We start from the raw sequence: 72089 nt of genomic DNA on the forward strand, positions 1-72089 counted from the left end.
CCACACTCCTAGTCAAACTCTACCTCTCACACTTACTCTCCACACCTTACCAGCTCTAGAAGAGTCTTACTCTTCATCAACTTCCTCGAAAACTTCTCCATTCCATACAAAAATCTGTACCACAGTTCCCTTTCCATTCATGTCCCCTAGAGAACTCTCCTTTACCAAAAACTCTAGTCCCGCTGTTGACCCTTCCCACTCTTTTGCTAACATCGACACCACCCCCACCTAACATGCCACCAGCAAATCATCAGCACCTATTGGGCAACCTTCACGCCACCGCACCGCCCCTACTTACCTTAGTGATTATGTTTGTTCGCAAGTGATGTTGCCCATACCCAAACCATCGCCATCTTCGTTGTCAAGCTCCACTCCAGGTACAAGGTATCCCCTGAGCCATTTTCTTTCTTATCATCATTACTCACCCAAACATTTTGCTTATATTGCTCATGTTAGCCATGATGTGGAGCCTCGTACATATGTTGAGGCTAATTCTCACCCTCACTGGCAGGTTGCTATGCAAACAAGCGTTGGCAGAGAAGCACACTTAGACTCTCACTACTCTTCCTCACGACAAGTCTCCCATTGGTTGTAAATGGGTTTACAAAATCAAACAGCATTCTGATGGGACCATTGAGCGTTAAAAAGCTTATTTGGTAGCCAAGGGCTACACTCAAATAAAGGATGTCTATTACCATGACACTTTCTCGCCCACATCTAAGATGACAACCATCCGTTGTTTACTGTCTATTGCCTCCGCCTTTAATTGGTCCATTCATCAGCTCTATGTTAATAACGCTTTCTTACATGATGATCTTTATGAGGAAATCTATATGTCGCCACCTTATGGTCTTCTGTGACATCGGGAGAGTTTAGTATGTCACCTCCACAAGTCATTGTATGGTTTAAAGTAAGCTTATCGCCAATGGTTTGCCAAGTTCTCTACTGCCATTAGAGTTACAGGTTTTGTACAATCCAAAGCAGATTACTCACTTTTCACTCATCGACAAGGGAACTTTTTCACGGCTCATTTGATTTACATAGATGACATCATTATTATTGGGAATAATTTGGCTGTCATTTCTTCCTTTAAAGCTTTGCACAGTCATTTTCGAATCAAGGATCTTGAAGACTTGAAATATTTTTTGGGAATCAAAGTGTCACGTTCACATAAAGGTATTTCCATTTCACAATGGAAATACACTTTGGAGATCTTGAAGGATGTTGGCTTCTTAGGAGCATATCTAGTTGACTTCCTAATGGAACAAAACTTGAAACTTTCAAATAAAGGGGAACTACTCAAAGACTCATCATAATATAGAAGGATTGTGGGGCGCTTGATCTACTTGACAATAACTCGTCTTAACATTATTTATTCAGTGCATGTTTTAAGCCGCTTCATGCATGAGCCATGTAAACCACATATGGAAGTAGCACTCTGCGTTCTAAGGTACCTCAAAGGCACACCAGGTCAAGGTCTTTTCTTTTCCTCACAAAACAAATTAGCTTTGAGGGTTTATTATGACTCGGACTGGGCAGGTTGCCCAATTACTCGAAGGTCTACTACAAGTTATTGCATATTTTTTGGATTTTTTTTAATTTCTTGGAGATAAAAAAGATAGAAGACAATATCATTATCTTCGGCTGAAGCCGAGTATAGAGATATGACAACTGCTTGCTGTGAGTTATCTTGGCTTCGATACCTTTTTAGGCCGCAACATTATACTGCAACAACCAAACAACTTTACACATAGCTGCTAACCCTATCTTCCATGAACGGACTAGACATATAGAGATTGATTGTCATTTCATCAGAGACAAAGTCTAAGATGGTTCCGTCGTAACAAAATATGTCTCTTCGTCACAACAACTTGTAGATGTATTCACAAAGGCGTTGGGAAATGATGTTTTCTTAGCTATGTTACGCAAGTTGGGAGTTCTAGACATACACTCTCCAATTTGAGGGGGAGTGTTGGAATGTCAACTCTGTCTCACGAAGTCAGGGATAGATTAGCAGCCAAGAATATGATTTGATTGTAATTGATTACAGTTGACTTTATACATAATATTTACTTGATTGTATTCCTTGATTATAGGATCACAATTGTATAATATATTTCAACTCAATAAATGAAATCGTCATTCTGGCAAATATCATGTTCAATCATTATTTTACAAGTTCTGCATATAAAGCTAAGTTTTCCATAATAGCATTCATAGAAGTAACCATGAAAGGAAACCAGTTTTGGGAATAATTACCAAAGCCTTGCAGCTGCAGGTCAACAAGATTTTGAATCATAAACCCACATCTTCCCCGCTAAAACTGTTCCCTTTTCCTATCCTCTCTCTGATCGAACTCTCTCTCACCTTCTTTCTTTCTCTCCAATTCAACAAGGATATATATAGATATATATATCCAGCCCCTAGTTTCTAATATTCATTGACTAAGACCTTATCAGTTTTTAAATTTTGATCAAAGTTCTTAGCATTAATATATATTAATGAATTACATGTAAGTTACATAATTTTTATAATAAAAATTAGTAATCGATTTAGAGTTTTAATACTCACAGCCTTATTAAACTCCTAATTAATTTTCAATTCAAACATTTCCAAAATATAAAAAATAAAACTAGAATAAGTTTGTATAATCTTATATGCACCCATTCTTAAATATACTAATTTGTTATATGAAAAATATTCTATTTTTTTAATATAAAACGTATCCCTTCTTTTTATATATAAAATTCATTCAATCTTTTCTCTAATCCATTTTTTAAAATTATATAGGTACATTCTATTTCATTGATTTGAGAATGTATCCATGTCAAGTTTAATAGAAAAAATTTAATAATGTTATTAAGCCTAATATCTTCATTTTTTTTTTTTTTTGAAAAATGTACCTATGTTTTGGTACAACAATTTTTTGGTTAGTTTTGATGAACGCACCCACACACACACACACACACACACACACACACACAATACATTGGAGAGTATAGTTCATTTTTAATATTTTAATCCCATAAATTATGGGTTTTATATAAAATCTAATTAATATAAATAACTACAAATTTTATTTGTAATTTAAAAATATTATAACCTACATAGAAATACATTATTGCATTAATGTTAGGGACTTCGATTAAAAATTAAAAACCATAAAAGTTTCGGTCAAAGAATATTATAACCTACATATAAATACATTAATAATTTGGATGAGGTCCCTAACTTCTAATGTTCTTTGACTGAAACCTTTGTGGTTTTTAGTTTTTGATCGAAGTCTCTGATATTAATGTAATAATGTATTTCTATGTAAGTTATAATATTTTTAAATTACAAATAAAATTTGTAGTTATTTATATCAATGAGATTTTATATAAAATCCATAGTTTATGGGATTAAAAAAATATTAAAGATAAATTATACTCTCCAATATATTGGGTATATATATACATTGGTATGTTCATCAAACCTAACCAAAATATTATTGTACCAAAACATGGGTACATTTTTCAAAAACACGAAAAATGAAAAATAATATTAGGCTTAATAACATTATTAAATTTCTTCTATTAAACTTGACATGGATACATTCTCAAATCAATGAAATAGAATGTACTCTTATAAGTTTAAAAAATGGATTAGAGAAAAGATTGAATGAATTTTATATAAAAAAAAGGTACATTTTTCATACAACAAATTGGTATATTTAAGAATGGGTACATTTAAGATTAGGAAAAATTGAAAAAATTATATGAATGGGTACATATAAGATAAAAATTTAATGGGTAAAAACTTATTCTAATTTTACTTTTTATATTTTGGAAGTGTTTGAATTGAAAATTAATTAGGAGTTTAATAAGGGTGTGAGTATTAAAACTCTAAATCAATTACTAAGTTTTATTTAAAAAAATTATGTAACAGACATGTAATTCATTAATATACTATTACTAGAGATTTTGATCAAAATCTGAAAACTGATAAGGTCTTAATTAATGAACATTAGAAACTAGAGATCAGATACTAATATATATATATGTGTGTGTGTGTGTGGTAGCAGTATCGGTTTTTTGCTTGGTTGATTGAATATCTCTTTCCTTGCTTATTGAGAGTAGCCTTAGTCTTAATCTGCCTTTAGGGAATGAAGTGAATCGGAGGTGATATAATAAATTGTGAAAGAATCGGTTTATACATATATATATATATATATATATATATATATAGGCATCCCAACCGACTAAACATATGGTGATAAGTACTTAAAATATAATATATAATAATAGCATATGGGATATTAGATGCTAGAGAGCAGGAGCTGTCATTCAAATGGAGAAACAAAAATGAGAAGGCCTCAGACCATTACACTTGGTCGTGGACATAAGAAGAGAAGAAATACGAAGTTAAGAAGAATTGGAAGCGGCTGACATTAGTAAGGTTAACTAACCGTTGGTAAGGGTAACTAATTGGGCCCAAACTAATGTGATGGAATTGGATACCAAGGTCACTTCGAAATATCCATTTAAGTATAAAACACTGCATAAAATAATTTATAAATTACCAAAGGAAAATATCTAAACAATTTATATTACAAAGTTCAATGAAACTAACTAGAATAATTAACACGTAATTACTATAAGTATTTTAAAAATACAGGTTCTCACAGTAATTAATTCTCTTTTGCTAGGGAGAGGTCACGAATGTGACATCCCGTCCCGGAAATACCGAAATGTACGTATGAAATTACAATTTTACCCCTAGTGTGCTTTCGTCACGTTTTGGTTGTTTGTTGTGTTGTGGCATGTGTTTGGAACCTCACACACTCCCACACACACACAGACACTATCCTTCTCTCTCTCCCTCTGTCTTCTCTCTCTCCCGAGTCCTCTACCCTTCTTCTTCTTCCTAAAAACGTACGGACCAACACATATACCCCTCAAACCGTGACAGATCGAGGAAACTAAGGACACCATTCGACTCGTGAGGTCGAGGCGAGCACGACCATAGCATTTTCAGGTAAGAACTTCGACGTTTTCACGTCGATATCGCGAGGTCCGTTTTGAGCACTGTTCATGCAACATTAATTTACTTAGTTTTTGGACATTTGAAGCTTGTAGGTGTGTTGGTGAGGTCCTAAGGAGCGTCGGAGTAGCTCGTTGGACGAATTTGGACGTCGGGAAGGCCTAGTTCGAAGTTGGCCGGTTTTTGAGTTTTGAGACAGGTATGATCGCGTAACTTTTAGCCTTTAAAAGTGGTCCAACGTGATTCTACTAGTTTAGGGCTTTCTTTTGGTCCAAGAATCATAGAAAACGGTTGAGAAACGAAGGAGAATAGTTAGTTTAAAGTTTTTCCCAGTTTCCGGCGACCGGAGTCCGGCGAGGGTAGGCCGGAGAAGAAAGGGGAATATTCCGTCAAGTTTGACGGAATATTCCTAACGGCAGTGACGGTATCCGGTTAGATTTGACGGAATATTCCGTCAGTTTAACGGAATATTCCTGACGGCGTCTGTTGACACCGTCAGTGTGCCTGGCACGTGGCCGCGCGTGGGGGGCGCGTAGGTCCGTGCCTGTGCTGGCGCGTGGGGGCGCGTGCGGGGTCCAAAAATTATTTTAAAAATATGGTTGTGATCCTGAGGTTGTGTAGAGCACGTTGGTATATTCATTTGTCCATTTTGAGCAATGTATGAGAAGTTATTACGAGAAACGGGTTATGTGCTTTAAAGTTAACGTTTTTATAGTTGTTTCGCATTTAGGTGACACGTACCCAGAGGACGAGCGTGCACACGCGAGACAGGGGGGCTACGACCCTTCTACATACCAGTGAGTGGGCTTTTGTTTTCCGTATATACCTATATACATTTATATTCCCAGAAATTGATTTAAAAGGGTTATTTGCCTTATGCCATGCATGTTATTATTAACGTTTATGCATCATCACATTCATTAGTAGTGGCATGCATATACATATTTATATGTGGGTGCTGTGGAGGCATAGGTAAGTACCAGGTAAGCGTTATTTAACGATTGCATTAAATAGTGGTTAGAGATGCTTAGAGAGCTCATAACCTGCACCCCGGTGTTAGTGCTCCCGCCCAGAGTAGGGCACAGTCCTTCACGTGTTGTTCACCTCCCGCACCATACGCTCAGCTTGGATCCAAGCTAGGTGCATAGGCCTGTCGTACAGACCACGATAGGTGGTTCCGACTCGTAGGTGACCCGCGATTATTCGCACAACCTTCACGTGATCGTAGCACTAGAGCGTATATATATGTTACACCCAGGCTTGTCGTACAGACCACTTTAGGTGGTTCCGACTCGTGGGCAGGTTTAGATATTGAGATTGAGATTTGAGCTCTAGATGTAGCCGTACAGGTCACGTAGGTGACTCCGGCTGCCTGATTACATGATATTGATTATGATTATACCTGGGCACTTGCATATCACTTTGAGATTTTGGCATGGCATATCTTGAGCATGATTGGTATACCCTTGAGCATGTTTTGCATGTTTACACATACGTACATATGTTTATTTTCTGGGAAGTATACAGGTTTTACGGCGAGGGGTTAGAAAGTATTTTATGAAATGGTTTTCAAAGAGCTTTGTTTTTGCCCACTCACGTTTTTGTTTTGCGCCCCTCCAGGTTCTAGTTGCTTAGCCGTTGCGGTGGTTTCCCTTGAGAGCTTTTCGGCGTTCTGACAGACACTCCCCATTGTAGGGTCGCCTTCGGGCGTACTACCGTTGTTGTTTTAATTGGACTGCTATAGACCTGCTCTGAATTTGTATCGCACTAACTAGCACTCATTCTAGTACTTGTATGCTAGTTTTTTTTTATTATTCGTACTTTCATATTACTACTTTAGCTTCCGCACGTGCACATGGCTACGTCACCTTTGTGTGACGGCCAGCACGCTCCGATCTCGGTCGGGGTGTGTCAGTTTGGTATCAGAGCCTAGGTTTGGCAGTCCTGTGTCCTTGTGAGTATTCTAATAATTTTGATGTCTTCTGTCAGAACTATGCCGCCTCGTCGGGAACCCCGTCGCTCTTCTGAGCCTATGTTTCCCGATATTACTCAGCTGGGGGAAGCTTTTGCTACAGCCCTTCAGGCAGTGATGCGCCCTCCCCAGAGGACTCCTCTGGAGACCATGTACAATCTGAAGTTGGATAAGTTTAAGGGCAGTGAGGGACCCGAGAGTGCAGAGCGCTGGCTAGAACACATAGAGAAGACTTTCCGGGTGCTACATAATCAGGGGAACTTGCCTATGGAGAGGTGGGTCGAGACGACCGCTTGGTTTCTAGATACGGAGTCGGCAGCTTGGTGGGAGCAGGAGCTCCGTAGGTTGACTCCGGATCAGAGGATTGATTGGAACGTGTTTACGGGGTTGTTTAGGAGAAGATATGTACCCCCTGAGTACATTGACCGCAAGAAGCAGGAGTTTTCCGAACTGAAACAGCGGAAGATGTCAGCGAATGAGTACTACCGTAAGTTTACGGACTTGTCCCGTTATCACCCTGATGTCGCTGGTAATCCGGCGGAGATGCTCCGTCTTTTCCGTCTGGGCACAAGGAAGAAGTGGCGTTCTATGGCGTCTACGGTCCACAGCGAGACTTATCGGGACTTCTATGAGATACTGTTGAGGATCGAGGATTCCGAGAATATGTCGAGCGATACGGATGAAGAGAAGGACGGCAACCAGAAGAAAGATGACAAAGGCAAAGGTCAGGCATCGCTCGGGCCCCGACAGACTCAGAACTTCAAGAGAGGTGGAGCTAGTTCTAGTTCTTCGAGTGGTGGCTTCAGTGCCACTGGGCAGGGTCGTGGAGGTAGATTTTCTGGTGGCGCTAGAGGCCAGAGGCAGGGCGATGGTGGGCGAGGCAGAGCCCCTATTTGCCGCAGGTGTAACAACCGACATTTCGGTGAGTGTAGACGTGGTAGCAACGGTTGTTTCACATGTGGACAGGTGGGACATATAGCGGCAAATTGTCCCCAGGGTCAGCAGCAGCAGAAACCACAGCAGACCTTTATGCCACCGCCTGCACCACTCCAGCAGATCCAGGGTCCTAGTAGTTACGGCCAGACGGGTCGAGGTGGTGCTTACCACTATCAGGGTGATGCTGTCCCTTATGCTCCGGGGCAGTATCAGTACCCTCAGGATCCCTATTCCCAGGGTGGCTATCCCCAGTATTCAGGCGGCTATATGCCGTATCCTCCAGCCCCAGCGGGTGGTTCACAGTGGTATCAGGGAGGACAGTATCAGCAGGGGGAGATTGCCACTAGCAGTGCAGGATCTTCGAGACAGTCAGGCCAGCCCAGTCAGGGGCGTGGTGCTCAGGGACGCGGTGTTCAGGCGAGCCGAGGCCGCGGTGGGCGTCAGCAGGGACAGGGGCGTCTTCACAATATTTCTCTGCAGGACGCTCAGAACAACCCAGACTTGATTATGGGTACGTTGAACATTCTTGGTTGTTTTGCTAGAGTCTTAATTGATTGTGGAGCTACACATTCCGTAATTTCTCATACATTTGCTCAAGCGACGCAACCTCGCCCCACACCCCTAGGGTATGATTTAGAGTTTGTTATGCCTAGGGGAGAGAGTTGCGTTGTAGATTGTGTGTACCCGGGGTGTCCAGTGATCGTAGAGGGTGTTGCTTTGTCAGCCGATCTTATCCCGTTAGATATTGTGGACTTTGATGTGATTCTGGGCACGGACTGGTTGCACTTCTATCGTGCCAACATTGACTGTTACGGGAAAGTAGTTACGTTTCACCGACCTGGACTACCTGTGGTTACTTTCGTGGGTGAGCAGAGTGGGGTGAGATATGGCGTTATTTCGGCGCTACGAGCGAAAAAGTTGTTAACTAAGGGTTGTCAGGGGTATCTGGCTCATGTGGTGCTGGATGAGGTTGTTACTAGCAGAATAGAGGATGTGAGAGTGGTCAGACACTTCCCTGATGTATTTCCTGAGGATTTACCTGGGTTACCCCCAGATCGAGACGTAGAGTTCACCATTGAGTTGATTCCAGGTACCAATCCTATTTCTTTAACTCCTTATCGTATGGCTCCTGTGGAGTTAAGGGAATTGAAAGTTCAGCTGCAAGAGTTAGTAGATAAGGGATTTATCCAGCCTAGTACTTCGCCTTGGGGTGCTCCAGTGTTGTTTGTGAGGAAGAAGGATGGAACTTTGAGACTGTGCATCGACTACAGGCAACTCAATCGGGTGACGATTAAAAACCGTTATCCATTGCCTCGTATCGATGATTTGTTTGATCAGCTGAGAGGTGCTTGCGTGTTCTCTAAGATAGACTTGAGGTCTGGTTACTATCAGCTGAAGATCAGTAGGGATGATGTCCCTAAGACGGCGTTCAGGATTCGTTACGGTCATTACGAGTTTCTGGTTATGCCATTTGGATTGACGAATGCACCAGCCGCCTTTATGGATTTGATGAACCGAGTATTCCAGCCTTACTTGGATAGATTCGTCATTGTCTTCATTGACGATATTCTGGTGTATTCTAAGTCGAAAGCGGAGCATGTTCGACATCTTACTTTGGTGTTGAAAAGGTTGAGGGAACACCAGTTATATGCTAAGTTTAGCAAGTGCCAGTTCTGGTTAGACCAAGTTGCGTTCTTGGGACACGTCATTTCTGCTCAGGGTATTTTGGTTGACCCTCAGAAGGTTGCAGCGGTAGAGAGTTGGGAGCAACCGCGAACCGTCACCGAAGTGAGAAGTTTCCTTGGTTTGGCAGGGTATTATCGGAGGTTCGTTAAGGATTTTTCGGTGATTGCCTTGCCGTTGACGAGGTTAACGAGGAAGGATGTCAAATTTGAGTGGGATGATAGGTGCGAGCGGAGTTTCCAACAGTTGAAGCATTGTCTCACTCATGCACCTGTTTTGGCACTCCCAGACGATAGTGGTGATTTCGAGGTTTACAGCGATGCTTCCTTGAATGGTTTGGGATGTGTATTAATGCAGCATGGTAGGGTGATTGCTTATGCTTCGCGGCAGTTGAAACCTCATGAGAGGAATTACCCTACACATGATTTGGAGTTGGCCGCTATCATTTTTGCGTTAAAGTTGTGGAGGCACTATCTTTACGGAGAAAAGTGCAAGATCTTTACGGATCACAAGAGTCTCCAGTATCTCTTTACTCAGAAGGAACTCAATCTTCGTCAGCGGAGGTGGTTGGAGTTGCTCAGCGATTACGATTGCACGATTGATTATCATCCTGGTCGTGCGAACGTAGTGGCTGATGCACTTAGCAGGAAGTCACAGGGCCGTATTAATGCGTTGTACGCTAGTCGTGCTCCTCTTTTGGTGGACTTGCGTACTACGGGGGTAAGGCTAGAAGCCGAAGATCGAGATGTGGCATTACTTGCTAATTTCCAAGTTAGGCCGATACTTGTTGATCGGGTGCTTGAAGCCCAAGTAACTGACCAGGAGACTCAAGAACTTATTCAAGCTCGAGAGCAAGGAAGGAGGCGGGACCTCAGAGTTCGGGTTTCGGATGGCATGTTGATGCTAGAAGGTAGAATGTTTGTGCCTAAGAGTGTGGAGTTGAAGAAAGAAATTCTCGATGAAGCACATATCTCGGCTTATGCCATGCACCCAGGAGCTACTAAAATGTATCATACCATTCGACCGTTTTATTATTGGCCGGGTATGAAGAGGGAGATAGCCGAGTATGTGAGCAGGTGTGCTGTTTGTCAGCAAGTTAAAGCAGAAAGGAAGAAGCCGTTTGGGTTGTTGCAGCCGCTTCCCGTTCCAGAGTGGAAATGGGAAAATATCACCATGGATTTTGTGTACAAGTTCCCACGTACACATAATGGCTTTGACGGCATTTGGGTGATCGTCGATCGACTCACTAAGTCGGCTCATTTTATTCCTGTGAGAGAGAAGTATTCTCTGAGCCGTTTAGCGGAGTTATTCATTTCGAAGGTTGTAAAGTACCACGGTGTCCCAGTGAGTATTGTTTCGGATCGAGATCCACGATTTACGTCGAAGTTTTGGGTAGCTTTCCAGGAAGCTTTGGGCACGAGATTACTTTACAGCACGGCGTATCATCCACAGACAGACGGACAGTCAGAGAGAACTATTCAGACCTTGGAGGATATGCTGCGAGCTTCGGTGTTGCAGTTTGGTGACGCTTGGCATCAAAGATTGGATTTGATGGAATTTGCTTACAACAACAGTTTTCATTCGAGCATTGGCATGGCGCCATTTGAGGCCTTGTATGGCAGAGCTTGTCGCACACCGTTATGTTGGTCAGAGGTTGGAGAAAGAGTTTTAGTGGGTCCAGAGATTGTCGAGGAGACTACTCAGAATGTTCAGGTGATTAAGTCTAACCTGAAAGCAGCTCAGGACAGGCAGAAGAGTCTAGCGGATCAGCGTGCTACGGACAGAACATATGAGGTCGGAGATTGGGTATTTCTGAAGCTTTCACCGTGGAGAGGTGTTGTGCGGTTCGGAAAGAAGGGGAAACTGAGTCCTAGGTACATCGGACCATACATGGTCACCGAACGAGTTGGTGAGGTAGCTTACAGGTTGGAGTTGCCTCCGGAGTTGGCTAGAGTGCATAATGTTTTTCACGTGTCTATGCTCCGACACTATGTTGCTGATCCATCTCACGTGATACCTCCTCAACCGCTTGAGATTAACCCAGATCTGACGTATGATGAGGAACCGGTGACGATCATTGATTGGAAAGAGAAGGTTTTGAGGAACAAGACAGTGAATTTAGTGAAGGTTTTGTGGAGGAACCATTCAGTTGAGGAAGCTACGTGGGAGACAGAAGATCGGATGAGGGATTTGTATCCCCGGTTGTTCTTTAACCACTAGGGGTTGTTATTTGGTTGTTTTGAATTTCGGGACGAAATTCTTTTAAGGTGGGAAGGTTGTGACATCCCGTCCCGGAAATACCGAAATGTACGTATGAAATTACAATTTTACCCCTAGTGTGCTTTCGTCACGTTTTGGTTGTTTGTTGTGTTGTGGCATGTGTTTGGAACCTCACACACTCCCACACACACACAGACACTATCCTTCTCTCTCTCCCTCTGTCTTCTCTCTCTCCCGAGTCCTCTACCCTTCTTCTTCTTCCTAAAAACGTACGGACCAACACATATACCCCTCAAACCGTGACAGATCGAGGAAACTAAGGACACCATTCGACTCGTGAGGTCGAGGCGAGCACGACCATAGCATTTTCAGGTAAGAACTTCGACGTTTTCACGTCGATATCGCGAGGTCCGTTTTGAGCACTGTTCATGCAACATTAATTTACTTAGTTTTTGGACATTTGAAGCTTGTAGGTGTGTTGGTGAGGTCCTAAGGAGCGTCGGAGTAGCTCGTTGGACGAATTTGGACGTCGGGAAGGCCTAGTTCGAAGTTGGCCGGTTTTTGAGTTTTGAGACAGGTATGATCGCGTAACTTTTAGCCTTTAAAAGTGGTCCAACGTGATTCTACTAGTTTAGGGCTTTCTTTTGGTCCAAGAATCATAGAAAACGGTTGAGAAACGAAGGAGAATAGTTAGTTTAAAGTTTTTCCCAGTTTCCGGCGACCGGAGTCCGGCGAGGGTAGGCCGGAGAAGAAAGGGGAATATTCCGTCAAGTTTGACGGAATATTCCTAACGGCAGTGACGGTATCCGGTTAGATTTGACGGAATATTCCGTCAGTTTAACGGAATATTCCTGACGGCGTCTGTTGACACCGTCAGTGTGCCTGGCACGTGGCCGCGCGTGGGGGGCGCGTAGGTCCGTGCCTGTGCTGGCGCGTGGGGGCGCGTGCGGGGTCCAAAAATTATTTTAAAAATATGGTTGTGATCCTGAGGTTGTGTAGAGCACGTTGGTATATTCATTTGTCCATTTTGAGCAATGTATGAGAAGTTATTACGAGAAACGGGTTATGTGCTTTAAAGTTAACGTTTTTATAGTTGTTTCGCATTTAGGTGACACGTACCCAGAGGACGAGCGTGCACACGCGAGACAGGGGGGCTACGACCCTTCTACATACCAGTGAGTGGGCTTTTGTTTTCCGTATATACCTATATACATTTATATTCCCAGAAATTGATTTAAAAGGGTTATTTGCCTTATGCCATGCATGTTATTATTAACGTTTATGCATCATCACATTCATTAGTAGTGGCATGCATATACATATTTATATGTGGGTGCTGTGGAGGCATAGGTAAGTACCAGGTAAGCGTTATTTAACGATTGCATTAAATAGTGGTTAGAGATGCTTAGAGAGCTCATAACCTGCACCCCGGTGTTAGTGCTCCCGCCCAGAGTAGGGCACAGTCCTTCACGTGTTGTTCACCTCCCGCACCATACGCTCAGCTTGGATCCAAGCTAGGTGCATAGGCCTGTCGTACAGACCACGATAGGTGGTTCCGACTCGTAGGTGACCCGCGATTATTCGCACAACCTTCACGTGATCGTAGCACTAGAGCGTATATATATGTTACACCCAGGCTTGTCGTACAGACCACTTTAGGTGGTTCCGACTCGTGGGCAGGTTTAGATATTGAGATTGAGATTTGAGCTCTAGATGTAGCCGTACAGGTCACGTAGGTGACTCCGGCTGCCTGATTACATGATATTGATTATGATTATACCTGGGCACTTGCATATCACTTTGAGATTTTGGCATGGCATATCTTGAGCATGATTGGTATACCCTTGAGCATGTTTTGCATGTTTACACATACGTACATATGTTTATTTTCTGGGAAGTATACAGGTTTTACGGCGAGGGGTTAGAAAGTATTTTATGAAATGGTTTTCAAAGAGCTTTGTTTTTGCCCACTCACGTTTTTGTTTTGCGCCCCTCCAGGTTCTAGTTGCTTAGCCGTTGCGGTGGTTTCCCTTGAGAGCTTTTCGGCGTTCTGACAGACACTCCCCATTGTAGGGTCGCCTTCGGGCGTACTACCGTTGTTGTTTTAATTGGACTGCTATAGACTTGCTCTGAATTTGTATCGCACTAACTAGCATTCATTCTAGTACTTGTATGCTAGTTTTTTTTTATTATTCGTACTTTCATATTACTACTTTAGCTTCCGCACGTGCACATGGCTACGTCACCTTTGTGTGACGGCCAGCACGCTCCGATCTCGGTCGGGGTGTGTCAACGAACCCTACGTAGTCTTTATTCAATTGCTTATGATATTATACATACATACTTTGAAATATTAATCACTGTATTTAAATTGTCATTGTGTCTTAATGCTTCTCGACCATTAGGATGTTTTGATAAGTAATCGGATGCAATTTATGTTGGAATATCACCCTGAAATTAAGGAATGCTTCTTGTAGTTAATAACTGTAAGTTCATTTCGGGCGAATGCCACATTTTAAGGGTTGCATGGTTTTTCAAATGGTTTTACAAAGTGTAATGAATCATGCATGTTTATATTTGATCTCAATGCCACACATGAGTTGCATGTTTAATATATGTTCTAACTTGAGTTGCATGTTTAATATATGTTCTAACTTGTTTAATATATTTGATCTAAATGCCACAATTAGAGTAGGTATAAGGAAAACCTAACCATTAAAGTTGTATGCGTCATTCATAAGTAATCGGTAAAACTACATAGGATTGTTAAGGTGATGACAGAAACCTAGTGTCCTTTTACCATTGTTTTTCAAAATTATTTGTTTTCAATTTGGTTTCCTTAAAAATTGTTTCCTTGCCGATTTATTTAATTTTTTTTTATTAAAATTCGTTTTTATTATTTTAAATTCCAAAATCAATCTTTTTCTGAACTTTGTTTTAAATAATTAATTAAGATTTGGTTTTAACATAAATTATTTTAAATAATCATGTGGAGAACGACATTACTTGAGCCGTTTATACCACAATATCTTATTCTCTTGCAAGTATTTTTAGGTGTTTTTATTCTTATTTTCACATATAGTAAAAATTCTATCACCTACTCAACCTTAACAAACATTAGACCTTGCACGTTGCAACCGGCTTTTGTTTCTTTACTTTGCCAAATCACTAGACTGTAACCTCCAAAAGTGAAGTACCCAAAATTAGAACGGCTCATCCATTTGAAAATCAACCTTTTGTTGCAAGATGTTTGTGGAACCGTTAAAATATGCCAGTCACAATAATATCATTTACGTTATAATTTAAACAACTATATAATCATTTTCTTTTCTAATTTTTCAAATGTTTGACTTTTATTCGTATAGAAATTAAGCACATAAATTTAACATATTGAACTCAAAAATTGGAATGTTCTCGTAAAACTCAAGTTTTTTTACCTAAAGGGAATCAAACTCAATATTGGGATCTTTTGATATAGGCGCCTCAATTTTGAACTTTTTACATCAAACATCCATGCCTTTTTGTGATTTGATTAAACTTTTTTTTTGTCATAATTTTGGTGCTATATGCACATTATATTGTAACAAATTTCCTATAATCTAGCATTTTGATTACACTCTCATATGTTAGAGATAATTGTGAAAAAAAAAAAGTTGGTTGGATTCAATTTATTTTCACAATAATGCTACAATTTAGCAATAATTATCTACAACTTAAGATATTTTCTTTCCAAAATAGTTTAAAATATTTTTAAATCCCCCAAAATCAAACGTACCGAAATAATTTTTTTTTTTTTTTTTGTAGTACGTTAAGTGAAAATAGGATTGAGAATAATATAAATGTACCAATACACAATGTGTACAAAATAAAACGTACCAAAATAAGAATAATGTACCAATATTAACAATATGTATCAACTCAAACGTACTAAAATTGCAAATAAATGTACCAATTAATGTTTTTTGTAAATTCAAACGTAGCTGCATATAATATATACGTAATGTGTTGTACCTAATAATAAGTCGTCAACAACTATACTTAAAAAAAAACAAAAACAAAAAAAAAATTCACAAAAAAGTTGAAAAAATTACCTGGAGCTTTTGTGTTGATCACCAACTATTTGAAAAGGAAAAATACCATTTGGAAAAAGAAATAATATTAAATGTTTGCATAAAAAATAAAAAAAACCGTAATCGAAAAAACATATTTGAAAGGAGAAAATATAGTTTAATTACTAATATCCCCACTAAATAAATAAAAAATGCATCATGTAGATAAAATGATAAATTCAAAAATTATTTTAATTTATAAAAATAAAAATGATTATTGATCACAACACTTTAATCAAATTTTAAAAAGATACAGATGTTTAATATAAATAATAAAGAAATACTGCAAGGGATTTTAATTTTCCCAACTCAATATTACGCACACTAATAGCCATACACCCTTTTTCAGGGTGACAGAACACACAAACTAGGCCTTGGTTGGTTATAACCCGATTTCAGCCCATCGAGCCCAAATGTAACACCAAGCCCATTATGAATCAGCAACCGAAAAGCCCAAAAGAAAACCGAATTTGTCTTTAAAAAGAGTGGAAAAGAGGAAATTCAAGATCCGTGTCGTGTCTACTAAGCCAACGGAAAAATAAAGGAATTAAAAAAATTAAAACCATTAGCAGTCGCCGTAAACGCGGTTGGGGAAGAAACCAAGGCCACCGTGGAAGAAGGAAGGAGAGACACTAGGCTGCCTTTATCTTGCACTTGTTCAGGTAAGTCGTCTTGCCGGTGCCATCGCCTCCTCTGGTGGTGATTGCTTATTGCTGGCTCGATCTAATGCTTTCGCACTTGCTTTGCCCTCTTCCTCTTGGTTTGTTTAATTTTTTTTCAAAATTATCTGAAATCTTCAAAAATTGTGCGGATTTGCAGACATCTGACGCATTTGGTGTCTGGCCTGAAACACGGTCGTCAGGAACGCATTTGGTGTCTGGACCGAAACACGTTTTCCTCTGTAATGGAAAAAAAAACTGTGAAGATTGTATATCTTGGTTCCATTGACCGCACTTGTTGAAAAACGACGGCAACGAAGAAGAAGAAGAGAGTTTACAGCGTTACTACTATTATTTATTACTAGTACTTAGATTGTTGGCACCGAGGAAAGAAGAGTTGGAATGATCTATTATGGCCCAGCAGTCCTCTCGTCTCCATCGCCTCCTCACTCTCTTGGACAGTATCCTTCAACCTTTTCCTTTGCTTATATTTTAAGCTGTATTAAATTAAATTGTGGTTGAATGCATGTTGTTTAGTTTGGTTACGGATCACCCCCTTTCCTCAATCTCCCAATATTTTGGTTTCAAAGTTTCAAACTGACTTTGTCTTTAACCCAATCCTGATAGCTGGTTCAACCCAAGCGACCAGATTTACAGCTGCTCGGCAGATAGGGGACATTGCCAAAGCGCATCCTCAGGACTTGAGCACTCTGTTGAAAAAGGTATTACTGACTTCCACGGTGTTTTTCGTGCAGTTACACCATGCACACTATATCATCTGCATCTTTGCTGCCTTGAAAATGTAACTAAACAAATGACGAAGTTGAGTTTTATTTGAAAATCAACATTACAACTACTTCATTTCTCTGGTGACTAAGCTTAAACATGTTCGCCATTTTTTGTTTTTAGAGAGCTAGGTAGAGCTTCACTTTTTTCCGTTTTCATTCAGGGATAGGGAGAAACCGGTTATGGTCTGATATATGGTAATGAAAGGATCGAAATCCAAGAAAGAATACGAGGGCTGCTAAGAGCTAACATCCACTAATATAAATTTCTAAGTAAAAGTATTTTTAACCCTATATATTAATTTAAATACCTCCAAATGTCTGGTTGTGCCTTTCACGCAAAATTTGCTATTTTTCTGATTGTGGAATCAGCCCTTCCAACAAACCAGCAAATGTACAACTCTATTGAGCACACGACACAATGGATACCAAATAGATGTACAACTTTAGCGCACAACACCAATAAACCAGCAAATTTACAACTTTAGTGTCTTACAAGAAAATTTATCTTCCCACTTTCTTTATACATTCACCACCAAGTAAAGTTAAGTTATTTTCAGTGTACTTAAACAAGAGCCTTATATTAAATATGAACTTCAACAGTAGCATCTCTATTGTCAGGAATCCGAAATAAAAAAGAAACATTTATTAAGGGACAGCTAACCCAAAGTCATGCCAAACTGTACACGAACTACTAAGAGAATGTGAAATACCACAAAACCTCAAAACCTGTCCCAGCCATTTTGAATAACACAACGCATCTGCATTTATTCCTTTCATCTGTTATTCAACTGTGAGTTAAAACTGACTGCCATGATTTTTGCGTTTCCTCTCAAAAGAAAGAAAAATATATGAAACCGATTTCTCATTAACTGTTGTATAACTTTCTCTTTGTTTTGGTTTTTGTTGATAGATGCTCTGGCCTATGGTTGGTTTGTTTGATGTAAAAAGTTTTATGTCATTTTGAATTTATTAATTTCTTTTTTGTGAAAAAATCTGTCTTTAACTTATGTAACTTGCGAGGTTAGGTTTCCCAATATCTTCGTAGCAAAAACTGGGATACAAGGGTTGCTGCCGCTCATGCTGTTGGGGCTATTGCTGAGAATGTGAAGCACACCTCTTTGATTGAACTCTTTACTTGTATTAAATCGAAGATGGCTGATGCTGGGATATCTGGTTCTATTGAAGATATGGTTGCCTTCCCTATTTTTGATTCTAACGTTGCTGGCACGTCATTTAGAAGGTGGGATTATTGTACACTTGTAATGCTCTTGTTTGGTTGGCTTTTGATTTGTGCCTGTAATGTAGGCATGACTGTTTATCTAACTTTGAATTTTGTTAACAGCTTTGATCTCAAAAAGGTTTTGGAGTTTGGTGCTCTGTTTGCATCTGGGGGACAGGTAATGCAGTGTCTATTGTATGTTTGTTGACATAATTGCTCTTATGTGAAGAGGGAAGATGTCTAAATTTCACTTTTGATTATGTAATTTAAATAGGCAGTTTCTTTAAACTGTCCATGTCAATCTGCAATTCTATCATTTATGTGTGTGTTAATGTTTGTTCATGTTTACGACAAGATAATCTTGGGAAACATTAACAGACCAGTCTAGCCATTTTTAACTATTTATTTATGTATCTGTGCCACATTTTAGACGCAAGATATATTAAAACAAAATAAAGAGATCAGAGATGGAGTTATAGTTCTTCTCTCCCTATTTTATTTTATGTTTGTTTAATCTATTTTAATGATTATTCATATCTAAATTTCTCCCTTTCAAAAAAAAAAAAAAATCTAAATTTCTAAAAGGAGGAATTATGTTGCTCATTGATTGTGCTAGGTGATATATGGTTTCATAAAATGAAAGGATAAGTGGTCTGATTAAGTGATATATTAAAAGGGCTGACAGTTTAATAATTCGTGAATGGATCACTTTTCTGATTTTAAATAACATCTGGGCTTCTTATAAAAGATATAGAGAATTGTGGATACTGCCTTTTGAATTGCAGATGCTTGTTTGTGCAAGAGGATGGCCTAATTTGGTTTATTTATTTATTTTTTTTCTGATTGAAAAATATATGCTTTGTCGGAGTCTTCATTTCTTCTTTATAATGGATGTTTCATTTTTGGAACAGGAGTATGATGTTGCAAATGATCATATGAAGAGCCCAAGCGAGAAACTGGCTCGTCAGAAACAAACACTTCGACGTCGTTTAGGTTAGTAATAGTTTAGTTTTTTTGCACTGATAATATACTGGGGCCAAAAAGTAAAAAAGATAAATCCCCTTTAGGTTGTTGTCTTTGTAGCGTGGACAGTGTATTGTTGGGGAGAGTGTAATGGTTAATTTTTAAAGTTCAATCTACTAATACTGATAAGATGATTGGCTCTTTGAACCATTATGTTTTCTAGTGATTGGATGGGAAAAGACAATCACTAGACCCTGTCCACTTGAGAATAAGTTTAGCTATCATTGGATTGGAGACATGTATCTGAACTGCATATCTGATGATTCATATTCCTTATTGCTGAGTTTGGCCTTGATGTGGCCTTTTGTTGGCTGCCACATGGCATAGTGGGGCCCACCTTTCTCTGTCTAGCAAACTCACACCACCACCCAAATGTCATTCACCCACCCACCCATTGGAACTATCACCAAAATCCCACCTGCAAGCCAATGACCATGTACTCCCCTCCCTACACACCAGATTATGATTTTTAATGTGGAATTTTTTTCCTTAATGTGTTTTCTTTTTTAGGTGGATTCATACAGCCTACCCCACTTAGTGGGATAAGGCTTTGTTGGGTTTTCTTTTTAATCTTGGGCTAAAATCTGGAGTTTTATTCTTTTCTTTTTTCTCTTATATGTGATACGGGTATTAAAAAGAAGAAAAACAATAAAGAGGTCGGTCGAGGACTAACTCTGAAACACACAGAAAAAAAAACCACCCAGCACAAACAGCTGGGAAAAGACCTAAAACCATTATAGGACAGCCACCTTCCAGTCAAGCCGAAGCAGTGAAAATGAAATTCCCATGAACTCTGAGGAATCAAGTTCAAAGAACAGCCATAAACAGAGTCCTGTCCCAGAGCTCCATGAAACCAACTCAAGAAAATCCTCAAAGATCCTTCTGTTTATCTCCAATTCTCCATCGTATTGACCCAAATCACCGCATGAGCAAAGCTGATACATTGCAAGCCTACTCTTTCTCACTCCAATATAAACTATGCAGCTAGAATACAACAGCCGTCCAGTCCCTTTTTTTCCCTCTTCTGAAAGGAGACGAAATCTTAATGCCTAAACAATAAATTTCATGAGCAGACTAGATGTCCATAAAGTAAAACAAAGCAGGAACGTGAGCATGATCACCCTAAACTCAACACCTCTACGAAACTCCGTAAAATTAACAAATAGCAGCTTTTCAGTTAAGCCAGATATCTGCAAAAGAACAATCTCTAAACTCAGGAAATGGAAGCCCATAATGACGACCATTGCGGTCTTTATCCCATAACTCCTTATTCCTGCAGTCTGTGAGGACCTCAAAGATCAGCCTATTTCTTTCCATTGATGTTACCCAAAATCACTGATTCCATAAAACCTTGGCTTTCTTCTTCCCATTTCCAGGTAATTTATGCTTCTTTAATATAAAAGAACAATCTCTGGGTATAACCCAACTGACAAACCTTAGCTTTATTCTCTATATCGTACTGATACAGATGGATACAATGAAGCCAAAAGTCTTGATATGTTAGATCACTCACCGTTTTGCGAATCCATGCAGTGCTGTACCAAGGGGGTGTTGGGTTTTTCCAGCCATGATGAGTTGTCCTAAGTCTATTAGGAATTATATACTTAGAAGATTGAGTGGTTTTCCCAATTGGAGTGGTTTTCTCAATTAGAGTGGTTTTCTCAATTGTACCCAATTTAAATTGTTTTCCCATTTGGAGTTAGTTTCTCAATTGGAGAAGGATTCATAACTAGATTCCAATTAGGATTAATAATCCTGGTTGTAGAAGACCTTTATTATGTCTATATAAAGGGGCTATTGCACTAGTTTTGAATTTGGGAGCAAAACAATATTTTGTATACCACTCAAGGGATTAGATTGAGAGAATATTGTAAGGGTAAAGTGTGTGCAAGAGAAAAGAAAAGAGAGAGTGTATTTCTTGTTCTTGTTCTTTCAGGTCTTTTCGTCAAGTCTATTCTAGAGGCTTGGCAAGATTATTGTTTGTACTCATTATTGATATAGTGGAAGATTGTTGTTGCTGTCCCGTGGACTTAGGCACATATAGCCAAACCACGTTAATTCTCGGTGTTATTTGTCTTGGTTATTTTGTTTTAGACTTCCCGTGTTTGTTCTGTTTTTCCCATTCTTAAACGCGATATTCTCAACAGGGGGGAAGACCATTGTTAAATACCAGAATATGTAGTTAGTGGTGTTTTATTTTATCGGTAATGTAGTCATTGTGAACATTAATTATGGTGTGCTAACATGCAATTCAATCTCTTGGGTCTAATAGAAATCTCACTGTTTATTATACAGGTTTGGATATATGTGAGCAGTTCATGGATGTGAATGATATGATAAAGGATGAAGACTTTATTTTACACAACTCGCATGGGAATGGGACTAATCCAAGAGTTTATACATCACATAGTATTCAGCAATTAGTTGCAAATATGGTTCCTAGTGTCTTATCAAAAAGGCCAAGTCCCAGGGAATTGAATCTTTTAAAACGAAAAGCAAAAATCACTTCGAAAGACCAGTCAAAAGGTTTGTCTGAAAATGGGGATATGGAGGTGTCATGTGCTCAAAATATACCACCAAAGGGGGCATGTCCTGACTCATTCGGGACTAATAAGGTACTAGGTTGCCTACTGATTATTATTATTTATTTTTTTGGTGCTAGGTGATGTGAATGTTGTATGCCATTTCATACAAACACTTCTTAATTGGTTGTAATAAAATATGAAGTGTTGAATAATATATATTTTGAAGGAGTGTCATTAAAAAAGTTTGTGGAGTAAACTTCAAGTGTAGGCAATTAAGGGACACGCTGTATTTGTTGGATAAATTTTGCATGCAGTTTTCATGATAAGGTTGCTTGAATTATCATTTAAGTTTTTTATTTATAATTAGGCCTTGTTAAGGGGAGATAAGGATCATGAAGGGGATGATTATAGGGGCGAAGAAACAAGGAAATATAATTAGTTATTTATGTATTATCGTAGTTCATCAATGATTTAAATGACATTTGTATAGGAATAATTTGGTCATGAACTTATGATAGCTCAAAAGTTTTCAACTTGAAGGTTTACTCTTCTACTAGCTAGGATATTGATGCACTGGTTTGTTTGGAATTTGATACTAGGTTTCACTAGATTTTACAGGCTGATCTCTACACATTATTGAATTATTCATTTTCGCATTTGCTATTGTTTTAAGAGGTTTAACATCTTATGATATTCAGGTGTAAATTTCCTAACCATTGTTCTGTTGCAGAATTAATTTGGTTTCTTCCTTCTCACTAGTTTCGTACTTTGTGGGGAATAAGTTTCTGCATTTAATGTTTATTAGCTATGCAGGAATTTTTGGACCTGGATAATCACGAAGAAAAAGTTGAACATGATGGAGAAGGGCGGTGGCCTTTTCATAGCTTCGTTGAGGAACTAATCCTAGATATGTTTGATCCAGGTTGGCTTCTATTATTTTTATTTCTAGCAAGGCTTAGGCTGCCTTCTCAATGTAGCCTTTAAGTGGCTGTCCTGTTTTTCTTTATCTATCTATGTGTATATATGTATCTATATATATATATATATTGATAATATGCTTTTATAATTGCTTTTTAAGTGATATTTAGTCTTACAATATTGTTTTTAATTTTTTGTTTTCCAAGTTTGGGAGGTACGCCATGGTAGCGTGATGGCTTTGAGAGAAATTTTAACCCATCAAGGTGTTTCTGCTGGAGTATTTATGCCTGACTTGAGCCTGGAGGGTGCAATGTTTGTGGAATTAGAAAATAAATGGACGTCATCTACAATGAAGAGAGACAGAGAGATTGATTTGAATATGCAAGTTCCTATTGATGAATCTGAACCAGAGCTGAAAAAACCAAAGTTTGAAGATGTTACATCTCCATTTATGGATACTATGGTTTCTGCCAGCAAGAGTGGGGATTTTGATATCAGTATGCAGGGAGAACCATTTATGGATACTATGGTCTCTGCCAGCAAGAGTGGGGATTTTGATGTCAGTATACTGGGAGAAGACAGTGGTTGTAAGTCGCCTTCTGGACAGGTTAATGGTCAACTTCATGTTAGCTCTGTTAAGGTGGAGCCATGTGAGCAACCAGCTCAGGCAACTGAGTTAAGGGCCCAGTCTGACAATAAGGGATCCTTTCAGAAAATGGATGTGCTGAAAAGGCTCTCTGAAAATAGTGATATGATGAACTTGGTTAAACTGGCTAGGCATTCATGGCTTAAAAATTGTGAATTTCTTCAAGATTGTGCAATTCGTTTCTTGTGTGTCTTGTCACTAGACCGGTATGACTTTTTTTGTCTTTCTTTTTAGTCAAGTCTGCCTTTTATCCAAAATAATTAAAAAAACAAAAAAGTAGGCATGCTAATTTATTAATTTGCTTAGTACTAAATTATGTGGATGTTAGTATGAAACTCCACGCATCTCCATATGATAAAATAATTATTTTTTCTGTTTATTATGGGTACAGTTTTGGAGATTATGTCTCTGATCAGGTAGTTGCTCCAGTACGTGAAACCTGTGCTCAAGCATTGGGTGTTGTGTTCAAATACATGCATCCCACTTTAGTTCATGAAACACTGAACATCTTGCTGAAGATGCAGGTAAATGTCAGCTATGGCATTGCCATGCTTTTAGTGCTGTATATTGGTTCCACTTAGTTGTTATTACTGGTTTTGTGGTATTTATGCTTCTGATATTTTGATTTGTTCAGTGTAGACCAGAATGGGAAATTCGTCATGGAAGCCTATTGGGTATTAAGTATCTAGTTGCCGTGCGGCAGGTAAGTATTTGTTTCTGTTTGCAGTATTTTGAGATAATTTGCGATTTGCTGGAGTACCATGCATATTTTGGACATTACTAAAAGAAACAATGTGTTGTTTGATGTGTCATGTGTTATCTTTTTTTACTATTTTCCATAATATAGAGCTCAAAGTTTTATGATGCGGATAATAGTTTTTGTGGTGGTTCTTTGTACTTCAGGTATTTAGAAGTTGAGGTATTAAGTAATATTTGAATGTTTGAACATTTCTTTTCGATCTGTAAATGAATACAAAAACAGGATCTATATCGAATCCATAGATTCTTTTTCTTGATGGATTTTTTGCATCTTTTAAATTTCCTTAAAAAAATGACTTGCAAATAAATAAAGGGTTTCTCACATGTAAGCCCTTGATAACATTATGCTCACACTTCAAACTCAAACTTTAGAAAACAGCCTGCTGATTTTGCGATGAGAGAAGGGCACCAAGGGAAGATCACAAGTAATAATCAATTAGAACATGGTAAGTGGATAGCCAAGGGGTTTTTGACCCCTCCAATTTAGCCCTTTTAAGTGTTTGTTTATAACACTTATTGTTGTCATGGTGTTTGTTCTAATTTACTGATAATGAGCCATAGGTTTATTTTTATGTATTTTAGTGTGAGGTATGCACAGAGCAACTGGTATAATTTCCATTACTCTTAAAGGAAAGATGGGTTGCAGTGTCTATTGGTGGCTGCTCCCCCGGTTTACGTCGTTATTATCCCTAACTTTACCACCTAAGTCCATTATTTGGTCGGGTCAGGCTTTATGGACCCATCTATCTGAAATTTTATCTCAAAAGTTCTCAGTGTATATTAGGAAGACCTCATTCTTAATATACCCCAGTATGGACATTCACTTCTCTAATATGGGACAATTTTATTTAATACACCATTCCTTACATTCTCCACCTTGGATCAAATCACAATTCCTCATACAAGTCCTATTGAATTATCATAACCGTCCATCCCTAGGTATCATCATCCCAATTTGCTGGAAAATCTCACAGGCAACTCCATCTTGAGGATTGATTGGTCCCTAGGTATCATCATTCCATTAAGATTTTCTCAAGTCTACTCCACCTATTGGGTCATTGTTTAGCCATCTGACCATATGGCTGCGCCACCTCAAAGATAATAATGAGCCTAGTGTCCCAGCCTAAACTGTGGGATCTGGTTCCACTTGTTTGCGAACCACTTCTTTCGGCCCTTCCCAAGTTGCATCAATATTTCCCTTACTTCCCTGCTTAGGTCCAAGTTTGGGTTGCGTCATGGACCTACAGTCCATTGTCCCATCCAGATGTGAGGTTTTATCTCAAAACATCTTGGTGAAATTTGGGGAGGGCTCCACTTTTTTTTATTGAAGAGCTTCCACTTAATACCTGTAATATGGACATTCATTCAATGTGGGACAATTATATTTGATCCACAGTTTCTAACAGTATTCTATGGGTATGTTTAAGGAATTGTTTTTTTTATTTGGTAAGAAATAGAATATATGTATTAATAAAAGTAGTAAGCAGAATATAAAAAATGGGGAGGGCTCCAAAAATTGAAGTCCTTGGGTGGTTAGTGGCTATTGGGAAGGTCAATACTTGTGATCAAATACAAAAGCGACGGTGGTGTTGTCTGTGTAAATCATCGGAGGAGAGCGTCAATCTTGTTTTTCTACTTTGTTCTTATTCCATACAGCAAAGCTGTGGTTGGAAGTTTAAGGAATTTAGAGCTAGCTGGCTTATTCCAAAGGGCTGCTTTGAGCTTCTAAGCACCATGTTGGAGGCTCTAGGATCTAGGTAGGGGGAAGAAAGCTTAAACTTTGTGGGGGCAGTTTGGTGTTGGTAGTTTGTTGGAACATTTGGTTGGCGCGTAATAGAAGACTCTTTGAGGACAATAAGGGAGTGGGAGTAGATGAACTATGGGATAGAGTTACATGTTGGGCGGCTCTTTGGGCTTAAGTGGCGAATGAGGACTATTCTCATTCTTCTATATCGATCATAGTTGCCAGATACGGGTACGATTTGAGTTTGTAGTTTGGTTCGGATACACGATTCGGTAGTAACATAAAGTATCATTCGCCAAAGAGTAGGCGTTCAGTTCGATTCGTTTTAAATTGGTTAAAGAATATAAATTAATTTGTATATAAAAATATTGATAATGATACATTTATAATTATATTTTATAATATTACTTATTATGACTCGGATACCAAAGACTTATCATTTTCCTTGGTTATTTCTTCACATAATCATGATTTATCTCTTTAATATTTTTTATTAAATATTCATTAAAAAAATAATTAATTTATTTGTAGACGTTTCCTTTCCTTTCCCTTTGTTATTTCTTCTCAATTCTCAGTGTTGCATTCCAGTTCTCTGTCCCTCCCTCCTCTCTCTCCCCTTTCTTCTCTTTCCCCGACCTCTCCTTTTTCTCCTTCACCAACAAACACAAGGACGAATAGGAACCTGCCTAGTATGATACTCTTCTCGAAGGAGGGGGGGGGGGGGGGGGTGAGCAAGTCACCTCTGTTCTTCAGAAAGTCTCTCTGACAACAAGGACGACATCAGTGAATTTTACGGTGATCCGGGTGCGTTTTTTCAGTTCTTTGTTCAAGTTTTGTCTAATCTGGTTAGAGACACCGAATTCACAACTGAACCGTCAAAGATCGGAACAGACGTACCAATACGGAGTTCGAACTCTAAATGGCCGAATCTGGCAACTATGATATCGATGGATGTGTTAGCAGCTATAATTGAGTTTGGGTTCATTTTTTATTTTTGTAAATTAGTCCTTGAGAGGTTTCGGCAAGTATTTTAGATGGTGAATTTCTTATCTGTTTGATGTAACTACTCCTGTTGTTAATAAAAGTTCTGTTTCTTGTCAAAAATAAAAAATAAACAATGGGGAGGAGCACAATCAAATTTGACTAGCAGTCCACAAAAGTTGCAACCCACTAACACTGCATCTAAAGTTTCTCAAGGAACCTAAATTTTTGTTATAGAAAGGGCAGCGGATGGTGTGCAGTTCCAGGTGCTGTCACTAGATTGAGATCTGCAGGGTGGTGAGGACTTTGACTGCCTTGTATCGGGTGCAGAGAAGGGGGTGGTAGGCTTAGTAGGGCTCGAACCTATAATATAACCGTTATGAGCAGTACGTTTCAATCAATTAAACTATGAGCCCCTGCGGATCTCTACGTGCAATTTGCTTTGGGAAGAGCAGATGGAAGGAAATTCAATCTCAGTGAATTTTCATTTAGTGATCCTATCTTTCGTAGAATCGACCCCCCTGCACTATGAGCAATCTGTGCGAAAAACCACTTCTTTTTCCAGTTTCGCACCAACTTGGGTGAAATGGGGTGTAGACCTCTGTAATACTGTCATGAAGTCCAGTTTCATAATTGTCTAACATTGCTGAAACGCTGCTTATGGAAAACCATCTACAACCATGTTTTTGTCCTTGTTTCATTAAAAACAATTTTTTTCTTAACCTCCTCCTTAATGGGCTTTTCAACCAGCTGCTTTCTGTTCACGAGTTGGACTCCCACCATACCTAAAGTGTTGGCTTCAGTTTATCCTCATTGGAAAACAAGTTTGGATGAAGCTTCACCACGCCCATTGAGGTGATTGAGGAATTGTGGATGCTAAGAAGGAAGGATATGTCTTTAGAATCAAGTTTGATAAAATTTACAGCCATGTTGATTGGCCTTTTTACATCATGCGTTTGAAATGAATAGGGTTTGGTAGAAGATGATTAGTTGTTGCTTGAGTTTGATTAACTTCTCAGTGATTATTGGTAGGTTGAGTGCCTCAAGAGGATTGAGGGAGAGATATGATGTACCCGTTTCCTTTTTTACTTTACTCGTGAAGCAAAATCTATCCTCATCACCTGACCCAGCCCTCCTGCTGAGATTTTCTTGAGCAGCTTCTTAGTGGATTTAACACAATGCGTAGGCTTATCTGTGAATAAGCGTCTCTCTTTTTGGTTTGGTTGTTTCTTCTTGCATTTTATGATTCTTGTCAATCACATTTTATAATTTCTATGATTCTTTTGAAGGAAAACTAATGAAAAGCGCTTGAAAACTTTGAGTTTTAACGATAAGGACAAAATAAAGGGTAAAGTGAATAGTACCAGGATTGACTTTTTAGTGTAAAAATGTGGTTTTTCGTTAAAGTGAACAGTACCGGGAGCTTTTCGTTAAAGTTCCCTTCTTTTTGTGCTTAGTCTAGACTGGAAGGCGGCTTTTCTCTGATGGCTTCTATGCTTTTGTTTGTAATCGGTGTTTTCTATGTTTTTGCTTTCTAAGTCGTGTTTGTTTTCTGTTTTCTGGTTTGGTCTTTTGGACCAACCTCTTTGTTTTTTCTTTTGATCTTAATACAATCATTTCTTTATAAAAATGTTTCTTTTTATGACACCAGGAGATGCTTCATGATTTGCTTGACCGGGTCCTGTCTGCATGTAAAGCTGGCCTGGAGGACCCCGATGATGATGTTCGAGCAGTAGCTGCAGATGCTTTGATACCTACCTCAGCTGCTATTGTTGCTTTAAAGGGTGAAACTTTGCATTCTATAGTGATGTTGCTTTGGGATATATTACTTGATTTGGATGATTTAAGTCCATCCACTAGCAGGTACACTTGTTTGTTAATTATTTTGTAGTCAGTTTGTCTTTTTGTTTTCTATTAATATATGCATCATAGTTTTCTCAAGGTAATATGCCTCATGAGATAATTTATGACTTGCACACAAATAAGGAAAGTATTGTGCGCACTCACTTCACTGAACAAAGAGGAGAGAAAGGATGGAGTTGGAGGAAGATTTGGAAAATTGGAGAGAAAAGGGAGAACAGAGGTTGTTATAAATATTTATAGGTGGTATTTGTGCATTGATTTCAGAAAGATGGTATTTTTGGAAAAACTTTGCAATCTGTGTTACATACGGCAATTTCCCTAAATGATATGGTGTGATATAAATTATGTGGTAAAAAAAAAGATTAGCCTTTTGACACACATCATCTTGATGTGGGGAATTTAGTTTGTCTTCTTTGGTTTGTATATGCATCTCGGGTTTCAGATGTCTTGTCCATATGTTTTATGCTTCTCAATTATTGTTATAAAGTTTGTGTTACACTTGCATGTTAATAGGAAAAAAAAAAAAAAAAAAAAAAAACTTAATAAGCAGTTGTATTTTAATCTGCACTGTAAGTGATTAGAAAGATTCTTATTGGCACATTCTTATCCGCTTAAGAGGTATCACACGCTTGTAAATATAGTGAAAATCTGATATATAACTTATAACCAACTTTTGTCTAAATAGAATCTTAGTCCTTTCAATCGTGGATATTGTTTTTGCAGCGTAATGAATCTTTTGGCGGAAATCTATTCCCAAGAAGACATGATTCCTAAGATTTTTGAGGCATTGACATCAAAAGAGATTGATTTGAATGAATTGGGTAGCATTGATGATACGGGAGAAGGATTAATTTCGCAAGATAATCCTTTCATGTTATCAACGCTTGCACCGCGATTGTGGCCCTTTATGAGGCATAGTATCACATCAGTTCGTTATTCAGCTATCCGCACGTTGGTAAACTTCTCTTCTCTTGGCTCTGTTGTTTTGTTATCCAATTTTCAACCATTTTAAGAAATATATATATAAATTGTATATTAAAGTCTTTATTCATTTTGTCTTTTGTCACTACAAGCGTCTTGTTTCGTATAAAAACTTAAGATAAAGGATGAATTTAAGTTATATTTTGAGCAAGAAATAAAAAGGCCCAAAATAAAATATCTGTTAATGTATATTGACCGGCAACCAAGTTATGAAATCATGCCTATGATTCAATGCATAAATCAAGGCAGTTTCACCCTCGCCGCTTGCAAAGGCACCCCTATTGGCTTTGCGAGTGTTGTAACTATTTAAGAAACCAGATTTCCTGGTGTGCACACCACATTTTGACCTTTAATTATGTTCATTGGACAACAAGACAACCATTACAAATAATGAGAAGCTGATCGGATCTAGCAAGATGCTGCCAATCCCCATTGACCAGAATGTGACTTGCATTGACTTTTGGTCTGGTATCTGAGTGAACATGGCTAACAATAGCATTATTAGCAAAGCCAGATTATTCCTGTTGTCCCAGCACAAGTGACGTGATTTTTCTATTACCATCTATCTAATGTTATATTTTCTTGTGTTTAAACATGTAATTATTTTATTGGTACTATTTTGTACGTGACATTTATAAAATGCTTACTTGTGGATCCAGGTTCTGATGTTCTTAAGTATGCATATAGACATGTTTGTTTGGTTGGGAGGGTGTATGCGTAATTATTTGTTTGCATGCCTGTAATATGTTGATGTACAGTTAATTCTCTACCATGCATTTTCATTTGCAGGAACGACTACTTGAAGCAGGATACAAAAGGAGTCTCTCTGAGTCTTCGAGTACTTCATTTTGGCCTTCTTTTATCTTGGGTGATACCCTTCGGATTGTTTTTCAGAATTTACTGCTTGAATCAAATGACGAAATTTTGAAACGTTCAGAGAGAGTTTGGGGGCTCCTTGTTCAGGTTCTTTACTTTGTGATAATGAATGGTTTTAATTGTACTTCTGTTTATTTCTTCTCGTTGAAGATGTATTTATCCTGCTTCTTGATTTTGTTCTCTTATGAAGTCTCCTTTCCTTTTACCTGGATATTGTTTTCCACATTTCTACATTTATATATGGAATTGACACGCCACATATTTCCATGTTTGCTCATCCGTTCATACTCGTTGGAAGGCAGCTATGGAGTTTCTATCATAGTTTTCTATGTGGCTGCTGTAGATCTCTGTTAATTTCCTTTTTGTTTCTGGATTCTGGTCGGCTTCTTGATCACTGATTGTGAATTTTTGTTATGATAAATGTTTCTTTTTAAAAATATATATTTATACACACACACACACACATATTGGTTGTTCTTAATTGTCCGAACTTGTAATGATTACCACCAGTGGTATCTATTGCTGTCTTTGCTTAATTTTCTTGATTTGATGCCTTTGCTCTTGCTTTCTGTTTCTTGCTTTTGGTTACATTTTATTGATTCTTATTTGTAAAAATTTATGCTAGTTCTAACACTTCTCTTTCCCCTCCCCCCCCCCAAAAAAAAAAAACCGGCTGTTAACCAGTGTCCATTAGGTGACTTGGAAATTGCTGCAAGGTCATATATGTCCTCTTGGATAGGGCTTGCAACTACTCCGTATGGATCAGCATTAGATTCTACAAAAATGTTTTGGCCTGTTGCTCTCCCACGAAAGAGTCATTTTAAAGCAGCAGCTAAAATGAGAGCTGTGAATCTTGTAAATGAGTCTTGTAGAAACATCGGGTTGGAATCTTCGAAGGGATCCATTCCAGAAACAGGTGGAGATGCTTCAACCAATAATGTTCAGATAGTTGTTGGTGCGGATGTTGAAATGTCAGTTACGCATACCAGAGTGGTTACTGCAGCAGCATTGGGAGTTTTTGCTTCTAGATTGCACGAAACTTCAATGCAGTATGTAATTGATCCACTGACTAAAGCATTTACCTCTTTATCTGGTGTCCAGCGGCAGGTACCATTTGATTTCAAATGCAAGTTTCCACCATCATCCCCTTCCTCTTTTAGTATTGGTATATTTAATCATTACTCATATGCAATCAGGTGGCATCTATGGTTCTTCTTTCTTGGTTCAAAGAGATTAAAAGTGCAGATGTGTTTGAAAATGCTGGAGTTATGCCAGGTTTTCTGAACCATCTCAAACATTTGATGTTGGATTTCTTGGCATGCTCTGAACCTGCTTTCCCTACAAACGATCCATGTCTTCCTTATGCCGAGCTTTCAAGAACGTATTGTAAGATGCGTTGTGAGGCTAGTCAGTTGTTAAATGCTATTCAATCATCGGGTATGTTTCAGAGTTTGTTGTCTACTACCAAAATTGACTTGGAAAGGTTGAACGTGGACAATGCAATTAATTTTGCATCGAAACTTCCAATGTTGTGTAACGATGTTGAGGGAAATGATTCTTTGGGAAGGCACATTGTTGACGATATAGAGTCAGCAAAACAACGACTTCTGACAACTTGTGGATATTTAAAATGTGTTCAGGTAATTGTGGGACATAATTGCATATTTTTGAACTGCTTCTTTAAGTGATAGGCTGAAGGATACTTCTTGTTTCTTTTTATTTTATTTATTTTTTATTTATTTATTTTTTTTATGGAATTCTTGGAACAGTGTCCGACATTTTTCATTTTTATTGAGGGTTTTGTTATTCCCCATTTCTATAATTATATTTGAGTGGTTACCTTTTGCTCACTATTACATTCTGCAACAATCTGCAGAGCAATCTGCATGTTAGTGTCTCTTCTCTTGTTGCTGCTTCTATTGTTTGGATGTCAGAGCTTCCTGAACGACTAAATCCAATTATTTTGCCTTTGATGGCTTCTATCAAAAGAGAACAGGTAACCTCCTGTATATAATTGTTTTCTTAATTCTATGGTTGCTTAGTTATTTAATCTGATATGTCTTAAATCTCTTTGGAAGGAGGAAATACTACAAGAGAAGGCAGCTGAGGCACTTGCAGAGCTTATTTCTCATTGTATTTCACGTAGCCGAAGCCCAAATGATAAGTTAATTAAGAATATATGTAATTTAACATGCGTGGATCCTAGAGAAACACCTCAAGCTGCAGTCATCTGTTCCATAGATATTATTGATGACCAAGATCTCCTATCTTTTGGGACAAATACTGGTAAGCAGAAATCAAAGGTCATTCTGGCTGGTAACGAAGACCGCTCAAAGGTTGAAGGCTTTATTAGCAGACGAGGCTCTGAACTTGCCTTGAGGCATCTTTGTGTGAAGTTTGGTGCTTCATTATTTGATAAGCTTCCAAAACTATGGGATTGCCTCACTGAAGTGCTTAAGCCTAGTAGTATTGAGCCCCTTAATCCTGCAGATGAAAAGAAAATTACACAAACTCTAGAATCTGTGAAGGATCCCCAGATCTTGATCAATAATATCCAGGTTCTTATCATCCTTGATTTAGTTGGTTATTTAACTTCTATTAAATCTTGTGACTGCATTCAGTACAAATATTTTTGCGTATGATAGTGCATATGCATCATTAAATGTCAAATGGTGTTACAAATATGAAAATTCAGTCTATTAATTTAAAGCTCCATTATTACTTTAAAATGATGGGATTCAAGACCACTAATAAAGATAAGGGACCAGAATGTTAGGATTTGGTTTGTCTTTCGTTAGGTGTCCTCTTTTGCTTAGGATTGTATTAGGAAAGCTAAAGGTGCACAGATTCTTTTCCTACAAGGATTAAGAAGGGATAAGTTTTCTTGTACAATTAGATTAGGAATCCTAAAAGCAGAAACAGAATAGGAATGCAAGTGTGCTTTCCTATCCCAAATAGATTAGGATACCTAATTAGATTATGGGAGTGTAAACCGCACCTTATACTTATAAATAGGGTGCGATAAGGGCTGAAAAGCTAGCAGAAAACAGAGACAGCCGAGAGAAGATAGGGGTTAGTTCTTGGGTTTGCAAAGTACATTATTAATCAAAGAAGCCGTGGTTTCTCTACCCAGAGAATTCACAACTGGACGTAGACAAAAGCTGCATAATCAGGATAAATCTTGTATGTTTCTAGTTATCTCTATTTGTTAAGTTTAGTCTATTGTCGGATACATCAAAGAACAAGATCTGGAGGGGAGTCAAAATAACAACAAATATCAAGAGCTCGGTTCAAGATGCTATGCGATGGCAAGGATGACTTCATAGACTAGCAAGGGATGATGAAGAACGTACTAATACAGCAAGAGTTGGATGATGTACCCTTTGGTGAGAAGCCAAAGGCCATGACAAAACCGACATAGACCAAGATTCTCAAGAAGGCGAACAGTTCCATCGAGATTCATCTCACAAAATTATTCAGGTCCCACATGACAGAAACGATAACTGCTAAGAAAGCATGAGACAAGTTGGAGAAGTTGACAAAACCATGTCCAATAAACTATTTCTCAAGGATGAATTATTTGGGCTTCTGACTGGAAGAAGGATGTCGAAGAAACTGACAAAGATGATGATATGGCTATCATCTTGCTAAGGTCTCTACCCTCGTTTTTCAAGCACTTTCGAATAACTTTAATGTTTGGAGAGGAGTCCCTACAGCTTGAGTATGTAATTCAAGCTCTTCAGTGATATGCTAAACTAGATGATATAACTGAAAGCTCTCAAGGCCTTTATGCCAAAGGAAAGGAGAGGGGGCGGGCAAAGGCGAAGGAAGAAAAGAACGTCAACAAGGGTAGGTCGAAATCCAAGAAAAAAAAATAAAAGAAGGTTGCAAGAAGGGATGTCGAATTGCAAGCTGGATTTTTGTGAATTGTGTTCTCAAGAAGCAAAGAAAGGTATTGTTCGCAAGTACCAGTGTAAATAAGCAAGGAGCAACTCAACTATATTCACTTAGATGTTTGGGTCTTGTGCCAACTAAATCCTATGGTGGATCTAGGTATTTTGTTACTTTTATAGATGATTTTCCTAGAAAATTTTGGGTTTATTTATGAAAGAGAAATTTGAGGTTTTTGCAAAGTTCTCGGAATGGAAGACAGAAACCGAGAATCAAATTGGAAGAATGATCAAGTACATGAGAAGCGACAATCGAGGTGAGTATGCAAGCAAGGAGTTTGTTGATAATTGTAAGCAGAAAGGCATCACGAGGCACTTCATAGTAAAGAAGAATCTCTAACAAAACGAAGTTGCTCAGGGAATGAATAGAACTTTGGTGGAAAGAGAGAAGCATGAGATTTCATGCAGGATTGGATGATAGTTTTTGGGCAGAGGCGGTTAATCATGCAAGTTACTTGATTAGGAGTGCAGAAATGATGCCTCTCAACAAAGTCAAGAGCATTGGAGAGAAGAAGAAGATGCTGAAGAAGAAGCAACAAGAATTCCATTCATCAGACCAGGGGAAGATGAAGCTCAGGTGGAGCCAATTGAGCAAGGGTTCGAATCTGATAATTTTGAGGAAGAAGAAGAGCATCAACATCATCACCAGGTAGGAATCAGGTAGAGCAAGAAACAAGGCATGTTGCAGACACTCTAATTTGCTCAAACATCCCAAGGGGTTCAAATTCCAACCTACATTTTACCTGCATTCTAGAGATGCATGGCACTTGCAAACCCATTCGAAACAAGAAGTGACCTAACAAGTTTGGGTTTGATTGACCAAGACAAAGTTGATTATGCTTTTAACATCAATCAAGGAGATCCATCTACTTATCAAGAAACTGTAGCAAATGATGAATGAGATAATTGGATAAGTGCTATGACAGAAGAAATACTCTGTTCAAGAACTCTGTTTGAGAGTTGGTTCCGAAGCCCAATGATAGAAAGCTAGTTGGATGCAAGTGGATGTATAGGAAACAAGGATTACATGAACAAGATGCCATGAGATTCAAAGCAAGGTTCGTGACAAAGGGGTACTCACAGAAGGAAAGGGTGAACTATGATGAAGTCCTTTCACCCGTGGTCAATCATACTTTTATCAGATTGCTTTTACGAATGGCAGCACAACATGGCAGAGAGATTGAGCAGATGGATGTGAAGACTGTGTTTCTCTATGAGGGTCTAGAGGAGACGATTTTCTTGGCTCAACCAGAAGGGTTTGTTGAGTATGGGAAAGAGAACCTAGTGTGTCGGGTTAGGAAGTCCTTGTATAGCCTGAAGCAGTCTGTAAGGCAATGGTACAAGAGGTTTGACTCCCTTGTGCTGAAAATTAATTTTAGAGATGCTATATGACTGTTGTGTACTATCATGTATGTCAAGATGGGATGTTCATATAGCTGTTGCTATATGTGGATAACATGCTAATTGCTTGTCAAGACAAGTCTAGAATTCAAGACTTAAAGAATATGTTGAGCAAGGAGTTTGACTTGAATAATCTAGCCATTACTTTGTTCTCCAAAGGATAAAACGAGTGTAAGAGGTTAAACAATGTCACTTTAAAATTTATGAGGGTGTTACAGGGTTTGAAAATATTCATTAAAATTTAGTCGGCATCAACCTACAGACTGCTTTCAAAAAATGTTGTCTAGACACCATTGCTTTTAAAACAAGCATGATATTTTAGTTTTATCGAACACTTTTTTATGGCTTAACATTAAAGAGAGCAATTTTTTGTGGAAAAAAGTAATACCAAACATGGTCTAAGTTCCGAGAAACAAGTGATGGAGAAGGTGCCCTAGGCTAATGTCATGGGCTGCCTAATATGTGCAATGGGATAATGTTGATGCCGACTATGTAGGGGACTTGGACAAGAGAAGGTTGGAAGGCTAACCAATTGTAGCTTTGTGGACCACATAAGTGTAGTACATTGCTTTGGCCGAAGTTGGAAAGGAAGCAATTTGGCTTAGTGGTTTGGTGAGCCAAATGGGAATCACTCAGGATTACATGAAGCTTAAATGTGACAATCAAAGTGCCATTCACTTGGCAAAGAATCTGGTTTTTTATGGAAGATCAAAGCACATGAAGTGAGGTATCACAGAATGCAGGATTGGGTGGAGTCCGAGGAGATTTGGGTTGAAAAGGTTCATACGGACAACAGGGGCATAGATTTTCATACCAAGATAGTGTCAGCCAAGGAATTCAATCATTGCTTGAACTTGATCAATCTAGTAGATTGATTAAGGTGGATCACCGCCTCACTTGAGGTTTAATGAGGCAAGAATAAGTTTGCCAAGGTGAAGGTTCTTGAAGTTTCCGAGCTGCTTCAAGAATGGTTGAATATACTCGAGTTTGGTTTGGGGCTTCTTCAGGGTTTAGGGTTTGTATACTTTGGGGTGCAACAGTCCAAACTTGGTTAGACTCACCAAGGTGGAGATTGTTAGGATTTGGTTTGTCTTTTGTTAGTTCTATTTTGTTTAGGATTGTATTAGGAAAACTAAAGGTGCACAGATTCTTGTCTTACAAGGATTAGTAAAGATAAATTTTCTTGTACAATTAGATTAGATCCTGATAGTAGAAACAGAATTGGAATGCAAGTGTGCATTCCTATTCCCAAATAAATTAGGAGACCTAATCTGATTATAGGAGTGTAAATGGCACCCTATTTATAAATAGGGTGTGGCACTGAAAAGCTAGCAGAAAACAAAGAGAGAGCAAGAGAAGAGAGGGATTAGTTCTAGGGTTTGCAAAAGTATTGTATACTCGATTATTAATCAATGAAGTTGTGGTTTCTGTACCCAAAGAAATCACAATAGTACGTAGGCAAAAGTTCTGCCGAACAAGTATAAATCTTGTGTGTTTCTAGTTATCCTCAATTGCTAAGTTGAGTCTATTGCCGGATACATCAAAGAACAAGATCCAAAGGGGAGTCGAAATATCAACATGGAGACCAATCAGGGTTGCAGAATTAAGGAAAAGTAATTACATGAACTAAGATGTCGTGGGTATGTGGAATGAAAACGGAAGCTCATGCAATTTGTTTTACCTTTTCCTTTTTAAAATTTTTGATACTGTCTAAAATATTAAGTGTGTATTGACCCAAAAAAAATAAAAATAAAGGAGTGAATTTGAAAATAATAAGATCAGAGAACTAGAAGAAAAGGGGAAGATAAATTTAAGAAGCACATCTATCTTTACTCAACATGGCAACTTGAAGCTGCTTCACTCAATTCTTAAATGGTTTTGTGCTTGTAGTAATTTCGTGGTTAATAGTGGCCATCCTTAATTTCTTGACTCCTTATTTTTCTTAAGGCCAAGGGTTAAAAAATAAAGACTAACCCAATCTTATTAGAAGTTCTTTTGTTCATGCTTTGTTTCTAACTATTTGGCTCACCTTGTTGCATTAGCTGCTAATGTCTATTTTATCCATAACAATCTAGATGTATTGATAAATGACATTTTCCTTCTCTTTGGGTTTTCTTTCTAGTTCTGAACTATCTACCTTTACTTGATTGTAAATTAGGACATAACATTTTTAGGAATTTGAGATTCTAACTTGAGTTATTGCATTACAAATGGTAAGCCATCAAAATTTGTGGACCTACAGACTTGAAACCTAAATTTTGTCTCAAATTTTGCAGGTAGTACGTTCTATTGCTCCAATGCTAAATGAGGATTTGAAACCAAAACTACTCACCCTTCTTCCATACATATTTAAGTGTGTTCGCCATTCCCATGTTGCTGTTAGATTGGCTTCCTCTAGATGCATCACCACAATGGCCAAGTCAATGGAAATGCATGTGATGGCAGCTGTAATTGAAAATGTCATACCCATGTTAGGGGATATGACATCTGTTGATGCCAGACAAGGTGCAGGCATGCTTATTAGTTTGCTTGTCCAAGGACTGGGTGTGGAGCTGGTTCCATATGCTCCTTTCTTAGTTGTCCCTCTTCTAAGGTGTATGAGTGATTGTGATCAGTCTGTCAGACAGAGTGTGACTCACAGCTTTGCTGCTCTTGTACCTCTTCTTCCACTCGCACGGGGCCTCCCTCCACCTGTTGGACTAACTGAAGGTTTCTCCAGGAGTGCAGAAGATGCAACATTTCTGGAGCAACTACTTGACAACTCCCATATTGATGATTACAAGCTTTGTACTGAACTGAAAGTGACACTGAGAAGGTAGCTAAAATACTTAATCTTGAATGAAGTCGTAGCTAAGCCTAAAACTTTTAAACTTGACTTGATATTTATCTTTGCAACAGCTAAGACTACAATTCTAAATGAACTGGGGACATTTTTAATTATGTTTGTGCCTAGTTTATTCGTGATGCATAGCTATATTCTAAACCCATGTTTATAATGTATACTGGTTAGAATTGCGGAAGAGGGGAAATATATCTTGATTGTTGTATATCTTACTGGTAGAGTCACTTAGAAGTTTGGTTGCCGAGGTTGACTGTTAGTTGGGTGGATATAGAAGCACTCTATTTTTTAGGGCTTACTATTATGTTTAAATTGGTTTGACTTTGTACCGCATCAACATTCTGGTTCCTAACAGATCCTTTTGGTTATAGGTATCAACAGGAAGGCATAAATTGGTTGGCCTTTTTAAAACGTTTCAAGCTTCATGGAATCTTATGTGATGATATGGGTCTTGGTAAGACACTTCAAGCATCTGCTATTGTGGCTTCTGATATAGTTGAGCATCGAACTTTGAATGATGGCAATCCTCCCTCATCTTTAATTATTTGCCCATCAACACTTGTTGGACATTGGGCCTTTGAGATAGAGAAGTACATTGATCTTTCCATAATATCTACACTCCAATATGTTGGTTCTGCACAAGAGCGCATTTCTCTTCGAGAACATTTTGAAAAGCATAATGTGATAATAACATCATATGATGTGGTTCGCAAAGATATTGATTATCTTGGGAAGCTTCTCTGGAACTATTGTATCTTAGATGAAGGACATGTGATCAAGAATGCAAAGTCGAAAATTACACTTTCAGTGAAGCAATTGAAAGCCCAGCATCGTTTGATATTAAGTGGAACACCAATCCAGGTTGGTCTTTCACTGATTCATGAAATTAGCTTAAAACTGATTTTCTATTTTCTTCTGAAAAGGAACCTACTGTTTGTTGTAGAATAACGTCATGGATTTGTGGTCCCTTTTTGATTTCCTAATGCCCGGCTTTCTTGGAACAGAGAGGCAGGTGTGTTTTCTCCTTCTTCTGTTATATATTATATTCTTTTGTTTGTTTTCTTTACTTGAATCTTTTTATGTGGCAGATAAAATTATCTTATAGAAGTAAACATAAAAATAAACTCTGAAAACACATGGTGGCTTTCAGGCTAAACCCACATAAATATTTCTCTGATAGATACCCACATAAATCTTTACAGGAACAAATAGATTAATTTGGCCATTTTGCTTGGTAGTTTGGAAAAATATTAAACCCTGCTCTCTGGGAGCAGAGGCTCTGAGTATCCACTTTTGTAACTTTGGTCTACAAAGACTACTTATAAAGTGTTGGCTGATATGAGTTGAAGCAGAACTCTTGACTAAAGTTTGAACAAGAAATCTCGTATAAATAAAAGAGTTGATTCTATGGAATAAATGTAGATTGGAGGCAGTAGATTCATAGGATTCATATTTGACTTATTGTATTTGGTTTCATACTTGATCTAGATAGTTTGTATTGCTATGTATATCCTCCAAATTGGAGAATAACATAATCAAGAGAGAAACTACTCTGATTTCACACTTAAAAGTTGAAAATTTTAGATGCATGTACATTCTGTGTACGCATTTCCCTGGATGATTGTCAGTCTGATATGATAAATAAATAAATCTGTTGTTTCAATGTCATTTGGGCAGTTCCAAGCCACTTATGGAAAACCACTGGTGGCAGCCAGAGATCCTAAGTGCTCTGCCAAGGATGCTGAAGCAGGTGCACTTGCAATGGAAGCATTGCACAAGCAGGTAAATTTCCTTCCTTTTTATGATTCCATCCTCTTTATTGGTTTTTTTTTTTTTGTTTTTGCAAATTAAACTTCTTAAAAAAATTGTGCTACTTGATGTTTGACCCCTTGGTAGTTGACCTTGCAATCTCACTGGAAACTGATGTGAAAAATAATACTATGGTCAAACTTTTACAAGTGTATATGAAATTTTCCATGCATTCCAAGTTCTGGAATTTTAAAGAGTGCAAATTGTTCACTGAGATTCTTTTCTGGTGAAATTAGCTGGCTTAGTACTTACTGTTGGCAAAAGTGATAAGAGTTGTGCAGAAATTGTTGTACTTTTCTAACTAAAAAATATTCTGTCAAATAGGTCATGCCTTTCCTCCTCCGTCGAACAAAAGATGAAGTCTTGTCTGATCTTCCCGAGAAAATTATTCAGGACAGGTTCTGTGACCTGAGCCCTGTACAATTGACATTGTATGAACAGTTTTCTGGGTCACATGTGAGACAAGAGATCTCAAGTATTGTAAAACAAAATGAGTTAGCAGATACAGGAGGGCGTAGTGAATCACCTAAAGCTTCATCCCATGTTTTTCAGGTAATTTTGTTATTTATTTTTGTATTTAATTCTCTTTTGCTTCAGTATGCTCCTATCATTGAATGGATGTTACTTGTTCTTGTTTCAGGCACTTCAGTACTTGCTTAAACTTTGCAGTCACCCATTGCTTGTTCTTGGAGAAAAGGTCCCTGATTCAATTGCATGCCTTTTGTCCGAGCTACTACCGGGAGGCTTTGATACAGTTTCAGAATTGCACAAACCATACCACTCTCCCAAACTAGTTGCTCTTCAGGAGATTCTTGAAGAGTGTGGAATAGGTGTTGATGCTTCTAGTTCTGAAGGTGCCATAAGTGTGGGGCAGCACAGAGTCTTGATATTTGCTCAACATAAAGTATTGTTCGTTTATGTTTGACTTATTCAGTTAATTCTCTTTTAAACTACCTGTGCTTAGCTTACATTAGCTTACATTCATGGTTTATAATGTGCAATGCCTTCTCATGCAGGCATTTCTGGACTTAATAGAAAGAGACTTGTTTCTCACTCATATGAAGAGGTTGGTCTCCTGAACCTCTATCATGCATCTGTGTTAGTTGCTTTAGTCTCCTAATCTTATGAAAGACTGTTTTGGAGTGGAAAGTTATTCTAGTGTTGATTCTCTCATAATCTTGACCCACAATTCTGATAAGTAACAGTATTACATGAGTTTTAACTATTTCAGTTAGAAATCTGTTTTGTTGGACCTAGAAAAATTAATATGCCAGAAATCGGTGGGTTGAGTACATGTGACAAATAAATTATTAGATATGGTGGGTATAACTGTAAAAGAATCATTATCTAGTATAGTGAATTTGTGTAATTGCTTTCACAGTGTTTGTCCTCTTGTATATTATAGTATAGTATAGTATAGTATAGTATAGTGATCTAATGGTCTTACATGTTGCTTGAAAGCAGTGTAACCTACTTGCGGCTGGATGGGTCAGTTGAACCTGAAAAACGTTTTGATATTGTCAAAGCTTTCAATTCGGACCCTACAATCGATGTTCTGCTACTCACAACCCATGGTTGGCTTTTTATCCTTTGCTTGCGTACTAGATTCACAGTCAAGAGTGTTACTAAGTCTAAAATTGAATCACTTTCTGCAGTTGGTGGGCTGGGGTTGAACCTGACATCTGCAGACACACTCGTTTTCATGGAGCATGACTGGAACCCCATGCGGGACCATCAGGTGACTGTCTTTTGCTGTCTTTATCCTCTAAGGAGTCTAAATTTCATCTCTTGAAATTGGAATCATAGGCTATCTGTCACATTTTATGTCTAGTGTTCAGGAAAAGATCTCTCGGATGAACTTCAATAAAGCTCCCTAATTGCTCATCATCTTCTCTTGAAATTGGATAGACACCAGCTGCCATATTTCAAGTCTAGTTTTCAATAAAAGATCTCTGAGATGAAATTCAGTGAAGCTCCCTAATTGCTCAGCATTATTCATTCTTATTTACCTTTTTTTTTTTTTTCACTTGCAGGCAATGGACAGAGCACACAGATTAGGTCAGAAAAAAGTTGTCAATGTCCATCGCCTTATTATGCGTGGCACTCTCGAAGAGAAAGTTATGAGCTTGCAAAAGTTTAAGCTTTCAGTAGCTAATGCAGTCATTAATGCTGAAAATGCTAGTATGAAAACCATGAACACAGACCAACTGCTTGATCTATTTGCTACTGCAGAAACATCTAAAAAGGTATCGCTAGCTGGTCTATCTTCTGCATGTTCATGCCGATGTTGAACCTATATGATAACCATGTTATTGTTTTTCTTGTGGTTCTTTTGGATGCTGCACACATTTACAGAAGCTAATACGAGTTTCTACAAGTTCTAATTGAATTGTTATGTGTCTGCTGCAAGTTCTTAGTTGATGTCAATGACATGTTTCAACTATTTGTTTGTTTCCTAGGGAACTTCTATATTAAAGCATCCTGATGGAAAATTTGATGGAGATATGAAATTAATGGGCACTGGAAAGGGGTTGAAAGCAGTTCTTGGTGGGCTGGAGGAGTTGTGGGATCAATCACAGTACACCGAAGAATACAATCTCAGTAACTTCTTGGCAAAGCTTGATGGTTGATGTGAAGCTGACGACTCTGTACAGTATATTTCTGCATCATGTAAGGACCCAAATTTTGACATTGTAGCTCAAGGCGTACTCCTGCCTTTTCATTAGTTCTCCCATATCGTTATAATTTCAGGACGTTGAGGGCAAGAGTTGAATGAGTGGTTCCAAAGCCTGTCATTACCGTGCCTTGCAAAGTCATGGAAAAGGCAAAGAACAAACAAGCATACAATTTCCATGGGATTTGCAAAGACATGAGCAAGTATATCTTGCAAAGGCATGCTAAAGGAAAGGCATGAACAAGCATGCAGTGACAATCAATCTTTTTTTTTTTTTTTTTTTTTTTGGAACGAAAAGCATATATGCCTTTAAAATGTGTAAACAAGGCATGGTTGAAGGCAACGTAAGGCACCACTTATGTCACAAGGGTGACTAGTCTAAAGCTGCCCAAAAATGATTTCTAGGTTTAGAAATTCTCTGCTGTGGTATTGGGATACACTTAATTCACCACATTGTTTAAGTTAAAATTTTAAATTTTAAATGATTTCTGACCGCATTAAGTATGATGAACGAACACGATTACAAAATCTCTAATAAAAGAATTCGGCAAGAACCCTTTTCCCTTTAACTGAACTCTCAATTTAATAGTGTTAACATTTTTGAATATGTATTTAAAAACAAAAACTTATTCCATTAAAGAAAACCAGAACAATAAACACACCAAAACCCAACACAGGAACTCTCTCCAATATTTTCCCAGCAAAAATGTTAGAATAGTCACCCCAACAGCCCAACCAATTGTTACCGTCGACAGCAATTCTCACCGTCACTGAAGCTTCCTTTCCACTCTCTTTTTCTATTCCTGACCAGCGAAGTCGCATAGGATGAATTAATCAAATCTTGCCATCGGTTCAGATCTCGCTGTTTATTGTTGTCGATTCAAATCGGGTTTATGTCGATCGACCAAATTTCTTCCTTCCTCAAACCAAAATTTACATTAAATTTGTTGTTTGACGAGCTGGTCAATCACAATTAGGTATTTTGAACAGACAAGAAAATGGCGGAGGAGAGAAAAAAAGAGGTTTCGTTGGGGAAGAAGAGGGATGTTTCATGTTTGTTTGCTGGGAAAAGATTGGAGGAAGTTTCAGACTTCCAATGTTGGTTTGTTGTGTTTTTGTTTTTGTTGAGGTTAATATGTTAATATTGGGCTTAACTGAAGGAAGGCCCAAAGGCGCTAAAACGAGATGATCTTGCCCGAAGCCCAGCTACGAAGCCTGAAGCAAATTGAAGCCTTCTTAGCCAAGGCATAGGCTATGTGCCTATGATTGAAGTGACAAGTGACAGAGACCAGCTCATTACCAACTAAAAAGCATTTTTTTATGGCATAAAGGTGTAAATACAAGACGACTCAGTACCCCTGAAAACCTTTGGCCAAGAGTGAAGCTAAAGCAATCGGACCATGTTGCATATAAAAGCCAAGATAGACAATAGAAACAAAAACACTCAACCAATCAAACAAATAACATACCAACTCTGCTTTCAAGCCAGATTTGCATACAGAAAACTGAAATCAACATAGATTCAGTCATTTTAGCTATAATTCCCTTAGAAAAACTATCTTTTGTCTAGTGTAAAAGCTATGCTACCTTCCTTAATGTTGTAGTATCGATTCCCTCATGTAAAACCTGTTTACCATCCATCCTTTTTTAGCTTACAACCTCTCTAAACACAAAGAGAAGTGGCTGCAAGAAGTTCAACCTTGCCCGACAAGGTGAAATCTTGCCCAAGTCTCTTTATTTGTACTTTAGCTTAATAGATCTATCGTCTAAATGTAGACTTTAGCATGTATTCAAGGTATAGTAAGGTAGAGTGTCTAGTTCCAAATTTGTACATCAATGATTTGTGGAATAAATGGGTTGTTTGTAAGATAAATTAATACTTAGAACTTAAATTAGGGTTTGTATTTCATGTTAGGGCCTATGGGTTGTGAAATAAATTTTACTTTTTGACGTGTTAAAAATTAGGATGAAACAATTTCGGATTCAAGTGTCTAATTGCATAAATTTGTGAAGATTTTTCTGTAATGTGCATGTGGTTTGCATATGGTATGCATAGCTACACTTAATATAAGAAGCGGGAATGTTCACTAGTTATAATACATGTATGTTGGGCCCCGAAATTTAGCGAGTATGACCACAACCTAGTTGGCCTTGTCGAAAAACAAAATTAAGAAAAAACTTAGAGGATGTTAAGGGTCATGCGTGTCCTTAAAATAACGACAACGAGTATCATGTTTTCCACATGCACGATTAAGCGCTCGTTGATATATGTAACAAGACTTTTCAAACTGCCACTATAACCTTATATACGTAACTTTTATGTTTTAATTGTATCCACTATACCAATAGATTGCTGTTAAAGTTTCTTATTAATGCGAAAAGCGGCTCGTTGCTTGACCTCCAGTTCTATGCATATCATGTGCATGTACTATACATAAGATGTGCACGTGGTGTGCATATAGTGTATATGGTGGTGACATCACAAGTAATGACGTCATTTTTCTAATTTTGAAGAGAGAGTTGTGAGCTCTGGGTTTTAGGGTTGGCTCAAATCTGTGAGCATATCATGTGCTTGTCGAGTGCATGTCACTAGAAATAGATGATTTGTAATAGGATTTCCAGAATCTAGGTTCAAGTCAAAGATTTGTAAACTATAGATCTCTAAGGGATTTCTGGAATTTGGGCCCTTACATATCTCCCAACGCCGTTAATTGCACGATGGGATGTCCACAACAAAACTAACATCATTGCACATATGATACAAATAACAAATTTGAGATTTTCTTTGAACTTAAAGGGAGAAGGCGTTCATCGGCGAAGGAGAGAAAGATTGCAGCAGAAAAAATGGTGTCTTTAGTTTTTCATAATGGCTTTTCTAAGACATCTGAAATTTTTTTGGACTGCATATTGGTTTTGACCCATATGGGTTTTGAATGGGATTTCGAATTTGGGGAAGAAGATGATGATTTGAGGAAGAAATTCCCAACTTGCATGATAGAAATGTGTTCATTTTCCAAAAGGGTCAATTAGCAAACACAAACAATCTCCAAATAAATCAAATCTTCCATCTGGGTTTTCCATTATCTTTCACTAATTCAATAAATATCAATTTTAGAGAGAGTGAGGGGGAGGGAGAGAAAGTAGAGAGAAATCAAAACATGGAAGGAAATAACTCATTTATATACTGATAGGAGCATATTTATGCGACTTTGTTATCTTATTTCTTTGCATTTACTTAGTTAATTTCCATTTATTATAGTATTTTAAGTTATTTTCGTATTATTGTAGGTCCAGTTGGTAAAGAGGATAATAAATAGTCAAATGGAGCAATTTGGAGCAGTTTTGGGCATGTGTTAAAATCTGGAGAAATTAAAGTTGAAGCTTGGAAGGCAAGGAATTACACAAGAAATTGGGATATGGGAAAGGAATTAGGATATCTAGCCTGATTTGGAGGTGCTAGATAAAGCAAAAACATGCAAAATAAAGGCTAAGTTGCTGGGATCACTTTGGAATATCTTGCAGCCTCTTTTACCCCATAAAAACTTGCCTTTTTGCCACTTTTTGTGAAATCCCGTTCCCGGATTTCACTGTTATAATCTACGTATTTGTATTATTGAGATTTTATATTATTTTTTTTCGAGAATTTATATCAATTTATTTGAATCTAGATTTTAATTAAAGTAGTTACAAAGTTTGAAGTTTGAAAGTTAATTATTTAAAATCCGTAGACCTTTTGAGGTCACAATTTATATTTTTGAATAGAGGTCGATCTCACGAACATGTAGGCGCAAACTATTCGTGAAACGGTGTTATAACAAAAAAGTTATTAACGTTTGAAGTTAGGGACATTTTTGTAATTTGGCCCTTATTTAGAAGGCTTCAGATTTTCTGGAGCAAAGGAAAGACGACGTATGTGGTTGGGATGAAAGGAAAATAAAAGAAATGGGAGGGATAAACGGTTGGGATGGAAAGTAGAGAAGAGAAAGGAGAAGAAATGAGGGAAAGGATGGGGGAGGACCAATCAGAAAAGAAGGAAATGAGGGGAAGCGGGGGATCCTCTACTCGTCCCTCTTTTTCGACCCGACCTGGTTTCCATTTATGTTCTTCAGCGAATTTTGTCGATTTCTCCGGTGAACCAAGTCACCTAGCCATCAGGAAACATTCCCCAACATTCCCTCATCCTATGACACCCCAAAATCAGAAGTATTTGGCTTGGAATTCGGAAAAACCGCACCAATGGGTGCGGGTGTCCTTGCGTCGATTCTCCAATTTTGGAAATAATTTCCTTCAATCACCACCACCTATAGCATCCTCTTGAACCCAGGAACAAAGCCCAAACAATTTTGGGGGCGACGGAGTTGTTTTGGAGTCGAATCAAGAGCACCCAAATCAAGGGTTTCTAGAGGGTTCGAGTTAAATTGGAGCCTTTCCTGGCCAATTTGGCCTTGGTCACAGGTATAAAAATTTCTCTACTCATTGAGATCTTCATTTCTGTAAATTTTGGTAATTTTTGGAAATAGTTGAATTTTCCGGCAAGTCAGGGCGGTTAACCGCCACCCGCAACAGCGCGTGTGGCGGTGCATGGCTAGTGGGCCGACGATGTATTTCTAAGTTCAATAATAAGCCATGATTTCATAATTGATACCCGTATGATGTGGTTTGATTGATTGAATGTAGTTTCATTACGATACATCACTTGACCTTTGTATGAATCGACGATCCGACAATTGGATCGTCACCAAACTTTGATACATTATAGTGCATAATATTTAAGGATCATAGGAACTGACGGATCGGGAATCCGACACATGAACCTTCCCAAATTGGATTTGTAAGTTCGTAAAATAAAACGTTGACTGCTAATGGAATTTGTGATAGGCGGAGATCCGACTGTCAGATCGTAGTGAGATTTTAGTATGTTATTCTAGAAGCATAATGTGGACCTTAGGAACTTACGGATCAGAAATTTGATAAGCGGATCTTTCGGTTTAGATTTCTAGGATTGTGGACCCTACCCTCGACCTTGTTCGATGGTTGACTTTTCAGTCAACTAGCATGAGTTCTTCTAGCGTGTTGCCTATCTTAGAGTGCGGTTGAGATGTTATGGAGCTTGATGGACTCATCATGATAACATGTCTCCTTGATTGACGTGCACCTCGATTTACATAATGATGGCATTATATGGTGATATGCTTGTCTATTTTACGTGATTTGACCTGTGTATTAAACTTGTTGTGGAATGTGTAGTTTGATTTATATAATTGGCTTGAAGTGATGAAATGTGAAGGCTAGTAGTGGATCTTTAACCCATTGTCATGGGGCTTGTTACTTCGACACTTTTTTCACATCTTGTTCCCTTATTTCACTTTTGTGTCGTTCAGCCCTTCTAAATTGAGTACTTGGTTCTTGTATTGTTTTTTCGAGCCATTGTTATATTCCTTGGCCTTCCACTCGTTTCCATTGAGTGATACAGAACTGGGTATCTGCTGAGGTTTCGTTGAGAGATCCGGTTCCTTGCTCCGTCTGGATTCCGTTGAGTGATGGTCTGGAATCCTTTATACTCTACGATTTCGTTGAGTGATGGTCCAGAATCGTATCCTGCCTTGGATTTCATTGAGAGGTTCGTTATGCATTCTACTTTGCGATTCCATTGAGTGATGGTCCAGAATCGTATCCTGGTTTGGATTCCGTTAAGTGATGGTTCGGAATCCCTTCTATTCCGCGATTCCGTTCCACGATTTCATTGAGTGATGGTCTGGAATCATATCCAGCTTGTATTTCATTGAGTGGTTCTATATGCATTGTACTTCGCGATTCTGTTGAGTGATGGTCCGTAATCGTATCCACTCGAATTCCGTTGTGTAATGGTCTGGAATCCCTTCTACTCCGCGATTCCATTGAGTGATGGTCCGAAATCATATGCTGGTTTGGATTCCGTTGAGTTGTCCAGAATCCCTTTGGTGTCTTGTTTCCTTGGATATGATTTCAGTTTCAAAGATGTAGGCTTCGACCGAACTGTGTCGCTCTAGCCCTTCATTTTAGTGTATTGTATGTGTTATTGTTTGGTGTGATCATTAGATGTTGTTGGATATAGTTGTGATTGTTGGCGTTATAATTAGACTTGTTGATCAGTATGGCTAGAGATTATTATTGTGCTTCATCGTTGTTATTTGAAATATGGCTAGAGATTTATGTTACGATTGGGCGAATATTCCTCGTGATGTGATACATGTAGTGTGGTATTATGTTGAGGCATGATGATTTATGTGATGAATGTTTGAGTGTGGTGAAATGATGAACTACAAATGGCTTAATCCCTGTTTAGGGTACTTAGGCAGTCTAACGAGGAAATTAGATGCAACCATAAAGCATACGAAAAATTATTACGCAGTTGGATCTTGAGTTATGCCTTGTACATATCCCGGAGGCAGAATTTGTTAGATATACGGATGCTGGGTGACGTCATGTGTCGATCCTGGACGTATGTCGAGTTTGGGGCGTGACACTTTTACATGCCCTTTTTATTCTAGGCGAATTACCCAATTTTGATTACCTATTTTTCCTCTCTTTTCATTCACTCTAAAGAAAACCCTAGCCGTGCCCTATATATATAGGAATTGTTCTGCAACGTGAAAAAAAAGGGTGCCATGCTTACCATTCATCCATTGAAGTTGTTGGAATTTTTAGAGTTTTTTCTCTTTTTGTTTTAAGTTTCAATGTTTATTTTAGATTTTTTTTCAGTTATGATGAACATGTGTAACTATGTTTCTTTTTAGCCAGAGGTGAATTCGAAGCCATGGTCATATGTTTTATATAAATTGATTACATCCAGTTATTGTTTCATAAAATATGAATGCAATTTACTTATCTGCTTTATAAAAAACTTATTCTTCTATGTTTATTAAAGATGCATACTTAGTTTGCCTGCAGGGATTTGATGTTAGAATATAAGGGAATTTCACCTAATCGTTATGAACTTATATTTGCAAGTAGTAAAAGTCACTAGTCATGATTGAGTTAAGTAAATTATTGGCAAGAGTATCATGATTTTCATAGTTACGAATGCTTTTGTCAATACTTATGATTTTCACAGAACTTAATGATCATCGAGATGTATCTCTATCATGCTTTTCATAGTTAGGGAACTTGAGAAGAATAATTTGGTTGCGTCATTGAGTCCAATTCAATGAACTTAAGAAAATCTGAGCGTTAATTAGTGTTGTACACAGTTAATTTGGGGTATTGTCATTCATAGTTTATAGAAAGAATAATTGGAAATCAATTTGTATGCATATGATTCATGTGTGGAGAAGAATCATTTAACTATCCTTTCATCCATATTTCATTCACAACTTAATTTACTTGCTGTCATTTACTTTTGTTTTTATTAAATTTGTCTAAAATCACCCCCCCCCCCCCCCCCCGTCATTGTTTTATTGTTAGTTTAACTTAGTTTTCAGTTTTGTAAGTTTAATTTGTCTTGATTGTGTGCCTTCTAATTCTCGGAATAAAACGATCCCTGCTTACTCGTACTACGATTGTATAATTTATAGGGTTTAATTTGTGTGTTGATTTTTACCACATCATATACGAGGGCAATTTGATAATCTCAAAGTGTAGAAAAAAAAAATTATATTTTTGTTTTATTATTGTGCATAGTATGTGCATGCCGCATGCGTATTAAAAATACTCTATTTTTGTTTCGAGATTAAGAAAGTGCAATGGTATTTCCCAAAAAATTCTTCCTCTCGACTTTTAAACTTTACTCACTGGTGGCGGCAGTGGCAGCGGCATCATCACCCAGCATGTGATGTGACGAATGATGATGAACAATGAGGAGAGGATTACAGCTCCAGTTTGATCGAGTTTCTTGGTTGCTGAGACAGTGCTCCACCCCCAAACACATCCAGCAAGCTCATGGATTTATGGTCCCCCGAAGCCTTGTTCACGACAATCTTATCCTCGCCCGATTCATCGACACCTGCTCTTCTCTCGGCCTCTCAGATTACGCCTCTTCCGTCTTCGCCCACTGCCCAGCCACTCATCAGCCAACTATTTATCTCTACAACACCATGATCAAGGCTCACGCTCTCTCCCCCTCCCCCTCCCGCGCCGTCTCTCTTTTCAACTCCATTCAACTCGCCGCCTTGCGCCCTGACTCCTACTCCTTCTCCTTTGTGCTCAAGGCCGTTGTCCGCTTGCTCCAACTTCAACTGGGCGCTCAGATTCACTGCCACGCCATTGCCACTGGGTTCGCCGCCGATGCCAACGTCCTCACTGCCCTCGTTCATATGTATTCCTCCTGCGGATGCGTTTCCCACGCCCGCGCGCTGTTTGATGGAGCTTTCTTTGTCAGGGATGCCGCTCTCTGGAACGCAATGATCGGGGGGTATGCCAAGCTCGGTGATCTCGCCAGTGCCCGCCATGTGTTTGACCTTATGCCCCATAGCATTCGGAACGTGATTTCTTGGACTGCCCTGATTGCCGGATACGCCCAGACGAACCGCCCCCACGAGGCCATCACCGTCTTCCAGAGAATGCAGGTTGAGAATGTTGAGCCTGATGAGATAGCAGTGTTAGCTGCACTCTCTGCGTGTGCCCATTTAGGTGCCCTTGACTTGGGAGAGTGGATCCATAACTACATTAACAGGCATGGATTTCGTAAGCTGGTTTCTCTTAACAATGCACTTATCGACATGTATGCAAAGTCAGGCAACATCATGAAAGCCCTTCGGGTTTTTGAAAATACCAAGTGCAAAACTGTCGTAACTTGGACGACCATGATTGCTGGACTGGCTCTGCATGGTCTTGCAAGAGAAGCCCTTCAAATGTTTTCTCAAATGGAAAGGGCTCAAATCAAGCCTAACCATATCACTTTCATCGCCATCCTTTCTGCTTGTTGCCATGGTCGATTGGTTGAACTAGGCCATTGGTATTTTAACATCATGTTCTCCAAGTATGGGATTGAACCCAAGATCGTTCACTATGGCTGCATGATCGATTTACTTGGGCGCGCCGGTTATCTTGAAGAGGCACACGAGCTGGTTAAGCAGATGCCTTTTGAAGCAAATCCAGCTATATGGGGTTCTCTTCTTGCCGCTTCTAATATACATGGGCATGCTGAGCTTGGGCAGCATGCTTTACAACATCTTATAATGCTCGAGCCCCATAACAGTGGAAACTATGCACTTTTGTCTAACATATATGGTGCTCTAGGGAGGTGGAATGATTCTGGGATGCTAAGAAAAATTATGAGGGACACAGGTGTGAAGAAGGCGCCGGGAGGGAGTTCAGTAGAAGTGAATAACAGAGTCCATGAATTCATGGCAGGAGACAAATCACATTCAGAGTGCACTAGGATATATGAAGTCCTGTTTAAGATTTTCATGCAGTTGAAGCCGGCTGGACATCTACAAAATGATTGTGAGGAGCCGCTTGAATTTGATGAATAGCCATTAGCCAGGGTTTGATACTCCACTTCTTCCAACGTTAACCCAGATTTGAGATTGTGAACTTTCTTGTTGGATGTCAGAGGAGGTTTGCTACATCAGTGTATCTGGACCTATGTTTTCATCAACAAATAGGTATTTTCTTTCCAAAGTATTGTCTTCTGTCTTTTTGAGCTGCCGATGGGTTTACACTAACATACATATTATTTCTCTTCACCCTCATGCTACCCTACTAATAGTTCTTCCAGGCATCACATACACTGTTTGGTGTTTCAAAGAAAAGAAAGAGATAAAAATGATGTACAATGGTGCATCAGGAGTACAACTTGCATCAGGGATTCAGGAGAGTCACAAATCAGATCTGCTTAGTTCAGTGGTCTTAATTTCGTGCCAAGTGACAATCAGGTTTGATCAGTGAACTTGAAACTGAAAGTGCTTCACAAAAATAATTTGAGTTATTTAATTTGTACACATTTGTGATATGAATTTTCAATGCACATTTTTACATGAATGGAATATTGCTTTATTTGATAGGATAATCATCAGAACTTGCATATGAAGACTTGAATATATAGTCACCTACTGCAGCTGCTTCAAAGCATTAAGCCAAGGAAGAATTCCTGCTCTAGTCCCAAATTTCGTAATCCTAACCCTAGAAGAGTACTGATCCACAAAATTTGAATTTTCTGTTTAAGATGGTGGCATATTCCTGAAAAACAAATAGAGCAAGATAAACTTGTGAAGCCGTAGACCAGAACATATCCAAAGAAAAAAAGCTGCTGGGTGAAAATATTGGTAAATAAGATTGAACAAGATCAGCATGTTTGTATTTACATAAGTATCTTTCTTACCTGAGTTCATATCATCTTCTTGTGACTTTATGAGTTGTTGTGGCTTGGTTGGTTTCTTTGGAGTTGCATTTTCCATATATAAAGCTCTTTGACATCTCATTTTTCCTAGGCCAGGTCTTATCCCTTTAGCAGACCTCTTAAATAGTGTGTCCGAGTCTTCTTTTCCACAATCTTCCGCACATATTGCGGTACACAATTGTTGACAGCATGACTTTAGTTCTATTCTCAAAACTGAGATACTAGACTCTTTTCTTGAGTCCAAAACGCTAGAAGCTGAATTGGCAGTAGAAATTTGGCACCAATTACTATCACTTGACAAGGAACTGTCTGAGCATTCTGTTTCACCAAGTAGTGCCTGCGTTGTGGATGAAGTGTGGACCCCATTATCATCTTGATTCAAATGAGAACTGCTGCACCAAATATCAGATGGATATGTAGTGTTGCATATGTGTTTCTCCATTGGCATGCCATCGAGTTTATCTTTTATATAGTTACATCTTGAGGAAATACTGTGATAATCCTTCAAATTTGTCGGAGTTTTATTAATAACCACTTCTTGCACGGACCTCTGAGATCCCTCCACACAAGCATGCTTCTCCAATTTGTTGTGGTTGATAATCTGTTTTGTTGCAAACTTGTAATTATGAACTTTCTTATCTTGCAAATTGTCTGTTTCTTTCTGTCCATTACATATATGTTTCTTCTCTGGGGTAGGAATGGCTGGAACCCATTTGTTCCTGTGAAAGTGACTCCTGGTAACATTTGCATTGTTATTTAAGAGTAGCCACTTATCAACATAGGGTTTAGGTGATGCTTCCTGTCCTGGGAGCACAACCTCTTTAGTATCGGACTCTGATAGATCCTGACTGTATTCTGTTTCACAATCTGCACTACTTTTCATCTTCAAAGCCACTAAACAGCTATTTCTGGAAATACTGCATTCTGAGTTGCTTTCTGAAGTACCCTTTAAGGGGAAATTCACAGAATTCGCATGATGGTCCATTGGCCTTCTCCTTTTTACAGGAACTCTCACTGTTTCTTCAGAAGTTAGGTGCTCCAGTCCAGATTTTCTTCGACTGCAAACAGTAGGCCTCATAAACCTTGGTACCTGCGATAATGGAGCTGCTGCAATATTTCTAGTCTTGTTCCTACTAATTTCAAGATTAGGTTGGGGCCGTTCATTATATTTATATAAATGGTAAGCATCCAGTTGCTCGCCGAAAGATGGGGATGTCCCTGTTAATTTATCCAATTCCTCAGTTAACTTCTTGATACTTGTTCTAGCTTCTTGGCGCTCAGCTTCAATCAGTTTAATCTTTTGTTGCAGATCGATCATTGCAACTTCCTTCTCCCTTTCTACCTGATTTCAGTTTTTCCCAGTCATTATAAAGGCACCAGAGTTCACAATTCATAATTGAAACAAAAAGGCACTTGAATTCTTGAAGTAAAGTAACCAGGTAATTCAGAAAACTGGTTAGGTTTTGTTGTGTTGTGTCTCTGTTTTGAGTATCCATGTGGATATGGTTAATTCTTTTTCTTCTATTTTTTGGTTGAAAGGATTAATTCATTTATCAAATGAATCCTCACAACCAATATGCTTAGTTATGATTTAAATGTTTACTTGAATCCTCACAACCAATATGCTTAGTTATGATTTAAATGTTTACTTTGTCATATTTAATCTCTCTTTACCAAGGGTTACTAAACTATCTAATTGTTTTATAGAGAACAGATTGTCACATTTACTTACAGTCGAATCTGTTTTCCCTAGATGAACGCTTCTCACCCTTGTCGCAAAATTCAAAGAACACACTGTTTCACAGAGATCTTCTTCATTAGGACTGATATGGACAAGCATTAGCGTTTTTGAGTCCTGCCCTGAGAATAAAATAAATCAATAGTTAAACCGTGCTGATATAACTATAAAAAGTAGAAATAATTTATATGTGAAGCATGCATAAAAATGTTATGTATATCTGAAAATGAAATTCTTGCCATCTCTGGCGGTGGCTTTTTCTTAAAATAGTTTCCATGATGGATATAACTATTTGTTGTATGCATATAGTTTACTCCAAGAGACTTGTTAGTGGTGGCAGAACAATATCGTAGTAAAATTTGGAGTAGGGCACAATCTTTTTTTCATAAATAAGTAGGGCATGTTCTTGTCTTTTGGTCATTACAAATAAGGATGACACTGGAGTCCGGTAAGGTAAAAGGTATTACCAAGGGAATCCTTAAGAACCTGCGTCAGCTTGCTATTCCTGTCATTAGTGAAAAATGAATCAGTTATCATTTAGGGATGAGTTCATAATGTTGCAGCAGATTTAGTAATTACTAATTAGCCATACAAGACAAGTAAATCTTAACTGCTGAGTTGTTATTTCATATTAGTTGTTACATAAAAAGAAGATGAAAAGTAGAAAATTTGTTAGTATCTTAATCACACCAAGAGTGATATTTGAGAGATTTAATTTCTCAATCAAGTTGGAGGGTATGGCTTCAATAAAAAAATAACGCAAAGGGACATCTGCTACTGACCCCAAGTAGTAGGGATCAATGAACAATGATTAATTGTATTTCTGTTACCTATAAGGTACATGGCTTTTTCTATTTTGAAGGGCACTGATGACATCTCCAAGAGAGGAAAGTGACAAGTTAATGGCCTTTCCTTCTTCTAGTCTTCTACCCCATGCCTTTGTTTTCAACAAACGCTCACTTCCTCCAAGATCAACAAACCAAACTTTATTTGTTTCCCGTCGCCTCTCAGGTGCTCCACTACATGTGATTGATATGCGAATCAAGCTACCAAAACAGGAACATAAAGTTTTAGAAACATAATAGTATTGTTTCTACATACCAAGTTCCAAAACCAGTAACCAGAGCTGAAGACATACTAAGTCAGCAAGTTTTTTATTATAGAAAGTGGTTACCAGTGTGATCTGCTGGAAGTACTGTTACAATTTGTTGATGCAGTTGACCTGAACCGGCACCCTAGTTTATATAGTTTCAAAGCTTGGTTGAAGTCACTCACTTGAATAGCCACAAGGTTTTCAATTTCAATCCCACCATTTGGATCTGATTGGATTGATAGGCTGTTGAAGTAAAAGTAGGATTACTACATGAGGCAATGTTTAGCACTGCTAACAAATCGAACTTAACCCAGTAAATTTTACATGTATTTAAGAGACCATGAGAGGTTTAATTGAGCGAAATTAGCTTCCATCGTTTCCTCCTCTTGACGGGAATTAGCTATACCTGACAGTTAGTGCTGCCTCTGAAATTTTTTCTTCTCCCACTTTTGCTTTGAAATTCTTCGACTAATAAAGAATTGTGCTACTTCAAGCATATAGACTTGGGACTAATTATTTGATGCAGTCATATTTTCAGACATGATATGGCGGGTATGGAATTCCTCACCCTCCTCCAACATAGTGAAGAAAGAGGTCAAACTAAGTTCATTGAACTTGGTCAAATTTGTACTCTCTAGAATGTTACAGGAGGTATAAGTTATAAAAAGTTGGTACGAGAACATATTAATCATCTTCACCTATGTTATTTTTTTAAGCGACCACCATACACGAAAGGCTTACGCACTTAAGAATGGGCCAACAATGTATAACAAGCTTACTTCCCTCTCATGTAGACTTGGAGAGGGAGACAATTGCAGATATGGAGAAACATATAGGTGCAGCTCCATCGTGCACCTTGCAAGCTCCATCATGTACCTTGCAAGTCAACAGATAAGTGGGGAATGGTTATTGGAGGTTTCGAACTCACGGCCTCCTACAACCAGAAATAGGATACCTACTAGAGAATCACTCTGAAGGCTTAAATGGACTATAGAGAGGAGGAACATTGAGAAAAGATCAGATTTTGGTCATCTTTATGGATATCTCTCTGATATTCCTCTAGATTGTAAGGCTGCAGACTGCGATGTGTTAGTGCAGATTAGTTAAAGAGTGCAAGGGAATCCAAGTATTATTTTTAGTTTGGTTACATTTGGTAGGCCTGTCCATTCCCACTTTGTTTCCTGTATGTTTTCTGTGTGGTCTCCTTGTCCGAAAAGTTGTTTTTTTGTTAGCATTAATAAAAATTCTGTTCGTCTTTTCTTGAAAGAGGAAAGTGGTATAACTTATGATAAATGAGCAGCAGTTGGTATTGTTAGCATTACCAGGGAGGCAGAGGATCCATTGCCTTTGTTGGTTGAGGAATTAGCAGGTCTCTGAGATTTCCCATGTAAATCTCAAGCATACTGAAACTGAATAGAAACACATGGTTGCTATCAACTGCTTGCCTAAACAGCGCTTCAATTGCACGGGGCACCACTCCGGGAAATTCTGGAGTTCCTTCCTACGAATTTTAGATCCGAAAAAGTAGAGTCAGAATTATTATATATATACCACATTTAAGAAAAACTAGAGGCAAATCAAGGAATGCCATTGAGAATTTTGGGCTACTGAATTTTCAGCGGTTTGATATCACTGGGATGGCATGGCTTTCTTAGTTGGCCATGTCATGATTTTACTTGTTTTGCAAGATTCTTAGCATGTATTGTAATTTGTATAGTATGCCTACAAATTCCATAAGATTTTTGGCTTGATTCCTCACCATGGTGAAGGTTTTCCCTGTGCCTGTCTGTCCATATGCAAATATGCATGCATTGTAGCCGTCAAGTGCGGATTTGATGACTGGCTCAACTTCTGAAAAGACTTCGTCTGAAATTTTCGGTAATCAAATTGTCAATCATATATTCATAGCCTTCTGTGTCATCTTTGGATTGGAGTTGCAACAATACAGAGTGGCCAAATTTACAACCAAAAAGTTTTCATGTACTCAAGCACCTTGTGATGAGCCGGGGCGGAAAACATTGTCGAAACTGTAAGTTTTATTCTTATTGTCAGTAAGTCTTAGAAGAACATCACTTGAATCCAATGCTACAACAGGCCTAAGGTGGCCGAAGTTCTCCCCTATTGCAATGGGTCTTATACGACAAAGCACTCTAATATTACCTGCAATGACAAATATGCTTAGCATACTTCTGCAATTTAAATTGGTTTGGGTCAACTGCAAGTTTGCAACAGATATGTGCAGCTAAGTATTTTAAATTCTTTGGTCTGTTTGGATACATTACTTGAGAACATTTAGTAAAAGCACTCTTTCTTTTTTCATTATAGGATGGTAAACACAATAGTTTTCAGTTGAGGATGACTAACCTTTCAAATTTAGAAATTCATTTAGAACCTGCCTTCTCCGTTTGTTAAATTCATTCATGTGGGCAGTCAAGATAGCAAGTTCATCTGTTGACAGGAGGGGAATAAGAAAGTGTATAGGCGGCGGTCGATGAAGAGAATGGTAGATAGTCTCACACGGAGGACATCAGAATAAAACATATGCAGAAAGACATGAAAGGATTTACCTCTAATTTTTGAGGCAGCGTCTGAAGACGTGTCTGTCTCGAGATTTGTTGTTGTTAAGTCGGTGGGTTGTCCTTGAGGTTGAGGACAGTGAGGAGGTAGGTTTGTTATTATATCACAAACAGACTGAACCCAGGTGGAAGTGAGATGTGACTTCAGTCCTAGTAAGGAATGAATTGTTTCAGAAAGAGAGTGGTGGGAAGGGTCTCTTGATGCCATGACTTTCCTCATTCCCCTCTTTTTAATTATACGTACGCACTCTCTGTTGAATCAAATCTCTCTGTCGTGCAAGTGCAACCAAACATTGTTGCTAGGGTCGTCTTCTTTCTGGCCAGTACTTGTCTTCCGTGAACTAGGAAATAATCTTTGATATACAGATGAAAAGGAGTATTAGTAGTATATGAAAAAACTGCAGAAATCTATGTGTATATATAATATATAGAGGATCCTATTCTTTGCTAATGTGAGCTGTCTATAACGCAGTAAACGAAAGATGGACGGAATCCCGGATATCCAATATCTGAGAAGCCTCAGAGAAAACCAGCACGAGGTCAAGTATTTTCGTCCATCTCCATGGCATGGCAGCCCCCAACTTTATATTTCCTTCAGCTATTAGCCAATGAAACCAAAACAAGTAAAATATAAAAGAGTGGTTTGGGGGAATGGGAAGGGAGAAGAAGTCTCACGAGCTTTTGAATGTTGATGGAAGAATTTTTGTCTCTGCAGCTGCGAGCGAGACTAAAACCATTTCAGATTTCAAGCATCATCTTAATTACAACCTTTATTTGATATGTTATTCAGGTACTTACTGCCAGCCAGGTAATCAATCTTGGAATTTTGCTTCTTGACAAAGTATATGAAAGATAAGAAACAACATAACAACAATGAGAGAAAGCAAAGGCTGGTAGTGGTAGTTGAAGCGGGTCCCGTTCCATTTCAAATGGGAATGTTTGTGCTCACCACTCTCACGTGATGATGATGTTCACTACTCGATTTATCACATTTAGATGAGTTTAAATTTCGAGATTTTCGTAGTGGATAAACACAAATCTCAAAATTTAAACTCATCCAACTGTAATAATTAGGGTGGTGATCATTACCACCACTTGAGTGTGGTGAGAAAATGCACACCATTTCAAATAGGACTTCAGGATCTCTTTGCATGAATAATCTGTAATATATGAGCCTTATGGCTCTTGCCATTTGAGCTCCCCAGGCCAACTGCAACACCAACCATGACCAATTGACCTTCCCTTCCCTTCTCTTTCCACAGTCATAACTCATTCACAATCGTCTAATTAAATATAGATCTTGGCCTTCATTTCATTTGGTCCCATCGCATCCCATCTAATCCTAGTGTTTTATGTTTGCAAACTACGCCAACATAGACCAGTTAATCAATAGGCTGAAAATCAAACAAAGCCAACACACCAATCAATGGACCAAAGAAACTTCCTTTGCAACTTACGATGTTGACCCCCAAAAACGATGAATTGTTTACTGATAAGCTACCTTGATTTTGATGTCATGATATATCAAAGAGTATGGATTAGCCAGCCATCCTTTGATCCCAATAGTTAGGTGACTAAACTCTCTGCACTTGAAGGAGTATGGAATGATTCAACGGTGAATATTAATGTTGTAACAAAACGCCTAAAATGAAAAAACTAATCTTGTTATGGTAATATCCATGTCATTATGTGTGATTAATTATACATATATAACATTATCATTGTTATATATATGTAACCTTACCTATCTTATAATTCATATATTGAATGTTGACGTCATGTTTATAACATTATTAAATGTGAAGGTAGAGAGCACAAAAGTGAATAACGGTAATGGGTAGCTTCATGACGTCTACTAACATAACTTGCGTCTATACTGTAACAAGATATTCACAGTGTAACAATCAGCGTTGATTGTATGATAAACAATATCATTCTTAATAACATATTAAGCTTTAACAATTGTAAAGTAATCTTATTAAAACAAAGGGTACTAACATCCTCTTCTTACTTTTTCTTGGGTACCATAGAATTACCCATATTACAACCAAAAAGCTACACCAGTGTCACAAAGAATAGGCAGAGCATGTGCCAAGAGGCGCCACCGTGAGGAAGGACATGCCACTACACACCCTCCATACATTACACACCATAGAGTGATACTAATAGCTAGGTAACAATGTGAAGGAGTGTAGCCTTGAACCATAGAACACATGTGCATAATGTCATTTCTACTGATCGAAGCAACTGCCGACAGTGTTGCAAACTTTGCTTCTTCCCTTCTTTTTTTTTTTTTTTTTTTTTTTTTTTTTCTTTCAACGTTGAGGTCAATTATTTGGTTGTTTTTATACAATCCAAAGCTGGTCATGAAACATGAATGATCTGTTTCTATCAACCAGTTTCAGTGGGGCACCCACCCACAGATCCTATCCAATTTCAAGATGTGTGAATGAGGGGTCTCTAGGCCCGTAAGGTAATTTCTGTTTAGGTTTTCCCTTATTATATATATATATATATATATATATATATATATATATATATTTATATAGTCTTTGTTGGATTCGAGCTAGCCAGCCTCTGTTATCAGTATATGTGCAGTGTTTGGGATCCGAATTAGTTTTATTGTTTAATTTAATTAAGGAATATTAATAAAAGTGAATCACCTAATATATATGTAAATATATGTAATGTATAATTGAAAAAAGAGATATTGCAAATGATGAAATCTCAGAATTTCGAAAGTACGTAGTACTAATTAATTAAAGGACTTGAAGGCTTAATAATGTATTGTACGTGTGTACGTACCTGTTTAACTTTAAGGCTAATTAAGCTTAGCTGCTAGCTTAATATTTTGACGATATCCCCAAGGGCCTGGCATGAGGAGCAGAAAGAAACATCGTGTAGCCAAAGACAACTTGCCAATTAACCTCAGCAGCACTTAGGTTCTAGTTAATCACTAGCTAGTAGTGGCTAATCTATAATTAGCTCTATATATAATAAAGAAGCATGCACGGAATTAGTGATATGATTAAAAGCACACCACAAAGCAGCACACTGATGTCCTATTGATTTTCTTTATTAACGCTAAGATTTGTCAATTGTAGCATATGAAAATAAGGGTCTTTCCCGCAGAAGATTGTTTTATCTAACTACGTAAAATGTTACAAAAACTGGGTTGTTGTCCCTACTGACCAGCCGCCGAAAAATAATTATTAGACCGACTTACACTTATCTAAAGTCTACCAAATTTTATATGAAAATACTAGACACATAGAGCTACACTCATACAAATTTTTGGGATTTTTGGAGTTGATTTGCTATTTAAATTAAATCGGACAAAAACAGATTTTAAGTAGTTCGCAAATTAAGAAAAACGAGTTAGGGGAATTGCTAATCCACCACCAAATAATCATGCAAACATGTTATGTTTCATTCAAATTCCTTCTATTTTCAGATGAAGATGCTCAAGTTGGCTCAATGTTAGAACTCAACCTATTACTCTTTCTTATGTAGTATGTTAAGAGAATGGCGTTTTCAACTTAACGTAGTCTCTAACATGCAATCTAGAATGGCGTGTTCATAGATTTAACAAGTAGAAATCATTAAGAACAAAAAGAGTTTGAGTCATCACAAGGCATCATAAGTACTGGCATTGTCTTACTTATCCTAGAAATTGGTTCACAAGTTAATCGCAATTAACAAGTACTACTCTAGAACATATATAGGTCCTCATTTGACAAGGGCAGGCACACACATATTCATAGCATTAGAATCCTAGATATACTTACTAAGTATGCATCCGTAGAAAACACATAAAGAATTCATCAATGAGACAAGTAGTGAACCAATTTTGCATCCAATCATAAAAGTAATTCAAACGAAATGTCATAACAAACTTGCAATCATATTCGGGGCTTCAAATAGCCCCTAACTACTAAAAATTTATTTACACAATCCTTAAGTTAAAACAAAAGATAGACATGAGTTTGAAAAAATAGAACTGAAAGAAATCGACTGAGGCTTCCTCTTTCCTTCCTTCCCCAACACTACTTTTAAACCAATTCTTGCTGCATCATTTTCTTCTCCTTAACTCACCCACTAATAGCCATTTAGTGATGACAATAAATGAAAGGAAATGGTAAAACAATTGTAACTCCCTGGGTAGCCTTTATGCCAATTACTCCCTCTTAATCCTCATCTTTAATTCCATTTCCTCTGATATTTGAATAGGTGTCAGCTAGTTTGTTCTTGGCTGCATCAGTTTTGACTGCTAGTTTTATTGGATTTATTGCTTTCAATGCTTTCTTGTCAGTTACAAACTGTTCAGCCTCTTGGAAACCTTTCGGTGTTAAAATGGCCATAACTTCTTCTAGAAAAATGATATTAGTAATCCGTGAAATGCTCCAGAAATACACATCCGTAACTTTCCAAGCATATAAGGATCATTCTCTAATTCATTATGAATTGTCCGCAACTTGCTTCCAAAGTCGGCTGACTTGCACAGGCAATTTTGACGAATTTATTACTTAAAATCCTATTTTTCTTTTCTTTACTTGACAAATCCTACAAAACACAAAAACAAAGTAAATAACTCAAAAATATAAGGAACTAACTAAGAAAAGACAAGTGAATTTCATATAATATATATATATATATATAAGCTTATCAATTAGCTAATATATAATACATACACACACACACACACATACATGCATCGTCACATGAAGGCCTGGAAATATAGAAGAGAGACCGAGAACGACGTTGGTGTAGGAGTAGATCGGCAAGTCATCCTTGGCTGCAAAACACCTTCTGCACTCAACACGCAAGGCAAGGCAATAGAAGCTTCTCAAACCATGCACATATGATCGATCGAATATAATACACACACACACACACACACACATAATGCGGATGGAAATTGGAAAACACGGGACAGAAAAGAAACAGATCAGAGAGGAAAATAAGGATTAAAACAAATTGAAGGATCTTAATCATATTAATGTATATGACGAAAGGACTCTAGCCTCAAGTTAGAGCTTTCGACATCTGATGCATCATATTTACACACGCACACGCACACGCACACGCACACGCACGCACGCGCTCACACACACACACACACACACACACACACACATATACACACACACAACTTACAGCTTCAATTTAGGTGATGATGAGGAGGACAGCTACTGAAAAATATGTGTGTGTGTCTAGAATTAATCTGTAAGGGTGTGTTTGTTGCATCGGACTGTCTCGAACTGGACTAGCTGCAAGGACTAAGCTGGACTGGCTTAGACTAGACTAAGCTGGACTAGCTTAGTGAAGCGTTTGGTGCAGCGTCGGACTAAGAAGTAGGATAATTAAAACAGTATTGTTACCAGTTTGATGTTTGCTTAGATTAGAACTACATTATTGTTCTATTTTAATTTCTTTTTATATTAAAGATATTATTAAAATTAATAATATTGGATTAGAGTGAGACTCAATAAAAATATAAAAACCAAATTTTCTTGCCAATGAAAGAAACATACATGATTCAGGATGCGTTTGTTGTACCGGACTATCTCGGATTGAACTAACTTTTGGGACTAAGTTAGACTGATTTAGCTTAGACTAAGCTGGATAAGAACAGTGGAGTGTTTAGAGTTCAAATACTTCTTTTGTCATTCATTAATTCATTTGACTATTATTAATACACCTTTTTTATCTTAAAAAAAAAAAACAAAATACAACTATTTTTATTTGACTCTCTCTCTCTCTCCCCCCGTCTCTCTCCCCCGTCTCTCTCCCCCGTCTCTCTCTTTTCTTCATTCATTTGCTTTGGTTCTTCAAGCCCAGATTCGCTCCCAGTAAAACTCAAACCAGAAAAAATAAAACCCACATTTTTTCTTCTTTGCATTTGCTTTCTCTTGAATTCAAACCTATATTTCTCTTCTTTTAATTTACTTACTTTCTCTTCAAATCAAACCCAGAAAAATCCCCAATTTTTTTTTTCAATTTGCAGATGCTTCGTCGGATCGTCGGATCTGCAAATTCATTTTAATTGACCTCTCCAAATCAACGTCAATCGATCTTGCAGAATAAAAAGAGACAAACTTGCTGGCGCATCTTCCTGGCGAAGCTCTTGGCAAACTCAAGTAGGGCGCGACGGTTGGTGCGGGATCTGGAAGAAGAAGCAAGTTGAGGAAGACAAAGACAAAGTGAGTTGAGGAAGACGAAGACCAAGCAAACGAAGCGAAGCGATGGTCTTAGCAATCCCATCCTTTTTGGGCGGTCTTGCTAAAACCGGTTAGTGAAGAGTTTAGTCGGCACGAGTCCGACGTAGTCCCATTAAACACAATCCTGGCTCACACCAAACATAGAATTAATATTCTTAGTAAGCCAGTCCAATCCAATGATATTTAGTAAGTGTAAACAAACACGCCCCTAAAAGGATAAGGGTTCTTTAACTTGCCATATATTTTTCTCAGTCGTTGATCAGACCTAGTTTGCAAGTTGCAAATGATGGATTTGAGCATATTTTAATAAAAGAAAGCCACTTGCATGCGGAAGGTAAGTGCCATGTGTATTTGCAAGACAAGTTAGCCCAGAGGCTCAAAATATGCTTGTACGTACAGTAAGATTCAGTGCTTCAGCAGATCATTACACATGTATACATACATAGTAAACCACTCATGCATATTGGTTTAATTATTTTACAGTTTGAAGTCATCAATAATGTGTAGATGTTAGTCACCTACAAAACTTACCGACATGTTATCCAAACATCTAATTTCATTGTAATTTGATGAGAAGAATTATTAGTTTAAGGACGATATCAACGAGACGAAGAATGTGTAAGTGTATGGTGTGTTGAATATTTATCAACGATCAACGATAGATTTATATATAGAAATAAATTCGAATATGCTAAAAAATAAAAAATTTAAATTAATAATTTAGCACAGTATGTACAAAACAAAACTAATATTTAATAAGATAAACTGAAGATCGAGGCTTGCATATTGCAATGTCCTTAAAATAGTATTTGGTCTTAGTGCTTGTAATTCAATGAACGTCTTCTCTACCAAAATTCAACGATCAAACCAAGATTCCAACACTAGAAACCTTGGTTTCTGGCAAATATCTTTGTGGTTCTCTCAACGAGAAGGTTTTAGTATTTCAAAAGGAGAATTCGTTTTGTCTATGTCTAAATGTCGTGCAGATGGATGTATATATAATACACATATGTCTGTTTGCAACAGGTATGAATATGAATGCATCTTTTGGGAGGTATCTGCTTATATGGGTGCATAGCTCTTGGCATTCTTCTGTTGTCTTTAGACTTCATTCCAAAGGATGAGTTTGTTGATTTAAAAATTAAATAATTAAATCTAAAATTAAAAGATAATTAAGTATTATATTTAATTATTAGAGCTTAATTAATTATTAAAATATATTAATATTATTACACTCCAAAGCCTAAACTCAAGGTTTAGGCCCAATTTTGCTCTTCTTGATCCATTTCTCCAATCACTTTGTAAGAATAACAAAGTCTTATAAAGTGTGGGAAACTTTTAGAACCAAACCCCCTATAAAACCTAAAAGGTAAACACCTGCAAGTAAGCCTGTCTACATCACGTACCTAATTAATTATTATTTGGGCTTGACCCAAAGGCACACACATATTTTTGAAGTAGTCAATGATACAAACACGTGGGTGCAAGCGGAATTGAAATCGGAGTTACGATGAAGATTGTGTAGAATTAGGAAGTTGAAGGGTATTCTAGTAAAATTACTATTTCAAATTTTTTTCCTCTTCAATTATTTTAATATATTATTTAGATTTTTATCTAGTGGGGTCCACACCCCACTTCTCCTTCTCCTTCTCTTCCCCATGTCTCTCCACCTATGCTCTTGGGGACTCTCTCTTTATCTCATCTCACTCTCTCATTTCCCCTTAAACTCTCACTTCCCTCTCAACTCTAATCCCTCATCTCTCTAAGCACAGACACAACTAGCCACTCCAACGAGTTCTCAAACCACATAACCACCATGACCCTCAACCTTAAATACTTAGGACACCCAGGTCCTTAATGAAACGATGGTTGTTGCCACTGTTCATCGTCTCTCCGAAGATTTATCTAACAAATTTCATGCTTCCAACTTTGGTAAGGACTCACATCACTCATCCTCGTTTTCGTTTTCGATTTCGAGCTTACATGTGAGTTTTGGTGGCGATTAGTGCATATACTACTCAGGAAGCAATTCTCCAATTTTTTTCGAGGAAGGAAACTGCGACTTCCAGGCCATTTTCCAACCAAACTCCAGCCACAGCTAAGCCTCTTTTTAGGATGCTCTCTTCCTCTCTTACATGTGCAGAAGTATTGTTATAATAGATGTTGAGAATTATGAAATTACCATGGCATGATCATACTTATGTTAACTATTCATCATGCATGCTACACTAGTGTTTGTACTCGTCCTAATCCATGGCCAATCTTCAGGTGTATGTTCATATCGCATGATACGCTCACCTTGGAGCCATTGTATGTCTTAGTCATGTCCTAGATTGCTATAGGCAATTAGGACTCATATGTGATGCGCATAGAGTCAGTGTTCACACGATTTTAGTACTAAAGTGTAGGTCACTATCACACTCAGTCCTGTTCATGTCTGAATACCTCTGCATGAACTCGTCTGTCAGCAAGTGCCGATGATTATCCGAAATTATATGTTCTTTTATGAGAGATATTGTGATTTACCGTATTTTTTACGGTAATTATTTTTGTACTATACGTGGTATGATATGTTGAAACCTAATACTTGTTTTATAATGAGGGATTATACATTTTTGAAAAGGTTTTACAAAAATTTATTTTTCGGCCCACTCACCTTTGTTTTTTCGCCCCTCTAGGATTTAATGGCGGAGTTTCTGTGACGACGAGGATTTCTGGCAAACAAGGACATATAGAAGGTTTCTCCTTTTGGTATAATATTTATTTACTTTTATTGTACTTATACTTATGCTCTAACATCACGTGTGAAATGAGTTCAATCCCGCTCATATGCGCGCTCTTTTTGTTAGTCACTGTTAGGTTTTAATTTATTCACAATTTTCCACATCGCTAAGTGTCAGTCAGCACAGCTCAATTCGGAGTTCAGGTGGACGATCCAGGTCGGGGTGTGTTAGCAAAAAAACAGACAATAAAAAAAGGGTAAATTACATTTTGCACCCTCAAGTATGAGTGCAATTACAACCTCATACATCATCTTTAAAACATTACAATTTCATACACCAAATATGATTTAGTTGTAATTTCATACAATCCGTTACATAATCTGTTAGATTAGCTGTTAAGTGATGATGTGGCATATATGAGACCCAGTTTTTAATGAGATGGATGTCAACTTTGCGCCATGTGGATAAAAAGTTATAAAATATAAAAAAATTATTATTATTTGAAATATTTAATAAATAATTAAAATATCAAACAAATAATAATAATCAACCACACCTTACCCCACATCCCACCCCTCTTCTCTCTAATCAATTCCTCCTCCACTCATCTACCATTCACACACCCTTTCTCCCTTTGATCAACCCTCACACCTTAAAACAAAAAAAAATTTGGCTTCTGGGATGGAGAGATTGACGAATCTGGAGTGGGATGTATACAAGTGGGGTTTCAAAGAAAAAAAAAACTGACACCATCTGGTTCCAGATGGGTTCGCAATTGAAGGATAAGAAGAACAGGAAAAACCAACCCACCTCATAGCTGTCGCCATGGTAGAGCCACCACCTCCTCCGTTGATCCACCACCACACCCACCGTTTCTCTCTCCCATGTGACAACTTAGGTTCCCTATTTCAACCACGGAGGCTTTCGATTTCGGCTTATTCGTAAAATTCTCAATTTCAAACCACGCCAGATTTGAATTGTTGGGTTTCAATTGATGTGATTTGGTTATGGGTGAGGGTGTGGTGTCGAGGGTTAATGGTGACAGAGAGGCGTGTTCTTGGTGGTTATGGAAGATAGGGTTGATCAGAAGAAGAAGAGGTGTGGGGATGGTGGAGGAACGGATGAGAAGTTAATTAAAGATAAGGGGTCAGGTGTAGGGGTGGGGTGGGACTGATTTTATTTTTATTTTTTTTTTACATTTTAATTATTTATTAAATATTTCAAATAATAATATTTTTCTGTTGTAGGTCTATTTGATTGAACAATCTAAGGTTTAGAGAGAAAGGGGGCCGGTAATATTAAGGGAGAAGAGAGAGTAATTTAATTGTGAGGTGTGTTTGATTCACCACATTGTGCCTTTATTTATAGTAGTAGGATAGGTAAAAACCTTTCCCTTTAGGATTACAACATTTAATAAGTAATCTACTCCTAATAGGAATATAAGATACATTCACATATCTATTAGGATTTACACAATCACATTCTGATTCTAAATATGACTACAACACTTCCCCTTGAGTGTGTAAATACTCAACAAACCATCGCATCAGATCTTCAGCAGATAAGGTAGAATAGTTGATGAAGTCATCGGCACAACGGGTGATCACGAGTCTCAAATTTATTTGAAGTATGCATTTGTCACAAGGCCTCGCTATGGTAAAACCCAAGGCATGGGAAAAAACCTATAAACTAAGGAAAAAAGTGATAAGTATGCATAATGTCTTAAAACAAACGTCAAACAGGACGAAAATAGTGAACTCAATGGAGTATGATCATCCCAAGATGGGTGCCTCATTAAAACCTCTTTAGGTAGCAAAAACCCAGTGGGAAAAATGTTCCTAAACGTAGGAAAAAGAGTACATTAAGATCATGTGAGTATAGTTCTAGATACTCCCCCTGAGTTAGACATAACTTCTAAATAAGATAACTAGAAGTGTTCCAACTTAGATAATTTACGCATACTGATTCCTTGGATGAGCTTCTGAAATGTAGACTTGGGCAATGACTTGGTGAAGAGATTGGCCAGGTTGTCTTGAGAACAGATTTGCTTGACTTCAATGTTCTGATGATGCTGCTGCTAGTGTGAGTAAAAGAACTTCGGCACTATGTGCTTGGTGTTGTCTCCCTTGATGTATCCCTTCTTCAATTGCTCAATACATGCTGCATTGTCTTCAAAGATTGTTATAGGAAGGTCAACGACTGATGTAAGACCACTAATGCTTCGAATGTGTCCCATAATTTCTCTCAGCCAAAAGCACTCACGTGATGCTTCATGCAGGGCGAGAATCTCGGCATGGTTTCACGAAGTCGCAACTAGCGTTTGTTTGGTAGACCTTCAAGATATAGCGGTGTCTCTAAAGGTAAAGACATAGCCCGTTTGAGAACGTGCTCTATGTAGGTCAGACAGATATCCAGCATCTGCGTAACCAACAAGGCGAGAATCAATCCAAAGACCATAGGGGGCGGCAACACTCGAAGATTCGTGGGTATAAAACAAGCCCAAATTTATAGTACCCTTGAGGTAGCGAAAAATGTATTTAACACCATTCCAGTACCTGCGTGTGGGCGCATTGCTGTATCTTGCCAAAAGATTCACAGCGAATGAGATGTCAGGTCTAGTGCATTGAGCCAAGTACAATAAAGCCCTAATTGCACTTAGGTAAGGAACTTCGGGTTCCAAATTCTCTTCCTCATCCTCCTTTGGACGAAAGAGATCTAGTTTAGCATCTAGAGTCCGAATGACCATGGGTGTACTCAAAGGCCTTACTTTATCCTCATTAAAACGACGCAACACCTTTTGGGTGTAGTTCGATTGATGTTCTAAGATTCCATCCAAACAATGCTCGATCTCCAGGCCGAGACAGTATCGAGTTTTCCCAAGATTCTTTATCTCAAATTCTGATTTCAATTGTGCAGCAATTTCCTCAAGTTCTACGAGAGTCCCGATGAGGTTCATGTTATCGACATAAACTGCAACAGTTGCAAATCCGAAATATGACTTCTTTATGAACACGCATAGGCATAATTCGTTGTTCACATAACCCTGACTTGTCAAATATTCACTCAGACGGTTATACCACATCCGCCCGGATTGTTTCAATCTGTAGAGTGACCTTCTCAACCTAATTGAAAGAGTGTTCTGCGGTTTAGACCTATTTGATCCAATCAATAGAAGTCTTTCTGGAACTTTCATGTATATTTCAGTATCTAGATCCCCATAGAGATACATGGTTACCACGTCCATAAGCTGCATATTCAATTTTTCGGAAACTACCAAACTAATTAGGTAGCGAAACATTGAGGGAATATGTCTCCTCGTAGTCAATCCCAATGCGCTGAGAGAAGCCTTGTGTTACGAAGCGCGCTTTATATCGTACTATTTCATTCTTTTCATTACGCTTCCTCACAAAAACCTACTTATAGCCAACGGGCTTCACGTGTGGTGGTGTATGAACGATAGGTCCAAATACTTTACGTTTCGCGAACGAATCGAGTTCAACCTGGATTGCTTGTTTCCAGTTTGACCAATCGGTTCTACGTCGGCATTCATCGACGAAACGTGGTTCAATGTCATCGTTAAGCATGATGTCAGTAGCTACTAAATATGTGAATGCATCGTCGATGATCATCTCATTCCTATTCCAAACCTCATCCATTACCACGTAGTGGACTGAAATCTCGCGATTCTCGGGAAGCTGGCATGTTTCGTCTGAGGCACCACTGTAATCTAGAATAACCACATATGTTAGAACGATTGAGTGAGCGATGGTCGGATTCAAACTAGGGTCACTAGTTGGTGCCATTTTCCTCTTCTGGGGTTGTG

The 72089-nt window shown here is 38.1% G+C and overlaps 3 protein-coding genes across 4 annotated transcripts; 2 read left to right on the forward strand and 1 right to left on the reverse strand.

The window, feature by feature from the left end:
• The first annotated feature begins 16468 nt into the window (after positions 1-16468).
• Positions 16469-44592, forward strand: LOC137716412 (TATA-binding protein-associated factor BTAF1). Of its 2 annotated transcripts, XM_068455862.1 has the most exons (30): positions 16469-16604; positions 16762-17062; positions 17229-17323; positions 18415-18629; positions 18732-18786; positions 19520-19601; positions 21927-22246; positions 22970-23078; positions 23281-23926; positions 24112-24244; positions 24355-24423; positions 28856-29067; positions 29791-30022; positions 30838-31011; positions 31609-32031; positions 32121-32564; positions 32801-32920; positions 33003-33482; positions 38552-39090; positions 39486-39975; positions 40058-40126; positions 40792-40896; positions 41248-41475; positions 41564-41827; positions 41940-41989; positions 42388-42497; positions 42579-42661; positions 42957-43169; positions 43383-43593; positions 43675-44592. In XM_068455862.1, the coding sequence occupies exons 2-29, from the start codon at positions 17014-17016 to the stop codon at positions 43551-43553; spliced, it is 6180 nt and encodes a 2059-aa protein (XP_068311963.1). In that variant the 5' UTR covers positions 16469-16604; positions 16762-17013; the 3' UTR covers positions 43554-43593; positions 43675-44592. The 2 variants fall into 2 exon arrangements, with proteins under 2 accessions (XP_068311963.1, XP_068311961.1); XM_068455860.1 differs by lacking the exon at positions 43675-44592 and having other exon boundaries at positions 43383-43612.
• Positions 44593-51345: 6753 nt separating this feature from the next.
• On the forward strand, positions 51346-53383 carry LOC137716365 (pentatricopeptide repeat-containing protein At5g56310). Its single transcript, XM_068455804.1, has 2 exons — positions 51346-53181; positions 53286-53383. The coding sequence occupies exon 1, from the start codon at positions 51430-51432 to the stop codon at positions 53047-53049; it is 1620 nt and encodes a 539-aa protein (XP_068311905.1). The 5' UTR covers positions 51346-51429; the 3' UTR covers positions 53050-53181; positions 53286-53383.
• Positions 53384-53444: 61 nt separating this feature from the next.
• On the reverse strand, positions 53445-60140 carry LOC137716364 (kinesin-like protein KIN-14T). The gene is made up of 11 exons (XM_068455803.1): positions 59314-60140; positions 59111-59194; positions 58739-58906; positions 58506-58612; positions 58069-58247; positions 56828-56989; positions 56484-56699; positions 56121-56158; positions 55648-55775; positions 53898-55257; positions 53445-53755 (listed from the first exon to the last, which is right to left on the reverse strand). The coding sequence occupies exons 1-11, from the start codon at positions 59540-59542 to the stop codon at positions 53640-53642; spliced, it is 2787 nt and encodes a 928-aa protein (XP_068311904.1). The 5' UTR covers positions 59543-60140; the 3' UTR covers positions 53445-53639.
• Between the last annotated feature and the right edge of the window lie 11949 nt (positions 60141-72089).

The sequence above is a fragment of the Pyrus communis genome, chromosome 14 (assembly GCF_963583255.1).
Source record: "Pyrus communis chromosome 14, drPyrComm1.1, whole genome shotgun sequence".
Lineage (NCBI taxonomy): Eukaryota > Viridiplantae > Streptophyta > Magnoliopsida > Rosales > Rosaceae > Pyrus > Pyrus communis.

What these genes read in the sequence shown, in the direction of transcription:
- LOC137716365 (XM_068455804.1), top strand. Translation starts at nt 51,430, where the DNA reads ATGAGGAGAGGATTACAGCTCCAGTTTGATCGAGTTTCTTGGTTGCTG.
- LOC137716364 (XM_068455803.1), bottom strand. Translation starts at nt 59,542, where the DNA reads ATGAGGAAAGTCATGGCATCAAGAGACCCTTCCCACCACTCTCTTTCT. An exon ending in TGAATTTCTAAATTTGAAAG is followed by an intron (nt 58,907 to 59,110) that starts GTTAGTCATCCT and finishes TTGTCATTGCAG; the next exon opens with GTAATATTAGAGTGCTTTGT. An exon ending in ATGGATCCTCTGCCTCCCTG is followed by an intron (nt 56,990 to 58,068) that starts GTAATGCTAACA and finishes TTACTTCAACAG; the next exon opens with CCTATCAATCCAATCAGATC.
- LOC137716412 (XM_068455862.1), top strand. Translation starts at nt 17,014, where the DNA reads ATGGCCCAGCAGTCCTCTCGTCTCCATCGCCTCCTCACTCTCTTGGAC. An exon ending in ACTCATTCGGGACTAATAAG is followed by an intron (nt 22,247 to 22,969) that starts GTACTAGGTTGC and finishes TTAGCTATGCAG; the next exon opens with GAATTTTTGGACCTGGATAA. An exon ending in ATCTAGTTGCCGTGCGGCAG is followed by an intron (nt 24,424 to 28,855) that starts GTAAGTATTTGT and finishes TTATGACACCAG; the next exon opens with GAGATGCTTCATGATTTGCT.